This window comes from Pituophis catenifer, unplaced genomic scaffold, assembly GCF_029215685.1.
Source record: "Pituophis catenifer annectens isolate HBS135680 unplaced genomic scaffold, rPitCat1.0.hap2 SCAF_1, whole genome shotgun sequence".
In the NCBI taxonomy this organism is placed as follows: Eukaryota; Metazoa; Chordata; class Lepidosauria; order Squamata; family Colubridae; genus Pituophis; species Pituophis catenifer.
This window is the reverse complement of record NW_027256881.1, coordinates 38,653,658-38,725,746: the sequence shown is the minus strand read 5'-3', so window position 1 is coordinate 38,725,746 and position 72,089 is coordinate 38,653,658. Positions and strand designations below refer to the sequence as shown.

At 37.9% G+C, this 72,089-nt stretch overlaps 1 protein-coding gene across 2 annotated transcripts; it reads left to right on the top strand.

Moving 5' to 3' along the window:
- Window positions 1-15,456: 15,456 nt before the first annotated feature.
- ANAPC1 (anaphase promoting complex subunit 1) lies at window positions 15,457-69,271 on the top strand. 2 transcript variants are annotated; one of them, XM_070948098.1, is made up of 43 exons: window positions 15,457-15,533; window positions 16,112-16,185; window positions 17,392-17,540; window positions 17,886-18,106; window positions 19,105-19,311; window positions 20,189-20,284; window positions 20,931-21,021; window positions 21,123-21,188; window positions 22,488-22,625; window positions 23,259-23,399; window positions 24,188-24,248; window positions 24,675-24,862; window positions 26,119-26,193; window positions 29,001-29,266; window positions 29,871-29,962; window positions 32,993-33,141; window positions 34,901-34,979; window positions 35,105-35,141; window positions 36,140-36,210; window positions 36,669-36,847; window positions 37,330-37,556; window positions 40,575-40,693; window positions 41,623-41,894; window positions 42,878-43,112; window positions 44,787-44,878; window positions 45,078-45,212; window positions 45,971-46,053; window positions 47,234-47,312; window positions 49,458-49,532; window positions 50,932-51,008; window positions 52,642-52,732; window positions 54,584-54,637; window positions 55,974-56,167; window positions 57,535-57,621; window positions 58,704-58,821; window positions 59,902-59,979; window positions 60,220-60,287; window positions 61,056-61,194; window positions 65,513-65,599; window positions 66,321-66,416; window positions 66,748-66,943; window positions 67,655-67,789; window positions 68,971-69,271. In XM_070948098.1, the coding sequence occupies exons 2-43, from the start codon at window positions 16,128-16,130 to the stop codon at window positions 69,084-69,086; spliced, it is 5,217 nt and encodes a 1,738-aa protein (XP_070804199.1). In that variant the 5' UTR covers window positions 15,457-15,533; window positions 16,112-16,127; the 3' UTR covers window positions 69,087-69,271. The 2 variants fall into 2 exon arrangements, with proteins under 2 accessions (XP_070804199.1, XP_070804191.1); XM_070948090.1 differs by lacking the exons at window positions 15,457-15,533; window positions 16,112-16,185; window positions 17,392-17,540 and having other exon boundaries at window positions 17,965-18,106.
- Window positions 69,272-72,089: the final 2,818 nt, after the last annotated feature.

Genomic DNA, 72,089 nt, shown 5'->3' with positions numbered 1-72,089 from the left:
TCCAGGTTACACCTAAATGAGGTACCCACCAAGCAGGAGGATAGCCCAATCGAGCAAACCCAAAACAAAAACAAGACAGTGAGTAAGCAGGAAGGGAGCAGGCCCAAGCCCGACCTCCAAGGCATCAAGGTTGAGGGATGGAAAGAGAATCATCCCAAGATAAGTGTCGAATCACTGACACAAAGAGAAGCCAGATATCTGCATGACACTGAGCAGGCAGCAACCAGGCCGGTCAGATCGACCAGAAACCAGCTGCCAAAAAGGTTAAATGATTACGTGATGCACGTGCATGCAAACCACGTTACGCCAAACTCATACGAAGAGGTGCTAAGACTACCCCAGGGGGAGAGGGTAAAGTGGGAGTTAGCCATGGCCAAGGAACTGGACAGCCTGAGGAAGCTGGAGGTGTACACCCCCACCAAAGTCCCAGAGGGCAAGAACACAATAGGCACCCGATGGATATTCAAAGTCAAGAACTTAGAGGGGGGCCAAAGCCTATACAAGGCAAGATTAGTTGCCCAGGGGTTTGCTCAAAGGTTTCCGGAGGATTACACAGACACCTATTCGCCCACCGTAAGAACAGAGAGCGTCAAGAGCGCCCTGGTCATCGCATCCTTGCTAGGGCTGGAAGTGCACCAGTTCGATGTGCAGACCGCTTACCTGCACGCCAACCTAGACAAGGAGATATACATCAGAGCCCCCCACAGCAAAGAAACCAACAGAGGGGACACCTGGTTACTTCATAAGAGCCTGTATGGACTAAAGCAATCAGGCAAACGGTGGTACGAATGCCTGGTAGAGGCCCTGAAGTCTATGGGATTCACGGCGACCATAGCTGACAACTGTTTCTTCACCAGGAAAGAGGGGGACTCACCAGAATACATCCTAGTTTACGTGGATGACATTCTATACATCAGCAAACACGAAGCCAACCGCAACACCTTCGCCAGCAGGCTGAGCGAGCATTTCACCCTAAAGTACCTTGGGAGGATAAACCGATACCTGGGAGTACAAGTCAACCAGACGCCAAAGGGTTTCCAACTGTCGCAGAAAGAGAAGATAGAAGAGTTGCTCCATAAATGCAACATGGCAGACGCCAAGGGATGTGATTCACCCATGCAGGCGGACTTTCTAAAAAACATGCATGATGAATCACCCGAATTTGGAGACAACACGCTGTACAGGTCAATCATAGGCTCCCTCCTGTATATCGCCAACTGGACCAGACCGGACATTGCCCTATCCGTTAATTTACTATCCAGGCACGTGAGCAAACCCACCACATACCACTGGGACGCAGTGAAAAGGGTACTAAGATACCTGAAACAGAGTGTCAATGCATGCTTAACCCTAGAGCCTGAAAAATCCGAAGAACCCATCCTCTCATGCTACGCTGATGCTGACTGGGCCGGAGACGCCAAAGGCCGCAAAAGCACATCTGGGTACATATTCTACTTAAATAACTGCCCAGTGCATTGGTACTCAGGCAAACAAATCCTGGTGGCAACTTCGACTACCGAAGCCGAATACATATGCCTCTCCAAAGCCGCCAACAACCTCATCTGGTTCGACGACCTACTTGCCAGCGTGTGGAGAGAACCAGCTTACCCAATAAATATATATGAAGATAACAAAGCCGCCATAGAGATATCCATGTCTGACGCTGTAGGACAAAGGTCAAGGCACATAGACATAAAATATAAGCACGTTAGACAGCTCTCCAGAATTGGTTTCATAAAAGCCATACACTGCGATACAGAGGAACAGACCGCAGACATACTCACGAAACCCCTACAAGGCAAACAACACTCACACTTAGTTTCCAAGCTCAACATCCACCCCAGGGTACCAACTAGTCAGTCAGGCCTACAGACACGGGTCAGGCATTTAGAGGGGGATTTGTCAGGTATAAATGCTCTGCCCGTGCCAGGGATCAGCTATAGTGCAGTAGTGCAGGGGTTAACCCAGACTCCCACCTGGTCAGCTCCTCCCATAGGCCCCTCCTTACCTGAATCCCCGCCCACAGGTATAAAAGGTGGGCACACCTCTCCTCACCCCAGTTCCTGATGCATTCAAGTGATGATGTGATGAACCTGCAAATAAAAGAGTTATATTTTACCAGATGACTCAAGTCTCTTTATTGGGCCTGATCCACCATTCCTTGTAACATCCTCTCGTCTTTCTTATGTCTCTATTCAGTATTTCAAGAACCAAAATAAACAAAAGAGTGGACTATGGGCAGCCTGTCTTACTCCTTTTTGTATCTCACATTGTTTTGTTATAGCAATGGCACTGAGACTTATATACTGCTTCATAGTGCTTCACAGCAGGAATCCCCAATCTATGGGCCATGGTCCACTTGAAACCGGGCAGCCCCACTTGCAAGAGCCACAGAGCACTGACACTTGTGGCCCCACTCGCGCGAATGGCAGGGCGCCGGGGCCCGCAGCTTATAAGAATGAAACTGTGCATGTGTCTGCTCCTTGCACAAAACCATCCCCTCTCCCCCCCCCAATGATCGACCACCAACCTGGAAAGGTTAGGAATGCTGCTTTACAGCGCTTTCTAAATGGTTTACAGAGTCAGCATATTGCCCCCAACAATCTGAGTTCTCATTTTACTGACTTCGTAAGGATAGAAAGCTGAGACAATCTTGACCAGGTCAGGAATGAATTCCTGGCAGTTGGCAGAGTTAGCCTGCAATACTGCATTCTAACCTACAGCACCACCATGGCTCCTGTGTTTTGCTTTGCTATATCTCCATTATCCATTATTTGTGCTTTCTGTGAAATATAAATCAAACTTACCATTTTATAAAATTATCTCCAAAATTTCTATTTTCTAAAACCTTGAACAGGAAATCCCAGTTCAAATTCTCAAAGGTCTTTGCATCTAAGAGAATCATTGTGACCTGTTTTTCATTATGTTGCTCTAAATACTCTAAAATATCCAACACTGTTGGATATGTTTTTTTAATGGTTTTTTAAAGATAAAAACCCACATTTATCCTCACAAATAAATTATTCCAAAATTATTTTCAGTATCAGCTAGAATTGTTGTGAATAACTTGTAACAATTGTTCAAATAATTGTTTAATATATCAATCTAGGATTTCTTTTTAAAATAAAATGTTGTCCCTCTTCAGATATTACTGCTATATTGGCTTTTCCCCCAACTCTCTGGTATCTTTCCTCCCAGTAGGATAGAGTTCATCGTGTATTGGTAGAGACTGTACAAGCTCATTCTCAAAAGCATTTATTAAATTGCTTGTTGAACCCTGCTTTTCTGTATTTCCATTCTACATATACCGGTATTTAATTTTCACTGCTGAATATGGGCTAGTCATAGGATGTGCCTACCAAAAAAAAAAAGCCAACAGAATACCTACCACATAAATAGAATAGCAGCATCTAAGTCATGAGAAATAATAGTTCCTCTTTAGGAAAGGTCAAATTGAGAATTGTGCTCTGATTCTGGACTCTTCAGTTTAAGAAGGAAGCAGAAAATATAAATAGATTCAGAGGAAGGCAACAAAAATGAACTTGGATAGGATAACCAATCCATGAGAAGAAAGGTTGAAGGATTGAGGGAAGACATTACATTTGAATGCCTGTCATGTAAGAAAGGACAAAGATTTAATGACCACTTCTCTTGAGAACAGAATCCTGACTTCTGGCTGAACATTAGGAGAAGCTTAACTGTAAAAGCAGTTCAATAATGGAACTAATTATCAAAATGGTTATACGGTACATTTTCCTACTTCTAGAGGAATCTTAATAAGGGGAGATGATTTCAGCAACTCTCAATTTCTATTCCTCCATCACTTATTATTTTGCATGTAATTATTTTTTACCTTTTCTCTTTTCCTACTTAAAACTGTCGGAATTAAAATCTGATCCATGTCTTCTTATTCCAAGTTGGGAGAGAGACGTAGCAAAAATGAATTGGAGGCATGGTGCAGTTTTGGAAAGGAGGTCTTTAAGCCTGACTAGGTGGCTCAGTGGCTAAGAAACCAAGCTTGTTGATCAGAAATACCAGCACTTCGCCGGTTCAAAACCCTAGTATAGGTCTCCTAGTACAGGTTCGAATCCCTAGACAGGGGGTTGGACTAGATGACCTTCAAGGTCCCTTCCAACTCTGTTACTGTTATTGTCTCCGTTTATTTGGTAGCCAGAAACAACAGTGACAGCAGCAGGTTTCTGGGGTGACTGACAAATTGGGGTTGAGAGTATATGGGCTTTTATACAATTTTTTTTGGGGGGGGGGCTTTGTGATTGAGATGTCTGTTCCTATGCAAGAATATGTCCTTTAATATTTTAATGACTGTTGCCAGATTCCTAAGGGATCTGATCCTATAGGGGTCATGACTGGCTCTACAGGCAAAAGGGGAAATGCAAATCCTAGGTGTTTTGTTTGCCTGAACTAATCTGGTCAATTTTGGCTCCTTGCCTATTGTGCTGCATATTTGGAGTTGCAGCTTTGTTTATGGAGGAATGGCCAAAATGTCCATTCATAAAGCCTAGTCTCTTCAGGTTTCTGCTTGAGGCTGTTTTCTGTTTGTTAAGGAGATTTTTTCCCTTCTTTTCTCCTTTAGGGGAAATATTCTATTCTGCCTCTTTTAATATTCTGTAGAATATTTTATTCTGGAGAGGGGGGCCTTCTCACAAAACAAAGCTAGATTCTATTTATTTCTTGGTAGATTAATTTATCTCTCTATGGACAAGATAGGGGCATATACCCCAGTGCTACATGGTTTGAGAATTTAGACCAACAAAGTTCTGTCCCACAAGTTCAGTGCCACTAACCATTGATTAAAGAAGCTCTAGTTCTGGATTTCTTGGATTCAATTATATGACTTTCCTATTCCAATTTTATAATTCCCTGGTTTTTCAAATCAAAAGTCATCAAATTAGCTGTTTAAAAACATGAGACTTAAACTGTGACTCAGGTTTTTATTAGCATTTGCATATCCGTTCTGTAAAATTGTGCTACAATTATTTATTCTGAAGAATGAGTCCTTCCATTTATTGTAGGAATGAATGGTTACTTGTTTATTCTAAATTTTAAAAAATAGTCCTGCGGACTCTTTAACAACCAATGAAAATGGTAGGACACATAATAAAAAAGCCATATACCCATTACTGTTTGCAAGAGTTTCCACTGGCTTAATGAATCCAAGCAGGAAATGGAATGCTAAAATTATTCTTGGTCCAATCCCCCGTCCCCAAAAGCATGTTTAAAAACACAATTGCTTCGAGCAGTACAATTTCCAGGGATAGATAATTTCCATATTGAAGAATGATTTTCTGCATACTAATTTGGTACAACAATGATATACTTCAGAAAGCATATTGTACAAATTTAAAGATCATGGTGGAAACTTGATTGTAAATTGTTTCAAATATAGGCCCTTTAGGGCTTGATTTATTGGTTATCTGCGACATCAGAAACCAGGATAAGTAACATGTATTGTGTATAGACACTGAAGTAGCAGTGAAATGTTCTTGTGATCCATCTCTTTAAAGAAAAGTCATAGAATTTAGCATCTTTTGAAATTTCCAAAAGATCAAGTGCTTTCCAACAACAACATAAATGGTACAGTAATTTCTCTTTGAAGTTATTATGGAGCTGCATCTCTGAGAAAAACGTATGCTTATGATTAACATGACTATTTTATATTGAGTGGTTTTAAAATACCAATCCATAGTTGTTAGTTATTTAAACTTACCATGGAGGAACTGAGATCAGCCCTCTGTTGGGGACATCTATTCTATTAAATGCTGTTATATTCTGTAGCTTAATAAGCTGATTGATCATTCCTAGGGTCAGACTGATATGAAAACATTAATTTATTTGAAACACAGCAGTACAATTAGCAAATAATCTTGTAACATTTAAAAAGCCAACACATTTATTATAGCATATTTGCACACAGAGCTTGTCAAAAAGCATGCGAAAAATTATCTTCAGTGGCAAATGTATGAATTCAAAGGGAAAAAAATAAAACCGATGAGATGGATGACATGCAATAATAATAATAATAATGCAGTGGAGAAAGTAAAAATCTCTTTTGAATAGCCATGCTATACCTGAAAAAAAGGTAAAGTTCCTTTCCCTCACACGTGATACCAAATTAACAGTTACTATCTCATCGTTCTTATAAAGGGTAAACTATATTCTGTTCTTGATTAATGAACAAAGAACATCAGAGTGTGAACTTTTGAAAGGGTTCTTTGTATTTGTGCAAAGTGAATTTATTGGTACATTTAGTTCTGCTCCTCAACCATATAAAAAAGAAAAATGTTTTTAATCAGTTCATTTTTTTATATATTATCTGCCACAGTTATACAATAGCTGGTGCTTTGGGACTGAATGAGACTGCTGCTGCACTACAATAATTGATTTATCCCGCAAGTTCTGAATGAGTTGTCTCAGTCCAAGGCACAATTTGCAGGAAGCATCGCTTGGCATATTAATGTGCTGGATGACCTCCAGGGACTTGTCACTAAGAAAAGGGTTCTTCAACAGATGAGCCTTATTGAACGCTTGCATAACTGTGACATTTGCATTCATTTGCCTGAAAACAACTTGATCTAATAATACACTATCTGGGAAAATAATAAGAACTTGTTTTGGTGGGTTTGTTGAAATTTATGAGATTTGCTTGTTAGCCATTTCCTGGAACAGTAAGTCACTGAATATCAATTTAGTGAATGTGCAATTAAAAATAGAATAATACACTTTTAAAAAATTATTATTTTTACAAGCTAACAATTTTTTTTTAGTTTTAATTTTTACAATATTGTTTTATGTCTTTGTTTTCCTAGTTTTGCTGTAACTGGTTTCCACAGAAACAAGGATGATCATAGCTGGATGCAAGCAGATTGCAACGTTTTGGATTTAAAAAAAAAAAAAGCTTCTGAAAGTAGGGATGATATAGATTTAGCACCTGTTGCAATTTCTTAAAATCAAAAACATATTTTCCTGAAATCATACTGGCAGTATGTGATTGAGGAAAAATATTCTTATAATATAGTACTCTCCTTGCAGAGGACAAAGTACAATATAATCTACTTGAACCAAAGAATGAGTCTTTTCTCTATGTAATTTAGATTCTCGAGATTTATAATATATAGCTGGGATTATGACTAAAACCTGTATGATAATAATAAATCCAGATTGTTGGGGCAATATGCTGACTCTAAACTGCTTAGACAGGGCTGTAAAGCACTGTGAAGCAGTATATAAATCTAAGTGCTATTGTTATAATAAAGATATGGAAAATCCATTTATGTTGTCCAGTGGTCAAATTCCAGGAACTAGGTATTTGATTCAAGAGAATATTATCCTCTGAAAATTTTAGCTTTTGTTCCACCATCACACTTATATATAGTCAGCTACTTTCTCCCAGAAGGCAGTCAGTATACGACATTGTAATAACATGTTTTAAAGAAACATTGTTCTTATTACATCTCCAACATAACACTGAGTTATAGGCTAACTAACATAGTATCTGTTTCAGGCACATTGTTAGAAAGAAGTAATCAAAAGGAAAAACCATGAAGGGCTCCGGTTGGACTAGAAAACCTCCAAGGTCCCTTCCAGCCCTATTATTCTATGATTCTATGTCTTGCTTAAAAAATCAGGAAGGATACCATCAAAGTAAACCCTGCTATATCAAACAACTACGTTTTTTGAGTGTCAATGAGTATATGGATGGAGGTGATATTTGATAACAATATTTTAATGTTTGGATTTTTAAAATCTGTTGATGAGGTTGGCTTCTTCTTTAAATAGATAGGAAAAAGATATTGGGATAATAGCAAATAACTTAATGAAGATGTTGACTTGATGCATGGCAGTTTTGACAAAGGCAAATTTGATCAATCAGTGGGAAAAGAATTGAACTAAAATTACTAATATAATAATACCCATTATACAAATCTACATATATCTGCAGTATTGCATATAGCTCAAGTCTCCACATTTGAAAGAAAATATAATATATCAGGAAAAAAATATAAAAGAGGCAATTAAAATAATTAAGGAGCTCAAATAGTTCCATTTAAATGGGAAAAAAGGCAAGGTATGTAAAACCATGCATAGGTTTTGCTTCATCTTATGAACGAACACATTTATTATTGCCTAACCTTTAATACTAATCTTTGATACTCTATTTCATCAGACACATTCAATTTTGTCCATAGTACAATTATTTTCTCCAATGGTCAACATTCTCTTGATTAAGTGAGATTAGATGACAATGAGACCAAAGGGAAGTAAACTAAATGGGAAGTAAGCTCCCCCAGCACTTGTCCCTTAGAATGTTTACCAGAGATTTATGAGACCTCTACCAGGGGTGGGTTCTACTTACCTTTACTACTGGTTTGCATCGTGCCCGCAGACACGCGCACGCTCTTCTGCGCATGCGCAGATCAACTTTGATGATGTCTGGGTCAGTGGGTGGAGTCTCTCGCTGGTTTTACTACCGGTTCTTGCGATCCACTCCGAACCGGGGGCAACCCACCACTGACCTCTACCTGACCTTATTTAAGCCCCTAAAATCTGGTCCTTCCCCTAGCTTGATTGATATATCCTTAGTAAGAGTTGTTTTGGACGTGTTAGCATAGTTCCTTGGACGTGTTTTGTATTCTTCTATTTTTGTTTCATGTTGTATTCCATGCAGAGTTGGGATGGAAGTCAGTAGACCTGCCCTATACATTTATTAAATCAGGTGGAAGAAGCACAGACAGCAGTAATTAGCGTTATTAACAGTTGCCATGTTGACTGGATATTAAAATTGGATTTTTTTCTGAACTGATTGATTAAAATTGATCTCTGCTCATTTACCCAGCCAAAAATTCTATTAATATGGATTAGGTATCATGTAATTCACTGAACAAACTGGTACTTTCCAGATATGTTAAACTACAGCTTTCATTCACAGCATGGAAGATATCCGTTGTGCACTTAAGACCTTTCTGTTTCACCAAGCCGGGCTGGCATAAATTTTCAAATTGTCTAAATTCTATGCTGAGGATCTTAACTGATGAGCCAAATTGGTTTAATTATTTTAAATTGTTTTTATTTCACATTTTTATATGTATGTTATTCTGACTGTTCACTGCCCTGAATCCTTCGGGAGAAGGGCGGTATAAAAATTAATTAATTTAATAATAATAATAATAATAATAATAATAATAATAATCCAAACAAATCTGGTGATGATGATGATATATTAGTATACATATTAAGGTCGGAGTACCATTTCTTTTAGAAACAGAATATGGCAACAAATACAGTGCCCTCACTGCTTTGGTTGAAAAAAAATCAAAGTAATTGACATGCCTCATTTTAAAAATCAGGTCAAATCTACAATTTGTGTAGACTATGTACACGTTACATTTTGATGTGCACTCCTACCATATATTGTTTCAGATTACAAGGTCTAGTTTATTTTAAAAAACATTAAAAAAAAACAAAATATTTTTTGCAAATAACAACAACAAAAAAGCATGATGCACATCAGTGTAGATGTAGAACAATATAGGTGCTGGCTTCAACTTCCCAAATTCCCAAGCCTCCCTTTCTGGAAGTTGAAATTCACACAACTTCAAGCTGCCAAGGATGAGAAACACGGCCTTAAATCGAGTTCAGTTTATTCTGAGGGTGCTTGGTGCTCTCTTGGTTTTCTTGCAGATGCAGACCTTTCATTACCTAAACTAGGTAACATCACTGATGCTACCTAGTTGGAGTAATGAAACATTTGCAATAAAACAAACAAAGCTCAGAGAGCACCAAGGACCCCTGATGTCAACCCTGAGCAAGAAATATTCTCCTTTATCAGTTTATTCTATTATCTCGGGCCAATATGTCAACATTTTGCATGGATCACCCGTTTACATCTCAAATGACAGGCGGGAGGCCGTCCCTGAGTTCACTAAGCGGAGATTGGACTGTGCTAAAACCAATCGCGTCGTCCTTCCCTACAGCCAGCAACCAATTGCCATAGAAACAGCTGAGGGTGCACTATCCTCAGCCTTCTTATCACCATAGTAACAACCGAAAGACTCCGTTCCTTCGCTCGCTTCTTCGTACCCAGCGCCCTAGTCCCAATAAGACGAAACAGAAGAAAGGCGCTTTCCCTTTCGCCAACCCGAGAAACTCATCAATTCCCGCTGTAGGCCCCGCCCCTCATTCCTCGCGGAGGGTGATGGGAATTCCAAGATGGCCGCGCCCGCTTGAGAACCTGGAAGCGGGGGGTACTTGCTGCTGCAACTGTAATCGCTATCTGAGGGGAGACACGGGGAGAAGCCGCTGCAGCTTAGGCCCGCAGCCGATCGCCCTTTCCTGTGTCACTCAGGTCCGTGAGTCCCTCTGCCTCCCACAGCTTATCACAGGTAGTTCCCGCCTTCCTTTTGTTTTCCAATCCATCAAAGGCTGGCATGCACGTTGCACGTCCAGGGACTCCTCGGAGTGTTTCTAACTCATTCATCCATTCATCATCAGTAGTTATGACAAATTTGTGCTCTCAAAGTGATGATCACTGACGCAGAAAGCAGTTGTAGTTATTTTCCTTTTTTTGGAGTTGACATTTTCAGGCTTTTTTTCCAAAATTTTCAAAGGATGTAGCAAAGAGGGGAAAAAGTAAAGTGACAGTATTTTTATTTGAAACTGCAAATGAGTAATCATAAGTAGAAACAATATCAACAGTTATATTGAAAGGGAGTGAGGAAGAATCTCACTCTTGCAATTTTTAAATATAATGTAGGCAATAAAATGGTGTAACAATTTTGCATTATTCTATAATTTATGCCCATTTATTTGGCAGTAATTTTTTAACTCATTGGATCCTTCTGAGTGTGGTATAGTTTATGGTTATTATAAAGCAACTTTATATCTTAGAATATCAATATATATTGTTTTATTGTATCTCCGAAGATTGTCCCGCACATATAATAAGGAGTGTGTTATTGCAAATACTTTGTCAAATGAAAGGCTATAGCTTCTTTGGAATTCAGCAATCCATTTCAAATGTTTGTGCTAAATCACTAGAGATAGCAATTTGCATTGATTATTAGGTAGAATTTTTATAATGATATTTTGGTTGATGATTTCCAATGCACTGAAAGATGGACTTCGCGGTTAAGAGATTTTAGTTTAGTTCCTTCTTTAGTTACAAATTTATGATTTTGAGGGATATTCATATCAATGAGGCTAACAAGAATTGCACAGTATTGTGTATGCTTTGAAGGATCCTGTGTAATCTGGTTTCTGTTTTGGACTTGCTTTAGAAATAATGTTGATATTTGGAACTCATGTCGAACATCTATGAAGAGAGGTTAACAATGATTGCAGCAGGGGATTTGCAGGAGTTTGTCCCTTTTGGCCGTGACCACTGCAAACATCATCCTAATGCGCTGAACCTGCAACTACGGCAGCTGCAACCAGCCTCAGAACTTTGGTCATCAGATGGAGCAGCTGGTTTGGTGGGGTCACTTCAGGAAGTTACCATCCATGAGAAGCACAAGGTAGAAATGCTTTTGAAAACAGTATATTTAGCAAATTTGTACTTAGCATAGAATGAGAAACTGATAAGGCAGTAAAGTGGATAGGATAGGGGAAATATATTCTGTTAAACATGTTTCTGGGTTTTTAGAAATTCATAGGTAAACATTGAATTGATACAGCATTTAAAAAGTGAATAAAAGCATTGATCACACAAGTAGAGCATAAATAGGTTTGTAGAGCTTAGAACTTAATCAACAGATAAACATCAGCATTAAAGACTGATTCTTTATTTTGGAATGCTTACTATCTGCCAAATGTAATTTATTCATAAGCATACAGTATTAGTATGAAAAATTGCTGAGAAATTCAGGAAAACAAGGTGATACTTGAAAAACACATTGCTTTTGTCACTGATGCTAGCTAGAAAACACCTAAACTTTTGTGGTCAGTTTTTAAAAATAATTTTTACATTAGCCTTTTTAGAAAGTTAAATCCACTAATCTTCAACTACCACCAGAACTACCAGAATAAGTTATGTAGTATCATCATTTTTTTTTTCAAACCACACTTACGATCTAAATGAGCATTACTGCACAATAATAGTAATTCATTTTTTTTTCCTTTTAGGAAAGTTGGAAGTTAAGGAAGGGCATCAGTGAGGTTGGGGAAGAAGTAGAATATGATGAAGAACTATATGTGGCTGGTAATATGGTCATTTGGAGCAGAGGAAGTAAAAGCCAATCTTCAGCAGTTTATAAAGCATTTACTGTTGACAGCTCTGTTCTGCAGGTATGAAAAGTGGTACGGTATAGAGTTTGTTTAGCTACATTGCCAAGGAAAGTTAAAGTCATGATTGCCTTTATTCTTTATGTTCAGGATTTGTTTCAAATTTGTTTTGAAAATAATGACCAGAGAATGGAGAAAAAGCTTCATTAGCACAACTTAATGTTCATGTGATCTATAATTTCAGTTCCTGATTTTTATATATACTTCAGCTTAAAAAACATCTGTCCAGAAGAATGTGGCATATGAGAACAAGATTACATGACTGAAAAAAAGGGATTTTTTCCTCAGCAGATTGTATCCTGCTTAAAAAAATTCCCCTGAAATGGTTATTGTCCTACTAATAATGAGAACATTCTTTCTTCTACTTGGAAAAAAAAAAGCATGAGATACAAATGATTTTCAGGAGGAAAATAGTGGAAAAGAAGAGGATTTATCGTTTCTCATAAAATCAAAGTCCTGACCTAATTTCAACGTCCCACATCTTTGCTTTAAAAAAAAATCAGGCAAGATAGCCAGTCTTCATTTAATGTCCACTTGTTCAAAGATACAAGTTCTTACAATGAGTTCTCACAGATGTGGCTGTCACAGCATCCTTATGATCATGTGATTGCACGTCAGGTGCTTAGCAACTGGCTAGCAGTTATCGCATTGCAACATCCCATCCTCATGAGATCACCTTTTGCAACCTTCACTGCTGGTTTCTAACAAGCAAAGTCAAAGGGGAAACTGGCAGGAGGCCTCAGATGGCAATTATATAACTGCAGGATGCTGCAACCACACAGGAGTCACCTAACAATAGCAACTTGTCAGTGTGGTCATGTGACATTGCCACTTACAACCATGTTGCTTAGTCATTGCTTAGTTTCCAGTCCCAATTACTGTTGTTAAGTGAGGACTTCCTGTAACCTGCACATTTGGCCTTAGTTTTCAGGACAGAATGTTGGCATTCCAAGCTTAATCAATGGAATCATAAGAAAAGCATGCAGTTTCAGAACAGGTTCCCCCCAACCTTTCCTTCATCTCTAGAGTAGGAGTGACGTAACCGTGTAAAGTAACTGTGTAAAGTTACTCTGGATTAACAATGTTTTGGTGGGGTGAGAGGTTTTTTTTTTTTTTTTTTTTGCTTTAATTTATATGCCACCCTTCTCCGGAGACTCAGGGCGGCTTACAATGTGTTTGTTGTGGCTCCGTTACCTGAGCCTATGTCATCGGCAGGAGAGGACTCCGAGAGTGAAGGAGAGGAGTTGGCAAGGCTTCCCTCTCCAGGACCCTCCTCTCTGGCAATGCCTTCGGTGTCCGCCGAAGGTCAAGAGATAGGCCCGGGGCCAAGCACGTCCACGCAGCCACAGGTGGACAGTAATGAGGGAGATGAGTCTTGGCTGGATCCTCGGCAGTGTCACAGAGATAAGCGCGCGCAACAGAAGAAGAGGCGTGCCAGAGATTAAGCTGAGTCCCTGGACAACACCCCACAGGGTATAAAAGGGGGTGAGGTGGCCATTCAGACTCTGTGACGGACAAAACTAACTACTATTGAGTCACATTGCATCTTTGGAAATAACATTATCTGCCTTGGATTTAATTACGGACTGGACTTGACAATTCTTGAACTGTGTGTATTTTGTTTATGAGTAAAGTCTTGGCAAGCAGCTACTGGATTGCTGCCAATCCTCTTATCGAAAGAATTGGTTGTCTGCCAGTTTATTTAACCCCCGGCTGTCTGTTTGTGTGCGTGTGTGAGACGGGGACAGAACATCGTTAAGCAATAGCCTTCATACTTTTGTATATTTATACAAAGTCAGTTTATTGCCCCCACAATCTGGGTCCTCATTTTACCTACCTTTGAAAGGATGGAAGGCTGAGTCAACCTTGAGCCTGGTGAGCTTTCTTCTTTTTCAGGATATTTTTTTCATTTTGTTTTACCTTCTAATATCTCACTATTATGTATGGATGTTGCCATTTTAGTGGAGCTATACTGAAGCCAGAATTTGAACATCAAAATGATAATACCATAGTTCCATGATGGCGAACCTATGGCATGCGTGCCACAGATGGCACACGGAGCATCTCTGTGTACATGCCCGCGTGCCTCCCACTGGCCAGCTGATTTTTGGGTCTCTGCTGGGAGGCGTGCACGCATGTGCGGGGTTGAGGGGTTTGTGTGTGCATGTGCCCCCTGTGCCCCTTTTTTTCCCAGGAGGCTTCAGGGATGCCTGCTAGCACAAAAATGGGGTGTGGGGAGTGCAGCATGCCCCCCATCCCGTCTTTTGTCCCAGGAGGCTTCAGGGAGACATGCTAGCACCAAAACGGGGGTCGCATACTTATGCACGCTCCCGTGGGGGCGGGGAAAGCATGGGGGGTCACGTGTGCATGCACAGGAGGTGGGGGGAGGATGGGTTGCGCATGCATTTGCAGGGCGGGACCTGCAAGGGGCATTTCATTATGGGTGTCGGCACACGCAAGTGCTTTTGGCATCTGAGGGAAAAAAGGTTCGCCATCACTGCCATAGATGATGATATCTAGTTTTGAATATATAGGACTATTTTCAGAACATAGATGAAAACAAAGCAAATTATTTATTTCACTGATTTTTTATTTTATTTTAGGCATTGTGGTGTGACTTCTCAATACCCCAGGAAAAATCTGAAAGAAATAAAGGTAAAAGTAATATTTTAGACCATTTGATTTAAGATCAGGAATTGGAAAAGCATTGCCCACATTGATATGAAGCTGCTCCAGAAATCAGTGCAGAAAATGCAGCCTTTTTGTGACAAAAATAGATGAATGGAAGATAATTTGAATCTCACTTGTTTCCCAATTTAGATAGCTGTCAGTTAGTAGAAAAATGTATCTGCATATTACAGAGCTCTTGCATAAATATCCACAGTATTGAAGGAAAGGATTACACTGCTTCTTTACCCTTTCAGGTAAGCTGTATTGAAGTATTATTTCTCCTCTTTTCTAACCAGAAAAGTGGCTGTAGTAGAGTCTGCATTTTTTTGAAATGCTTTTTATAATTGAACACTGTTAAAAGGACAATTTTTCAGCAAAATAGAAATTATGGATAAATAATTAAAACATGAAATTTCTGTTATTTGGATTAAATTGGATATTTTCCCATTATAATGAAATATATTTTAATATAACTTTTTATAGGTAGCGAATGTCTGGCCAACAAAATATGGCTTGTTATTTGAACGTAGCAGTTCCTCGCATGAAGTATCTCTAAATCCAAACAGGTAAAGTAAGATGATCGTTGCTTAGATCAGAGTTCCTGAACCTTTTCAGCTTTGCAGACCAGCGGCCGGTGGGGGGAGGGGATGGTTCTGCACACATTCATCCCCACGTGTGAACAGCATGCAAGCGTGTGCGCGCACACTCCTTTTGCGCAGCTCCATTTGTGTGCATCCCCACTTGTGTGAACAGTGGGCAAGTGTGTGACTAGTCAATCACAACACATCTTCCAAGATCGTTGTTACAGTGATAAATTGAGGAGACCCTCCCAAATAGGCTATATGCACTGTCAGAAAAAAAGTGAAATATAAAGACAAAATGTCATAATTGCCATATTCCCAATTTTCAAGCTGTTGTTCAGAATAATGGATGGGAATTATGCAAATATGCATGTGTATGTGCATAGCATCATATTTCCTTCTACTTTAACTTGTATGCCTAACTTATTAGAACATTTCTGATCAAATCACAGTTCATTGCTAATATGCAATTTGTTACTTTGGAGCTTATGTGGCCTTCAATTTGAAGTTGTTATCAGAACATTTGTGGTAGTATTTAGAATTTTTGTTCATTTTTTTTTTAGAGAACCTTTGCCTACCATGTTCAGCATGCTCCACCCGTTAGATGAAATAACACCAATGGTTTGTAAGTCTGGAGGTAAATTATGTAATGCACAAAAAGTAAGATAATTTTAGATCAGCTGTAATCAGAGACACTTAGCTTTGTTGATTTCTCTGCATTTGGTAACTTTTAAAAATATGAGATATTGGGATACATACTGAATTATTTATAAATAGTTACATACATAATTGATATGTATATTCAAGATTCAATTTATCTTGAAATTGAACACATAGAATAGTAAGCTTAATGTCAGGGTTCCAAGTAACACCCCCAACGAAAGAAGACTCCGAAGTTCCTCAAAGTTCCATTTTATTAGAGATGTCATATTGGCACATCTGGGAAAATCCGAATCTGAAAGCTTCCAGGTTTTCCCCACCCAAAAGAAAATCCAAGTCCCTTCCCTTGCACCCACATGTCCATCACATGGTCCAATCAATGCACCGTCCCAACTGGAGATGCCTCCCAGTCATGCCACTCCAGGTGTAGGCCGAATGTCCTTGACTCTCAGAGAAAGGAATGTTATTATGGCTAGATATCTCCACTATTCCATGCAATCCCCCCTCCCAGTTTCACAGCACTAAGGAAGGCAGCCCTGAAGATCCAAAGAAAAAGATGGCCTCCAGGGCTGACACTTGAATTGTTTAGGTTTCCCCAATCTGGTGCCTTTTAGATATTTTAGATGGCAAACTCCCATAAATCCAGTCACCATACTGTACCCAGTGGATTAGGATGATTAAAAATATAGTGCAACGCATCTGGAAGACATTAAATTGGAAAAGGATTATCAGAAAACAGCTCAGCAGCTGGCTAACTTTGTTGGAAGCTAAGGAGGACTAGACTTGGTTAATACTGGGATGGGAGGAAATAAAGGGCTGTAAGCTAACCTGGAAAGTTGAAAAAATATTGAAAAAAACAGCAGCAGATCACTTCTGTATTTTTGTCAAAAACATGTTCATATTCATGAAATCACCCAGTCTAGCTAGACTTGGAGGAGGATAATCTTCACTTTATAAAAAAAATGTTAACATTTATCCCATTTTTTTCAGTAGTGGAATTTAGTTACAAAAGAAAAGGGGACATAATAGACATACCAAGGAAAAAAATTACAGGGGCATAAGTTGCAAATAGATCTATTTTATTTATAACTGAAGCTATTTAAAAATGTGGCAAGTTTTACAGATAATTGTTTAGAAATCATGTCTCTTGACAAGTAATCAGTTTGATCCTCTCTCCACTTAGCAGCCTTGTTTACCTCTGCCAGAATACAGTATGTTGCTGATTATTCCATGAGAATAGTTTTCGTCAATGCTGAGCCCTCCATTCTAATGACGTATGATGCCTCTCAGTGCTTGCATTCCATATGGGCCCTTCGAAGAGTAAAAGCAGAGGTAAAAAAATTAAGGATGAAGTGAGTATGGTATCCGAGAACACGAGGATAATTGATGGCTTGCCTATTCTGTGAGTGGTTGTTGTTCTGTGTAGCTTACACTGCACAGTCATCTGAATATGCTGGGTTCTGAGATTTATATATTGGATAGAGGTCAGCAACTTAGTGGCTTCCTAAGGTTTTATAACTCCCATAATTAATGATTATTGGCTGGATTAATGGAAATTTATGGAAGTGATACTTAGAAAATCTGAAAGGCCACTTTTTTAAAAAATCCTGTCTTAAAATGTGAAGTTATACATACGATTATTTAAATCACACAAACACATTTCTTATTTATCTGTAGGAGCAAAGTGCAGTCTTGAAGGTCTCTGAGCAGGCATGGACCCCACAGCATGCAGCTGCCAGCAGTTCCTTCACTGCCCATCTTAAGAATCTATCTAAGGGTGACTCGCCTATGACTTCTCCATTCCAGAACTATTCCTCTATTTGTAGCCAAAGCAGGTCGGCATCATCCCCTAGCATCCATTCCCGTTCACCTTCCATTTCCAACATGGCAGCTTTGAGGTAGGTTGCTCACTTTTCCTGTCCTTGTACTTTCTCTTATTTCAGGATTATCATTATAGCAGGGGTCAGGCATGCTGCTGAGATCTATATTTCCTTTATTTATGACTATTTTGTAAACAATGAAACTAAGTGAGATTTCAAAATTTTTAAGTTTTAGGAGTTCCTGCTGTAGTCGTAAGTACTTGAGTTCTTAATTTCCCCTTCTCAGTTTTTGAGTAACCCTTAATAATTTCAGGGTCACAGTTATATTTATATATTGCCATAAATGCATATAGTATTTTATTTCATGAACAAAGGTAAATATGCATGTCCCAGGATAACGTTGCAGGATCCAATCTGGGTCGGCCACTGGGACCAGAGGTTTAGTCGTGTCACATTCTAGTGAGTGAGAGAGAAGAGTGAGGATGGGTTCCAGCATGAGTCCAAAAGCTTGGAAGACTAAACCACTGGTTTCCCCACCATCCAGTCAGAGCTGAAGAAGCTTCTTGGATGAGAAGCAAAACGTCTTCAAAGAAAAACCAGAAAGTTCAGTTGCCTCTTGAAAAAAGCACCTTTGGGACAACTCTGGCCCCATGACCGACCCAAATTGGATCCCACAGTATTTTATTTCATTTAATTTATTGGTATATATGAATCCTTGTTCTGTAGTAGTAGTTAACATGAGATCTGGTACTGGCTACTAATTTGATTGGCTTTAGGATTGGATTGGACCAATTTATTAAAGTCATGGGGATTTGGCAGTGTTCCTGCCTCTCCATTGGTTGGGGGACTAGTGCTTCCCTTGTGTAGTTGGTTGGCCAGCGTGAGAACAGACTACTAGACTAGGTGGGCCAGGGTTCCAATCCAGCAGGGCATTGTTTATGTTCTTATGTTATGTTCTTATTCTGTAGTGCATGAAATCCTAAAATGTAAGAATTTGGGCCTGTAGTGGAAAGGGAAGTTAGCTGCTGTACATGTATTCTCATAGAGAAAATAAACGTATTTCTTTGTCTTTGCAGCCGATCTCATTCACCAGCCTTAGGGGTACATTCTTTCTCAGGGGTACAGAGATTCAACTTCTCCAGTCATGTTCAATCGCCTAGGAGGCACAGTGCCTGCCATTCTCCAAACAGTGCTTCTGAGTCATTTCTTGCCCCAGAAACTGAACTCATTGTTCCAGAGCTTTGCATAGAGCATCTATGGACAGAAGCCTTCACTACCCTGAGGTTTGGAAGAATTTATTCCATCTAAAAGAAGTCTTTACAGAATCCTGACTTCCTCAAACCAAATGATTTAATCTTCAGAAAAGAATACTTTATGTGGCCATATTTCTGCATGTAATGATAAGCCAGGCATTTGGAGGAAAAACAAGCTCTGACTTGAAACTCTCTTGCAACCATGAATGCATTAAACCAGGGGTCTCCAACCTTGGCAACTTTAAGCCTGGAGGACTTCAGCTCCCAGAATTTTTTGCTGCCTGGGGAATTCTGGGAGTTGAAGTCTTGCAGGCTTAAAGTTGCCAAGGTTGGAGACCCCTGCATTAAACCACTATCTCTGTTTTCTTTGGTGAACATATTTTCTTGTATAAATGACAGGACAATATTGAGTTCATATGAGTGAACATTCACATTGTGATTTAATAAGCCAGGGTCATATGTTTATTGTGAAGTAAAATACAGTTATTGCACTGAAACAGTAAAGAATAAAGAGCATTAATAGTGTTTTCCTCCACAGCTTAGACTGCTATAAAGCTCTATAAAGCTATATATAAAGTTAAGTGCTATTGCTAATTTGTAATTATCTGGGTGAATCTCATCAGAAGTTTATTTTTGGAGCTAAAGTGAATACCATATGCTCTACCATTCAGTTATGCCAAACTATACTTAGCAACTCATGGCTTATAACCTATGTATAAATCATATTTCTGATTATCTTAGTCATTATCTAAATCCACAGTATGGCTACCCATTCATTCTGATTGAACTCTATGATTTCCTTCTGAGTTTATATATACAAATATATAGCATTTAGAATGATAGGGCAAATACTTAAGTTTCTTACTTGAAGAAGTCTATATTATTCTTTGCTTTTAAATGTTGATAGGGAGAAGAATTGTCAAGCCTCCAAAGTATTTATTACAACTGATTTTTGTGGGCAAAAGTTTTTGTGCTATTTAGTGGAATCCCAGCTCCAATTGCGGTAAGTATGTTTTGATATTTATTATTTTTATTTATTGTATACATTTAAAGATACAGCTTAGTTTTCCAATTGGATAGGAAAATATTATTTGAATTTTTTCACAATGTATTAACCGGCTCAAGGTTGACTCAGCCTTTCATCCTTCCCAGGTCGGTAAAATGAGGACACAGATTATTGGGGGCAATAAGATGACTGTGTAAACTGCTTAGAGAGTGCTCTAAAGCACTATGAAGCAATATATAAACCTAAGTGGTATTGCTAACTTGTAATTATTTGGGTGAATCTGCTCAGAAGTTTCATTTTTGGAGCTAAAGTGAATACCATATGCACTACCATTCAGTTATGCCAAACTATACTTAACATGGCTTATAACCTATGAATAAATCAGACTTCTGATGATCTTAGTCATTACTTAATAACAAAACATAACCTGCCAATTCAGACATTTGCTCCAAATCAAAGGAAAGCTGTTTTTTTTTGTCAAGGCTAAAGGCACTCCATCTTGATCTAGTCTCTAGGTCAAATATTTATGCGTATTGTATTATCTCATTGATAGACATTTTTTGGTTTCTAGAAAAAATTGCTTCTATTATATTACAGTCATTTTTATGTAAGATTGTTCTGTTCCTCCCAACTCCACTTTTAGATGTGTAAAGTTTCAGCAGAGTAATGATAAGTCACAGTTGATCTTTGGTGCCATTACCAACATCCATGCAAAGGATGCAGCTCCAGTTGATGTAAGTATGAGTATGTGAATTACATGTAACTTGTATTAATTGACAGCATTTACCCAGATAATTGCAGATTAACGTATTCTCTTCATTTGATGGATTTACAGAACGTTGATACAATGCTGGTTCTGGAAGGCAATGGAAACTTAGTGCTCTATACTGGAGTGGTTCGAGTATGTACATTATTTCTCTTCATTAATAGCTTTATGTTTTATCCATAGTTTCTTTTGTAACATTTTTCTCCTTTTTTCCATCTTATGCAAGCCCTTTCTATTCCGTTTATGTGCCCTTTCTTTTGTTTAGTATTTCTCCTATGTGTAATAGCATCTCTGTTCTTCTTTCCATTTCCCTTTCATTGTATTGTGTATGAATCTTGTTTTCTTCGGATGTGTGCTATTGTACTCAGTTGCCTCTATTTCAATGAGATGTAGGGTCAGGCATGTGATAGTCATGTCTGTTTCTTCCTCTTTCCTACTCCCACTTGTTTTTGAAAACAAGAATATAAAAAATGAAAGCTGCAATCAACAATACAAAAGGGAGCGCCTTTTTAATTTTTCCACTCTGGGAGAGCTTTTTTTTCTTTTATAGTAAAAATCATATCGCTCAGGGAAAACAACACAAAAAGGGCAATTTTCAATAGAAAATGCTCCAGAAGAAAGAAAGAAATTAAAATAAGGGAACTGGAAATTCATTAAATCAGCCACTGATAAGGGAAGGCAACATTTACCTGAAGGAACTAGATCCTCTGTTGTACTTTAGAGAATATCTGTTTCTTTCAATTCAATAATGAAAAGAATAAACAAAAATTTTATAAGATTTTGAAACATTATAAACATATACTCTTGCATAGGCTCAGTATGAGAGGAGACAGATTTGGGGCATTATTTATTTTGTTATGTTTTGGGTGTGTAAGCATTGCCAGTTGTTTGAGTAGGCACTAGTAGGTTAAGTAGTAGTTAAGTTAAAATCTAAGGTGGCGGTGTATTGTCAGGATTCATTCAGACTTGAACTAGAAGATCTGCATGTAGATTCAAGAACACAGCTTGATTAAATACTTTTATTGTAGATATTAGAAAAATCTTAACAAGGTTCTTAAGATTTAAGCTTTATATACAGGTTATTTCTTTCACCTTTACCATGTAATGAATCAACAATTGTTCATTTCTCATTGGGAGAAGTGATGGGCACCTGTATATGTTAAATCTTCAGATTTTGCTTGTTTTTGCTCTCGCACATGAGATATTATCCAATTCTACATGGACATTTTTCAATATTCAGTTTATCACAATATGTGTTAAGTATAGATTTTGTTCCAGCATTCTAGATCAGTGTTCTTCAAATCTGACAACTTTTAAGATGTTGGGCTGTTCAACTGTTTTAAAATAATTGCTTAGGCTTAATATCTTAAGAATATTTTACCTTTAAAAACTACCTATATTAAAACAACTGTCTGCTTTGTTTCCTATTAAAAGGTAGGAAAAGTATTTATACCTGGTTTACCAGTTCCATCAATGACAATGTCAAATCAAATGCCTCGTCCAAGCACTCCTCTGGATAGTATCGGCACCCCTTCCAAGCCTTTGAATAAACTCCTTGGTCCCTTAGATGAGGTAAGGAATAATGGTATTTCTTTAGCTGTCAAGACTTGCATTGCATATTTTTCCACAGCTCTCTATATTAATATTAAAGAAACATTTCAAAAATTTTGCATTACTGAGTGGTCTTTTTCTCCTTAGGGTGCCTTTGTATCAGCAGTTACTCAGACTTTTTTGGACACAGATGCCAAATCACCTCTTCCAATTTATCAGTATCCAAGATTGTAATGAATGTATACAAGTTTTTTTCAGACTTGGCAATTTTAAGATGTGTGAACTTCAACTCCCAGAATTCCCTAGCCAGGCAGAGAAACACTGGTTTATACTGAGGATTGCACATAGTCTTTTAGGACAAAGTCCAAAAATGGTAAATCTAGGCCTGATTACAGGTTAAGAAAACTGCATGGAAATCATCAGAAGCCAAACTCAATTAGGGCTTCAGGCAATGTGTTGGTGGACTGCTGTTCCCATTGCTACTCACCATTGAAGTTCAGCATGTTCACTGGAGCTATGTGTTATTCATGTTTGATTCAAATAGCAGTCAGAGTTGCTAATTTAAGAGGGTTGAATTACATCATCTCAAATTTTTTCCAACTATAAGTTCCTGTAATAATTTTTATAACTGCAAAACATTTTCTCCTTTTATAGCAAGGTGTGCTGTCCCCTGTTCCGGAGTTGAGGGATTCCTCCAAACTTCAAGACTCCTCTTATATTGATGATTGTACTTTTCAGCAACTTTCAACTTTTATTCATTCTGTAAGAGATCCTGTTCAGAACAGAGTGACTCTGGTAAATTTAACTCTTTAAGTTGAGTGATTTGCTCAAATATCATTTGTATTTGAACTTCTAAAATATGGTTTGAAGGATTTATTATTCCTTCAAATAATAATTATTTGATAATAATAATCAACAAACTTGTTGGTGGCTTGGGTGTAAATATTAACCCAACTGTCTTGTATCTGGAGGAAATCAGAGATTTATTAATACTGGGACATGCTTGGAGGATTGGAAACTTATCTGAATAGAATTGTTGTCTAGCAGGTTTGAGCCTAAAACTGCTTTAGAAGTAGGATGTAATATACACATAGTATATATCTACTGTGATTATCTGAAACAGAAAGATCAGAACATTTGAAAGTATTGGTCCAAGGAAACCTGTCTTGTTTCCTGGTCATGCTAGTATTTAGGTACTTAGGCAAGTTTCTTTTACTGTATTTAAGTACATTTTACAACATGGTACAATGTAGTGAGTGATTTACTGCTATAGGATTGATTGATTTTTAATCCCACCAGTTATAAAAGTATTGTACAATTAATATCTGTATCATTAAATTATTTTATAAAGAGATGCCTCCTTGTGCTTTAGTTAGTTTGCTTGGCATATTAACTGTCTTGAACAATTAAAATGGAGGATAACAATGAATCCTTTCTAACTAAAACCCGCACAAGGCTGAAGACAACAGCTTTCTATTTGTCTTTGGGATACCTTAAATCTGCCATAGCTTATATAATAATATATATTGCAGATTCTGAATGTTTTCTTTGTGGGATGATGTAATCTATCTTTCTTCTTCTAGGAATTTAATAATGGCTCAATGGTTAGAATCACCATTCCTGAAATTGCAACTTCAGAATTAGGTATGATGTTAATTTCATACTCTCCTTTTCTTTTCTTTTTTTAATTAAGAACTGCTGTGGAATTGAGCAAATTAAAAGCAGCCTTCATTAGAACGGCTGTGGAATCTGAGACTTTAATGATTCATTTCTCTGTCTAATTAAGTTCAAAATTAAAAAAAAAAACAGCTAATGTTAAAAATGCTATTGTTAAAAATGTTCATCTCATTTCATTGGAAACCTGTCACATTTTTCCACATGCAATGTGAAGCTTAGTCATCTTGATTTTATTGAAATATGCAAGCTGCTCTTTTGCTGAAATAATTGTATTGGCCTCAAATATGCCAAATGAAGCATAGAACAAGTTCTTTGTCTTACAAATAACTAGGTTCTGGATTACTGACTTACTCACATTCTTTTTTTGTGTTCTTTCTGCCTTACCTTGAATAGTCAGAATATGTTTACAAGGCATTAAGAGTATCCTGCCCAAAGAGATTGCTGTCCAAATACTTGTCAGATGGTATAATGCCTACAATGCACCTGGAGGGCCAAGCTACTATTCAGAGTGGACCTTATTTGTGACCTGTCTCTTGAACATGATGGGTTATAACACAGAGAGAGTAGCATGGACACGCAATGTAAGTAAACTTGCAATCTTATAAATGACAGCGGCTGCCTTGAAACTCTGATCTTAACTTTGCTGTAGGTATTTAAACAAAGACCGAATGACCATTTATCTAGAATGCTTTAGTAGTGGAATCTTACTAGTATTGAGCTGATTTCCAAGTTCCTTCCATTCTGCGATTCTTGACTTCGAGTCACCTGCTAATATTATTCAGAAAATTTGTTCTCCAAAAGTGCTTATCATTTTCAGATACCTTAAGTAAAATAGTATATGCCTTGTTAATATTAATGAAAAGAGACTATTGAAATAATGTTGCACTCTTCTTCTTATTTCGTCTCTTCCCCATGTTTTACTTTCAAGTCCTATATTTTGCAGAAATATTCTAGTGCTTTTTATTTGACTGAGTACACAGTATTATTAAAAGAAATCTTAGATGCATATAAATTTCTATTACAGGAACATTTGCTCATAATGATTTTTTGTGCATGAATAGAAGTAATTGATACATAGAGTTACTATTCATTATTTTGAATTTAATGTAAGTGTAACACTGAAATATGAATTCTCTGTTTTAAAATTTACAAATATTTTTCTTGTGAGTGAAACATAGGAAGATATTTTATATAAATATCATACATATAAATAGCAACATTCTACAATTTGATTTGAGCTTGCTGTTTTTGTCAGAGGTCAAATCTTATCTGTAATCTCCCAGTGGCTATCCCTTAAATACATTAGCATGTTAGTCTTATTAGAAATTCTTCTCTTACTGCCCTAACCATTCACACTAAATTTGTGTTACTATACCAAAAACTGATACATGAAAACAATTCATAAACTTCCCTTTTTACATGAATAATTGTGTGTCCATTTTTGCTGCATACTTTGTGATCAAGAGTCTATGTTCTCTGAAGGCAGTTGTTCTCTGAAGGCAATTCACCAACCAGTTAAGATGGTTATATTTGATTGCTTCTCCTTAGCCCATTGTGTCCAGCTTTTTTATTTCAAAGTTGGTTTCCATTAAACTGGGCGTGTTTAATTTTCAAACAGTTGCAAGCGTCAATGGATGTATTGAATCCTTACATCCATAATTTGTGGACTAGGAGATACAGTAATACATTCATTCTTCGAAATTACTTGTAGTAGAAAATATGTAAAGGAGTAATGGCAAATTGTATGTGGAACTTTTGAATTTCATCACAAATGGCTCTGAATACTCATGTGATATCCTGAATTTCTGTATGATTATTTCTTTTCTGTTCACTTCAGCTAGATTTTGAAGGATCTCTTTCGCCAGTCATTGCTCCCAAAAAAGCTCGGCCTTCAGAGACAGGATCAGATGAAGTAAGAGAAGAATTATTTAATTAATCATTCCAGACAGGTTAGATATGTCTGAATTCATATTATTCAGGAATTTTTTGAATGGATCATATATATGAACTGCCAAAAGAGACTTGTTTTTGTATGAAGGCTAATATAATTTGTTGATTTATGATTTAATGAGTAGCAACTTTATTTGTAATCTTCAAAGAGGTTCCATCTGTTACTGAAGGAAATCAACATCATTTATGAATAGAGATGTGCAAATAAATTATTTTGAGTTTGAAATAGGCTATATTGACCTTGAGACCAGTTTGGTACAGTGGTTAAAGGTGCCAGGTTAGAAACTGAGAGATAATGAGTTCTAGTCCTGCCTTTGGCATAAAGCCAGTTGGATGACTAATCTAGACACTTTGAGCACTAAGAAGGTGATGACAAAACACTTCCAAAAATCTTGCTGAGAAACTGCACGGACTGCCAGGCAATTGTCAGGAATCAGGACTGACTTGAAGGCATACATATGCATGTACAACCCCCCCCCCCACACACACATCTTATAGGAAGTTTTCTGACACTTTTGCAATTAACACAGAAATGCTCTCATGTTGTTCTGACCTTACTGAAAAATGGTACAAGCTTTAAATAAATAACTGTTTTGAACTACCGTAGGAATGTTTACAACAAAATCAGATGAGTTATTCAAAATAGTAAATAGTATGCATATCTCTAATTATAAATGTATGTACATATTGTACGAAGTGAGGCCATAGTCTACCTAGCCAAGCAGGTTTTACTCTGACTTAGTAAGCTCCCTCATAGTGAGAAACTCTACCAAATATTAGGGAGACCCTGCAAAAATCTATTTGAAATCCAGGCATTTCAGGAGAAATGATTTATTTTGATTCATTGATCAGATTTATATAGCCCCGCCCCCCCAAGTCACAAGTGTTTGAAGTTAAATGAATGAACATTACAGGGTATGGTTCCCCACCATCTTGCAGACACATAGGACCAGTTCCTCAATCTCAGCCATTTGAGTCAATAAGTGTAATGTTATGCGAGAGTGACCTTGCCAGGTGAGGGGAAGAGATACTGCCTAGGAAATCATCAGACTCGAAAGGGGGAAACCCCCAGTGGCTTAAGGCTCAGAAGAAGAAAGTTAAGAAGGAGCCATCCTGACTGATCAGGCAGTTAAAAGTGGCAGTGGGAGTAATTGACTACTGCAATGCACTCTACATAAGGCTGCCCTGGAAGACCATCTGAAAGTCTCAAGTGGTTCAGAATGCGGCAGTGCAGGCAGTGATGGAAATGTCTTAATATGCCTAGGTAACACCTATGCTTCATGAACTGATGCCAGCTTGTTTTGGGGTGTGATTCAAGGTGCTGGTTGCTACCTATAAAGCCCTATATAGCATAAGGCATAAGGCCTAGTTACTTGTTGCCAATAGTATCTGCTCAGCCGGTTTAATTTGACAGGATTGGTGTGCTTTGGGTCCCATTGATTAAAGAATGCCACCTGTCAGGACCCTGAAAATGTGTCTGTACCTGCTGTTTAGAAGGGGTTTGGCCCAGAAATTTATGTAATCCCCAATTTATTGGTATTTTGACGGCTCTGAATATGTGGTTCTTTGCCCAGGCTTTTGATGAGGATAATTGACATGCCTTTTCTTCCTTTTCGGTATTATTTATTTATATATCATTCAAATTATATACCCCCATCTCACCTTATTGAAACCAATAAAAACATTAAAACAGTATATAATAACATTAAATTGGTTTAAAATTAACAAGATGGGATGGAAGGGAGCAAGATGCACATGGGGGCAGGTGGGATCTTAATTTAGTCCATTAACTACCTCCAGAATGATGCACCCCCATTGGGATCCCAGGCCAGTTGGCAGGTCTTCAGCCCTTTTTGGAAGGTCAAAAGGGTGAATGCAGATCTCACCAGGGGAGGGGGATGGACGGACACAATGTTTCAAAGGGTAGGAGGCTCTTTTCCTGGATGCTACCAGCTGGAATTCCTTGACTGACTATGTCCATAGCCTGGCCTCTCTGCCGGCATGAGTGGGATGGCAAATTCCATCATGGTGAGACAGTTCCTCAGGTAAGCTGGACCCATGCTATGAAGGGTTTTAAAGGTGATAACCAACACCTTGAATTGGACCTAGAAGTAAACTGGCAATCAGTGCAGCTTGTGGAACAGCAATGAAACGTGGGCTGCCTTAGGGATCCCAAGAACAGTCCTTGTGGCTGATTCTGTGCCAGCTGTAGCTTCTAGATACTCTTCAAGGGTAGCCCCATGTAGAGTGCATTACAGTAGTCCAAGCAAGGCATGCCAGTGTTCCCTTCTGAATTTAGTTTCTCTGCCATCTCTGTTCTTTTGTGTTGTTCTTGTGTTTTTATATTTGTTTTTGTTCCTTGTTTTAAATGTTTTTAGCAATTTATAAATCACCCAAAGTTGCTGGAGGTCAGGCAGGATATAAATTTAATAAATTATTATTATAATTATTCCCAATGAATTACCATGCTGGATAGTAATTATCATATTTATTTATTTATTAAATTTGTATGCTGCCCATGTCACTTACAAGTTATTCTAGGCAGCTTACAACCAAGCAACAAGATCAAATGTTAAAATATTAAAATAATAAATATTATCTAACTATATTTGCCTCAATTTTTTAGAATTCCAGCATGTGATACTAATATGTATATTTTAAACATTACCTTTGTTATTTCTGACCTTAGTTGTTATTGTGTCAAAATGCTAACAAACCTAACAATCCAGTATGAAGCACTCTTATTACCTGTTATTTTTATTTTACTAGGACTGGGAATATTTATTAAATTCAGACTACCATAAAAATATTGAGTCTCACCCTTTGGCTAAAGCTCTGCGACTGGATCCATTGGAAGCCAAATTCCCTAAGGATAATCCTTCACACAACCACTGCTTGGATTCCACCACTCTTCTCTTCCCCCACATCCCTGTAATTTTCTGTGTGCTGCATTTAATCTATGAGGAACTCAAGCTGAACTGCTTGATGAGTGAAGGAATTCGTTCTCTTGTTGTTCTTCTGGTACAACTGGCAAGGTGGGATCTCCTTGAAAGAAATTTGAGCTAGTTGTGTTCTTTGGTGGCAATTAAGTCAGTTTGGAACAAAACTTGTAAGCAGATATAACTTACTCTGAATTTTATCTGCTACATTTCAGCAGAGTGAATACAAGAGAAAGGAGAAAAGGCTTCTTTTGCTGAGTTCGTTTTTGTTTGCCTCTTCATTGTTGAGAACTTCAACAAAGGCCTTTTCCAAATGCTTTCTCCACTGAGATAATTTCCCTCCACAAAAGAAAAAGCCATGTCAGCAATGTCCCAGATCTGTCTGGCACCAAGAGAATATTTTTTGTTTACCCCAAAATTAAAAAAAAACAGTTTTGAATAATGGAATATTGTTTTGTTCCAGTTTTACTGTAATTTTTGCTGTTGCATATTGCTTTATTACTGTTGTAATCACTACTTTTGTTTTTATCTATATAATGTTAACAGTTTTATTGTAAACCACAGTTTATATGTTGCATGCTTTTAACAAATAGGCACTCTAACAAGGGAAGTGTCATATAATTTAAATATATAATAAATAAGTAAATACATGTCTTATATTTTTTGTATTCATCATTCAATTTTTATATTCTCCATTTAGGGATTTAAAACTGGAAGCGTACCTTGATTATTATTACAGAGACTATCCCATGCTTGTCAAGGATTCCAAGCAAACATGCATAATTGATCCCAGTAAGTATCAAGAAAAAAATTAGAATTCTTGACCGAAGGTAGTGTGCATTATTAATAATTTTAATAAAAATATTTGATTTCCCCCCATGTTTATCATAGAGGTATTAAAGTAATCAAATCTCTGCTGATATCAGCTTTCTTCCTGACTTTTGTGGGAAATCTTGTAACATTGTTTTAGTTAACTGTGAAGTTGAATAAGAAATATATAATGTTTTATGGTTATTATAGCCCATCATAAACAATTCTTATTATATTTCTTCTAAGCACATACACACACAATAAGGTTTTTCTTCTGCTTAAAAACAATTGGCTGCTGTTAGAACGTTTATTTCATAAACCTGAATTTTTGGAAATGAAGAGAATCCTAAGGAGGATTTTTTTGGATGACAGTTTTGTCTTCTGAGTAAATGTGAGAGAAAGCTCATCCTTTTTCAAGTCTGTCAGTAAAATAACACCTTACCACAGATGATATGAATATTATTCTAATTTAAGAATGTGCCCATGCTGTGTATGATAGGTGACACCGAAGAAAAACAAACAGATTCCCATTATAATAATAATAGCAGGGGAAGTACACCTGCCATCAAGGAAGTTAGCTTTGTTTATGTCCAGAAACTATGACTTTTTTCATTCAAGAAAGACTTAGGTATCACCAATGTCCATTTATTATTTTTTAAAAAGTTTTTTATTTTTTATTTTTATACATCTCATTGTGTGAATGGTTAGATTCCTGGGTATCATACATTTCAATACAAATGAACGTAACAATATTATTCCTAATAATTACATTTCATTTTTTCTAATTTTATTAACACATAACTTCTACTATCATCCTTCAGTTCTAAACCTTCTCATAGTTCTTCCATACGTTATATCATCTTAATATCTATTTTTACTATTTCCCCCCTCTTATTTCTACTTCTCTTTTAGCCCTCCCCCCCCTCACCTATCACTCTAGCAATCTGAGCCGTGGTCCTTCCCTTTTTTATTTATTTCATATTTCAGTATGCACTTCTAGCATCAGTCATAATTTCTTTCAAGTATTTACTGTATATCCATTCATATTGTTGTTTTTCCAATCCTTCAATCCTTATAATTCTCATTAAAATATATTCTGCCTTTGTCTAATCTCAAATTGCTTAATTCTAGCTTTTCACTATTACTCACATTTTTATACATATTTAATAATACCCTTGTACAAATTCTATTTGTCTAATTTACAAAATAATTTTCAAATCTATATAATTCTAATAATAGTATACATTACATTACTACATTACTGATATATATATTCAAAAATAATTTTTATCTTTTAGATTATATACAATGCAGTTCTAATATTCATACACATTATTGAAATATTTCCATAAAATATTTTGCTTTACATTTCTTTTCTTTTCCTTTTATCCCACATCTTTCACCCGCATCCAAATTTTTAGTCTCCTTTTTTTTGGGGTTGTCTCCAATTCTTTTCCATTTCATTCTTTTAATTCTTTTATTTCATCTACTCTTAAATCTGTATTTTGACTATACCCTCTAGCTTTCTCTCCCCTCGCCTTTTTCCTCTACCATCTAATTCTACAGCTTCCAACCCCTTTTTCTTCTCCTCAGCTATCTCCCTTTTCTCCCATTTCCTTTTCATATCTTTTAAAGTATTTTCCTTTTGTTCTGATCCCTTATTCACTATCAATTTTAATGATATCTTCTTCTTGTTGTCTTCTTGTTGCTTTCCCAATTCTGCTGTCTCCTCCGCTCCTTCTAGTAGTTCTATTCTTTCCTCTTTGTCCTGGTCTTTACTTGTTGTTCTGTGCATTATATTTTCCAATTTTTGATCTATATGATCTATACATCCAAATATTTCCATCATCTCCTTACGTTGTTCTTTTATGAAATCCTTAATGTCTTGGTACATCAGCTCCATTTCATTATCTCCACTTACTTCCATTTTACAGTCAGTCCAATTTAAGAAAAGAAACCAGGGGGTTATCCACGCCTCTTCTAGTCACTTTTATTTGCTCAACAATATTCAGGGGTCATTTGGCCCCTAGTCTTGTTTATTGTACAAATTCCAATAATTTTAAAGTAAATACTCATAGTCCAGCAAATGTGGAAAATCCCAAAGTTACACAGTTCTCCTTTTAGCAGCAGATGATGCTCAAACTTCAAGTTGCTGCTGGCTCTGCGTAATGCTGATAGTCCATTTTTAATTGTTTTAAATTATAAATCTGAGATGTGGGCAGAATTAATAATAATAAAAAACAAGCTCCAGATCGAATTCCAGTATTTTTTAAAATAACTTTTCAATCCCATGTCCTCTCTTTGAGAGTTCAATTTTCTTTTCCTTAGTTTTCTTTTTAAAAAAATCTCTACTTAAATATTCTGTTTTTTTTTTTATGTGCTTATTTCGCCGCTAGCAAATAGTTCAAATATCCTTTCCCCTTGACTTTCTTGGGGTCAAATTTCAATAGAAAATATTCTCTTATCCAGATCACACGCCACTCACTTTCTTCATCCTGCACAGTCTTATGTATTCAATCTGTCTTCGGCTTCATGTCAGCCATGTTTGCTGTCGCTGCTCCTTGTTGTCGGCGGAGGGGGCTTTCCTAGTCAGGGAAGGGAGATGCAGCTCCCCTCTACCTGCTAGGCGATCCCCCTTTACTTCGCCACCCCTCCAGGGTGGCTATGGTCCCGATATGGATCCTCTGATAAGGAGAGGTTGGAGCCAGCCGCGGAGCTCGCGGTCCAGGCTTCCAAAGGCGCCAGAAGTACAACCGGAAGATCACCAATGTCAATTTATATCAGTGCTTTTCAAAATTGGCATCTTTAAATTGTGTGAACTTCAACTCCCAGAATAGAGTCTTATATTTCAACTCCCATGATAGCTGGGGAATTCTGGGAGTTGAAGTCCAGACATCTTAAAGTTGCCTGCTTTGAAAAACCACGGGGTTTATATATAGAAAGTCTAATGCCCAGAAAAAGCATCTTTCAATTCAAATGGTATATGAATGATTCCTGTTCTGTATGATTTAGCCCAAACAGGCTTTATGCATCATCCTTCCTTTTTTTCGGCTGAGCCACCAAGTATCTTTCAGTGGCTGTGCTCTTGCTTGAAGGGAGAAAGTGTGCCACCCTATCCTTACTTGCCTGGAATCTGTGAAAGGAGCAAGCTGGTAGTGTTGGTATGTATTAAACTAACAATCTAGAGAAGTTATTTGATTCATTGAATATGAATTCAAATGGTTAAGAAATGAAAAAAAAAAAGTTTTCAGCTGCAAGCCACCTAGAATTTTCTGGATATGACAAAAAAAGAGATTGAAGGAAGGGAGGAAGACTGGCTGAGTTCACAGATAATTGATTTATTAGGAACGAATTACTCAACAAACAATTGCTGTTATGCTATAGTTCTGCTTCAAATAATGGAGAAAATATATTTGTTTGTATAAACTACTCAGATATGTCTGACAACAGCTTCTTAGCATATGGTTCTAGACAGGGGTGAAATCTAAAATTTGTTACTACCAGTTTGGTGGGCGTGGCTTGGTGGTGGTAATGTGACTGGGTGGGCGTGGCCAACTTTTTTTTTTTTAACTTTTAAAAGCATTTTTTCTACAACCTTAAGAGGTTGCAGAAAAAAATGCTTTTAAAAGCCTCTGACGATCAGCCAACTCAGCTGGGATTTCCAGAGGCTTTTAATGGCATTTTTGTTTTCTACAACCTCTTCGGTCAAAGAGGTTGTAGAAAAAATGCTTTTAAAAGCCTCTGACGATCCCAGCTGAGCCGCGCAATCATCAGAGACTTTTTTTTTACTTTTAAAAGCATTTTTTCGGCCGAAGAGGTTGTAGAAAAAATGCTTTTAAAAGTAAAAAAAAAAACAGCCTCTGATGATCACATGGTTCAACTGGGCATGGAGGGGGGGGCACAGGGATTTTTGCTACCAGTTCTCCAAACCACCCACTGCCATTGCTACCAGATTGGGTGATCCGGTCTGAACTGGGAGCATTTCACCCCTGGTTCTAGATGATATGCTTATGCACAGAATTATTGTGTTATCAGTGAACTGTTGGAGATTTTTTTAAAAGAAAAATGTGCAGGTAGGCAGGTGCCACTTATATTAGTTTATTTCTGCCAGAAAATAACTTGGGTATTACTTAATATAGAAAAAGACATATTCTTCCTCCCTCCCTTATTTAACTTTGAGGATGCTTTCTAAACAAAGATTTGTTACAGTTGAACAGATTCATAATGTACCTTTAAATAGGTTTTTTTTCCTATTCTCTGAGAGAGAAATACATACTGGAATTTGGAATTTCAATATTTATTTTACTTATTTATTAAATTTTGATGTCTAATATAGAAATGCACCTGTTTTCCTTAACAAAAAAACAAACAAACAAAAGTTGTAAATATATTTATTTGAAATAAGATTTTGAGCAGTAACGTTCCATCAGGTGTAATGAAACCAAAATTCTGGAAGCATAATTTAGGTATTAGCATGGATACCCTTCCTAAATTAGAGCACTATTATGCGAGCTGTGAAGTTGATGCCATGGCAACAGGATGCGACTCCCCAACAGTGTCTCCTGCCTATGGCAATGTTTGTTTTACATACAGATTTCAAATAATCTGGCACTATCAGCTGAAATGATCTGAAGGTAAAGAATTAGATTCTGTCTAAGGCCTTGAACGGTTACTGCTTATAAATAATATTGGTTTTAATAAGTTAATAGTCTGAATCTAAAGAATGCTGCTTCATACCTTCATGTAAATTTTCCACTGGCTTATCTGGCCTTGAATATGGAAGTGCACCCTCATGTATATTTAGTAAAGATCTCCAGGTTATTTAACCTCAAATATTGGCTCATATCTTTTCCTGCTAAGATGAATTTGCTGGTTCTTATGTAAATAGACTCTAATGCAGCATTACTTTCTCCCGAGCAGAGCGTTGTACTGTATATACTTGGTGATGAAAGTGCTGTTTCAAATGAAGCCTCCAACTATTTATCCAGGATAACATCAGGTAATACAATTTTAGAGCTATGCAGATTCTGAAATGGATGTTTTTACCTATTACTTGTTGCATCAACCCTGCTATAAAAAGACAGGAGTGCTTGCATTTGCATTGCTTCTCCTTTTCTCTTTTAGGACAGCGAAAGCAGCAGATGGAACAGGAAGAATCTAGGTATGTTATTTGGTGGAGGAGAGAGTGTTGCCATTTGGAATCTGTTCTCATTTGTTCTCATGAGAGCTCTCATGAATGTAGCTCTAAAGATATTTAAGGGGCTCCCTTGTGTTTTTGCACCTCTCCAGTTTCTTCTTTCACTATTTAAGTATGTTGTACTTCTTTTCCCTGCAAGGCTGCAAAATGAAGGAGTTAGCGTGGACAGAGAGACTGAGACTCACATTTACTGTTAAGAAAGAGGGATCTTGCCCATATTCTTCTAACAATAGCAATACCACTTAGACTTATATACCGTTTTACAATGCTTTAGAGCCCTCTCTGAGCGGTTTACAGAGTCCGCATACTGCCCCCAACAATATGGGTCCTCATTTTACCCACCTCGGAAGGATGGAAGGCTGAGTCAACCTTGAGCCTGGTGAGATTTGAACTGCCAAATTGCAGGCAGCTGGCAATCAGCAGAAGTAGCCTGCAGTATTGCACTCTAACCACTACGCACCGTAGCTCTAGATTGGCTTGCAGGACTCCTTTCCTGTGGGTTTTTCCCCTCCTTTTCAGGCAATATTTGATTAAAAGTGTTGGGACTCATGTTTCTGGAAATTGTGTATTCTGACTTGTTGCAGTTACAGCCCTTCTTGTCAGCTATTACATAACACTAGCAAAGCTATTAAAAAATTGCCTTCTGCTCTCTTCAGCAGCCCAGATTTCATAGTTGTAAAAGTCTATGGAGATTCATAGTTGTAAGTGCTTGGAAATTTTTGTAAACGTTTTCTCTCCAAGCATCCTGACTTGCCTTTCCCTTATTTCCCATTTATAAATTTCTGGGTACTTTGTTTATTCCAGAAATGTTATTTTATGACTCCAATAATACCTGGCAAGCATACAGAGGAAGTAGGGAATTGAGGTCCTTTTGAAGGGTCAACATGTTGGGAGAGGATGCAGCAGATATATCTTTGGGTGTCAAAAGGATCAGTAAGTTATATTTATTTCCTTGTTAGCAGATGCAGTATGAGGAACAGTCCATCTGCTTCTAGTCTTGCAGAAAAACTAGTTGTCTGGATGGCAAATGTAGGTAAGGAGTCTTCTATTTTTTGTTTGTTTTGTTTTTTCAGAGGGTAAGGAGTTTGTACATCAAACCAAAGACATTTGAATAGGTTTGACATGCAGTGTTTGACTTCCTAAATATATTTGGAGACTGGAAACTTCATTTTTAAGTGATTAATATATGAAGCTAGAAACAGGCAGTAAATTTAGTGAACCAGTGGCAATTTGAATGGTGGACTGCTGCTTGAAAACTATCCCATTATTGTCATAGGCCAAAACAGATTTTATAATTTAGTTATTGCAATTTGGTACAGGACAATAGTGGGATAAAAGAAATACGCATATCCAGTTTAAGAATAGTCTTTGCAGTTCTGTTCTGTGGGAAATTTTCTCTCTTTGTTCCTGGGGCCTTAAATGGACTGATAGAATATTCTGTAAATATGGACTTCTAGAATGTGAAATGATTCTCATTCTCTCTCTAAAAAGGATTCACTTTAAGAGACCTGGAGACTTTGCCTTTTGGAGTTGCTCTTCCTATCAGAGACGCAATCTATCACTGTCGACAGCAGCCTGCCTCTGACTGGCCAGAAGCAGTCTGCCTTCTGATCGGCCGTCAAGATCTTTCCAAACAGGCTCGTGAGGGAAACCTTCCAAAATGTAAAGCAGTAAGTAATTGAATTTAAAAAAAAAAGCAAAACTGAGAAAATCATTTTCAAGTATTCCTTTCCATAATTTGATGTAGTTAGATGTAGATTAGTGGGGTTTTTGTCATTTAAATAAAAGTTGCATTTTCCCGCAAAGAAGGTCAAACAAATATTTGAATATGCATCCTTGTAGTCAAAGATTGAGTCAAAGTGCAAATCTATAGAGAGTAAGATAACCTTGGAGTAATGCAGGAGCTATTGCCTAGGCAAAAAGGGCTGTAGCTATTTTTTAAGTTGAGAAAACCAGATAATATTAGGAAGCAACTGACAGATGTCTTCCTAATTCACTGAACAATAAGAATGAGGAAGTACATCATGATCAGATTTGCAAGTTTCTATTATAATAGCTCATCTCAGTAAAAGTAGATGTAAGCTTTCTTGTAGAATTGATTTCTTGGTCAGGTCCATATAGTGGGGATGACACTATCTTTTTTTCCCCACAGTCTGACCCGCAGATGTTGTCATCCGATTTGCCTGCCACCGTGGAGTCAGAGGAGGAAGATGATGGACTGAATGATATGAACCAGGAAGTGATGTCACTGATATGGAGTGAAGACCTGAGAGTGCAAGAGGTGCGCAGGCTTCTACAAAGTGCCCATCCAGTTCGTGTCAATGTAGTTCAGATGCCAGAAGTCAGTGACCATGAATATATTGAAGAAAAAGAAAACCGGTAATTTATTATTTTTTTTGGCCTCTATACTTTATATACAAAGTACAAAGAACTGTACTTTGTTGCATTGCAGAACATTATACTGGGAAGTACTAGTTCTTATACTTTTGCTAGAGTAAATTACCATCCTATCCAAGACACCGCATGTGCACCTCCACTATGGAAGTTACAGCCCTTTCAGTGTTAAGAAATTCTTCTCACTCCCTTGGCTGGTTAGACAATAGAGTCCGCTGATTGGCAGAAAATAGATTTCTGTTTTGCAGCTGCCATTAATAGAAGGAATCCAAGCAATCTGATCCTCTCAGTCACTGACTGGCAATTAACATTTTCTCCCTGTTGCCAAAACAGAAACAGTGACATGCAATGAGAGCAGAATAATAGGGCTACGCTTGGAAACTCAGGTTCTCTGAGGTTTTTTATGGTTTATATCCTTGCAGGGAATTGGATGGCTGAATCACTTCCACTAGTACTCACAATAGCACCATCCTCAGTTGGTTTACTCTTACTGGCTTTTGCATGTGGTGGTGGTGGGGGACATACTGAGGAACAGAAGACAGAGGGAGAAGGAACAGATAGCTTCCCAACTCCTGGGAGGACTGAAAATGGATGTTTCTCCCCGTATTGATGTACTACTGCCTGTGCATGGGATAGATCTTTATCTCAGGGAGATTTTGTCTATTAGATCATGTCAACCACTGCCAGAGCTTGTCTGAGGAAGGAAATGCGATCGCAACACCTTTTAAGGTCTGAAGATAAAGAGTACACTGAAGTGACATTAGTAGTGTTCACACAGCACAATGAATCCCAAATTAACCTCTTTAAGCCTAGCATGTTGTGCGAATCTGGCATAATGTAATGAGCGTAATATAAACATTATCTAAATACAGTAGATCAAAACTCCACTAGCTTTGTTGTCATTTGATGTTTTTAAAATATTTGACAAAGTAAAAAACCCATTCTTTTTAAAAAATGGTTTGGAAAATGGGATTTTGAAATAAGTCTCTCTTCATAATTAATCAGTGGTAGTCACTACTAAAAGCAGCAGTTGGTATCAGTGAATAGAATCTGGAATATTTTCAGATATATAGAGGTAACCAACAAAAATGCCACTGAGCTTTTAGCAAATATTTGGAGAGTTATTCAAGGCCTTCGTGTAAAAATGAAACATGAAATTAGTATTTCCAGACTATATGTTTATTTCAGTGGTGGGTTTCAAATTTTTTTACTACCGGTTCTGCGGGCGTGGATTGGTGGGCGTGGCATGGTGGGTGTGGCAGAGGAAGGTTACTGCAAAATCCCTATTTCCTCCCGATCAGCTGGGACTCGGGAGGCAGAGAATAGATGGTGGCGGGGCCAGTCAGAGGTGGTATTTACCGGTTCTCCGAACTACTTAAAATTTCTGCTACTGGTTCTCCGAACTACTCAAAATTTCCACTACCGGTTCTCCAGAACTGGTTAGAACCTGCTGAAACTCACATCTGGTTTATTTTTTCATGAAGCTTAGTAGTGATGCACCTCAATTACAATTTGAATTAAACCAATAACCTTATTTTGGTTATGCTTGACGGAGTCAGAACATCTTGTGGGCATCCAATTCATCAGTGTAGATTTACACAAATCATGCTCCATTTGCAGGAGAAGAGAAAGGAGGTGATTCACTCAGCTGTACTTGCGGCCCAATTAAAACTTGAGATGGGAGATGGTTATGGAGAAACAATCTAAGCAGTATTTAAAGATTTTGAACGGTAGTTGTTATAGGAACAACTTACAGAATTGTTTTGAGCTGCTAAGATAGCATGAGAAGCCACTGTCTGCTATGAGGCAAGAGCATTGATCATGCAGAAAAGACCCATGGAATGGACACCTGTTAGAGCCAGACTTTTGTGTAGTAATAGAGGACAGAATTCGCACTGTGTCAATCTTCATCTTACTCAGGGAGAAGTTTGCCTTCAGTTTTACTTGTTACACTTTAGCCTTGTACATTTATTTGTCACTTGATTATTGCTATACCAAGCGCTGAATGAATGAATGAATGAATTCATGCATTCATTCATTCATTCGATCAACCACCCATATTATGTTGAATTCTTGGTGGCTCTTTTATTAGGATGTTTTCACTGAAGAAGGGCCAATTTTTGAGGAAATTAAATCATTCTGTAATAGAAATCTCTGAGCACGAAAATGGCTATTTGCAAAATGTTGAGACATATATACATTTCTTGCACATATGACAGGTGGGGGTACAACTTCTTCCCTACTTCAGGAGGCACCATCTTAATGTAGTCACTGATAAATAGGAAGGGGGGGGTTAGGTACACAGCCATTTTCAAGATACCTTTCAATATACCTGATTAATGAAACTGAGAGAATGAAATTCACAGAGTCCCATTAAGAATCTTATGTGAGCAGCTGGGAGAAGTATCTTAGCTATTCATATTCATGCATCAGCAACACTTAGTTTTAAAATCTTTCTCTTAAGTGACTGATGCAGTTGTAAAGCTATCTATTATAGGCTGTTTCTTACTGTTTTATAATTGTACTGTACTCTCTTTTTATTCATTCATATCTATTGAATTTAAGAAATATATATGCTGCTTTCCCCATTTATAAAACAACTTGCCCAAAGCAGATCACAAAATAGTGATTTTTAAATGGAAGAACTTTGGTCCATATATAAGTTGTGTAACGTATTTATTGAGAGCCAGTTTGGGATAAATGATTAAGGTACCTGGATCGAAACTATGACTAGCCTCAGTCCTGTCCTAGGCGTGAAGCCACCTGAGTGACCTTGGGCCAGTTACTCTCTCACACCCCAGGAAGCAGGCGATGACTAACTACTTCTGAAATTCCCTTGCCAAGAAAACTGCAGGGACTCAGCAAAGAAGTTGCTAGGAGTCAACACTAACTTAAGAGCACAACCTCCCTCCCCCACCTCTGCACCATATTTATTAATATCAGCAGTTGGCCGCTTTCCATTTATTTTAAATATTGTTGCTTACACCCTCTCTTCTGTTACAGGCTTCTGCAGTTGTGTCAAAGAACTATGGCTCTCCCTTTGGGAAGGGGGATGTTTACTTTGTTTTCTTATCACCCAGTTCCAACGGAGCCGTTGCCTATTCCCAAACTGAACCTGACAGGTATATTCAGCAGAATGATGCATGCTTTGATGTGTACTTGGGTGAAGACGTGAAATTATTTAGGCTAAAATTTTGTTTTATCAACAGTATTTTACCATCCTAGCTGGGGAATGATGATAATTGTAGTGTGATCCCTAAAATAGGCATTTTCCTATTAAAGGACACCCCAAATTCCAGCTTTACCTACTTAGTACCTACCTCCAACCTGCCTCTACCTCCAGCCCTATATTTAGTGCAGCCACTGGCTATCGCAAATTTGTCCATCCCAAGCCTTCAATACATTTGTGGAAAGGGGCATTTAGGAACCAGGATTTTTAGATGTTAAACTGATGAATGCACTGAGGGAGAGAGCCAGCCAAGACAGCTACTGCAACCACCACATCAATTGCTACAACAATTTTGTTTATGCATCCACTTGTTTTTGGGACCTGAGAGGTGTTACAGAATTGGGAAGAATCATATCCTGTAGAATTGGGAGGTTTTCCCATGTATATCCACATCGTATCTTGTGACGCATGGAGGCTGTGCTCCTTATGCTGCCTCTTCCTGAACTGTGCAGGTGTAGAATGGGGGAAAAAAACCCCTGTATCCAAACCTGTTCTGCTATTCAGAGTTAATCTAACATTCCTTCATTCTCCTACCTTGCACTTATAATACTCCTTTTTTCAAACAGTCCCAAGTGATTTCCCTTTTTATTTCTCCTTTGTACTAAATAATCTTTGGATTATTTTCTTTGTTTTGGAGTGCATTTTTTGAAGCACCGAAGCTCCTTGTGTTCAATAGAACTTCTCAAAATAATTTATAAAGGGCTGCTGTCAGTGCTTTGGAACCCCTATTGCACTCAAAAAAACAGAATAAAAAACCTTGTCTTTCTTCTTGTTTTAAACTTCATTTAAAAAAAAAATTTTTTTTTTAATCCACCTATGTAGGCCGGGCTCCCCCTAGGAATACCACAGTGGATCTCAACAGTGGGAACATCGATGTGCCTCCTAATATGGCTTGCTGGGCAAACTTTCACAATGGTGTGGCTGCTGGGTTGAAGATTGCTCCGGCTTCCCAAATAGACTCTGCGTGGATTGTCTACAATAAACCCAAAAACGCTGAACTTGCCAATGAATATGCGGGCTTTCTCATGGCTCTGGGTTTGAATGGCCATCTCACAAAGCTTGCAACACTCAATATCCATGACTACTTAACAAAGGTGAGGCCATAATTGAAAAGTAAGAGGTAGACAATGTTTTCTTTGGGCCAATATATATGTTCTCTTCTTTATATTGGGAGATTATCACACTAAAAGCTGCTTCACAAGTTGAACAGGCCCACTGATTAATTGAGTAGTGAATTTCCTAAACATTTAATTCACTGTAGTGATTGGCATGGATGTTGCATTAATCATACAATTATGTTAATTGTAATGCCGAATCTGTACTGTGGGTAGTTTTCTTGTATTGACAGTAACACGATGGTTTCTAATGCAAGCTTTACAAATATATTATACTGAATATTAACGCTTTTATGAATCCTTACAGAATTTTCTATGCTGCAATTTTGACAGCAGTTTTTATATTTGTGGCAGATGTTGTAGTAAGCTATTAATATATAATTAATATATTAATATAAATTGCAGTGCAGTTTAAGAACCACATCACTAACCCATAAAATAAACTCTTGGGTTATTACCAGTTGTAGCTTGTAATAGTAAAAGTACTTCTCTTTAGGTAAGATATGGTATCTAATTTTTTGTGGCTCCTCCCCTTTCCATTGTGGTCTTTCCCCATCAGAAATTTCTCCAGCAAAAAGAACTGCAATTCTTTGGTGGAGATTATTTCGCCTTACATGAGCATGTTTCCCATGAGCCAGAGAGTCCCCGTTGCTCCCAAGGATATATAAATGTTTAAAAGTTAAGAACAATAATTTTACAGTGAGTTTTAATTTTGGTGCACAGTATGTGTGCTTTTGTGTATAGATAGACCTCATTTAGTAACCCCAATTGGGACTGGGAAGTTAATTCTTAAGCAAAGCAGTCACTGAGTAAAACCATGACTATGCTTTTGATTTTATTTCAGCTTTGCTTTATTGACCTGCAAAGGCTGTAAATGCAAATGGTTGTAAACGAGGACTGCCTGTATTGTCTTGGATTCATTCATGCTTCTGATCAAGATGTTTTTTCCCTCCTAATGGCAGGGTCATGAGATGATGAGCATTGGACTGTTGCTAGGTGTTTCTGCTGCCAAGTTGGGTACAATGGATATGTCTATCACCCGGCTGCTCAGTATCCACATACCGGCTCTTTTGCCTCCGACTTCCACCGAGCTGGATGTTCCTCATAATGTGCAAGTGGCGGCTGTGATAGGAATAGGCTTGGTGTACCAAGGGACGGCTCATAGGCACACTGCTGAAGTTCTCTTGTCAGAAATAGGTAAGGAGGAAGCTGATTGGGATTAGATCTGTATTCTACACATGGTCTGAATGATTTCCATGTTGCCGTCTTACAAAGTAAAGGTGACCAATTACACTAAGACAAGGGAAACTCTTAAAGTGGCTGAGGTGAATGCTTAACTTAATTATCAATCAATCAAAATATGTAGCTGCCCATCTCATGAGAAGTGACTCTGAAGGACATGCAACGATCTAATAAAAAACATACCTAAAGACAAGCATTAAAAGTATAAAAAGTCAACATTAAAAATAGAAGTTAATCAAAAGTATACAAACCCCAGGCAGTGAAAGAATGAATATATTATCCACCTCCATAGTGGAGCCAAACATATCTCAGGTTCCCTGGGACCCCCCAGGCCTGCTGAAATAATCAGCTCTTGAGGAGCTTCTGGAATATCAAGAGGAATAAAGCTAACCAAACATGTTTCCCCTAAAACAGGATCCACCCCAAAAAGAAGCCCTATCATGTTTTTGAATGCATGCACTCAAATAAAGCCTTACTCCCAAAATTAGTCCTAATTAAGACCCCGCCCATCCCAGGGTGCAGGGGGTGGGAAGAGGTAAAAATTAAGCTAAGATGGGGATGGTGGTGGTGGTGGAGCTGCCCTACTTACTAGACCTCGCACACCCCAACACCTGCCTTGCCGCCTTCTGCGCCACTTCTTCTGTGGCCACCTTCTTCTGCGGCCACTTGCCGCTGCTCGCACATGTCGCCCCTGGCCTCTGTTTGCCATCAGAGCCGTCCGGAAAGCCCTCTGCAGCTGAGAAACAGGCTCTGGATTGACGCATGCAGCGCCCCCTGGCCCCCGTTTCGCCATCAGAGGCCTTCCGGAAAGCCCTCTGCAACCAAGAAACGGGCTCTGGATTGACGTGCGCAGCACCCCTGGCCTCCATTTTGCCATCAGAACCTTCCGGAAAGCCCTCTGTAGCAGATAAAAGAGCTCCGGATCGATCCTGAGCTCTGTTATCAGCTGCAGAGGTCTTTCCGGAAGGCTCGGAGGGCAAATTGGAGGCCGGGGGCAACGCATGTGAGTGGCGGCAAGTGGGCTGACAGCAGGCTCCTGCTGGGAGGGGCTGTCGGTGCCACTGTGTCATGGTGAGTCAAGAATTAGACGCACCTGAAACGAAGCCCTAGTTGTTTTTTCAGGGATCAAAACAAAATAAGGATCTTCTTTTCGGGGAAACACGGTAATTTTGGGGGTGGGGGGGGAGATGTTCCATGAGGTGGGCACCATGGCAGCAAAAGCACACCTCCTGGGACCTACCAAATATAAGTCCCTTGCTCCATCCTGGTTGCTTTTTCCATTTCCACTGTTTTTCTTTCCTCTTCGTTAGTTCTTGGTAGTTTTCTTTACTTGTTCTTAATTTATTTGTAATCGTCGTTTCTTGTTCTTAATTTGGTGCAAAGTACTTTGCATAAAAAAAAACCAAGATTTCCCATTTTACCAGGATTTTGAAAGAGAGATTGGATAGTTCCAGTTATCTTACAAAATGAGTTGAAATGTGAAAAATGGTCTGAACATCTGAGGACCATCAGTTGTGTCTAAGCTTTTTAGTGATAAAAATAGTTCAGATATATTGAATAAAAATGGAATGTTAGCTTGCTCATTTTAAAAGTTGATTAATAGTTGGATATATGTATATACTTACCCAGGGCGGCCCCCAGGTCCTGAAATGGAATATTGCACTGACAGAGAGTCCTATTCACTGGCTGCTGGCTTAGCTTTGGGCATGGTTTGTCTTGGGGTAAGTGTGCTTTTTTCTCCTCTCAGTTTTTATGTCAGGTATGTATGCTATAGTTTCCTTCAGAAACTGTAAATGTCAATTTGCTGAACAAGTTGTATATTTTAAGTTTCCCTGCAAATAACAGGAATTGAATTGGATCACATTTTCTTCAAGTACAGAAAGTAAATAAAATGCTTAGCATTGTTGGTTTCTTCCTCAGCATGGCAGCAATTTGATAGGCATGTCTGATCTGAATGTGCCGGAGCAGCTTTATCAATATATGGTTGGTGGCCACCGGCGTTTTCAAGCTGGAATGCACCGTGAAAAACACAAATCTCCAAGTTATCAAATTAAGGTAATGTTTTTATTTTTTCAACATTGTCTAAGATATTAGATATTACCTAAGTAATAATCTACATCACCTGACACCAACACTACAGATGATACAGTATGGGCAACAGAATTTTTTTGTGCAATTCTGCTATTTGTCCCATTCGCCTTTTTGTTAGTTAGAGCTTTTATTTATTTGCACATGTCAAAAACAGTTTCATTGGCTCATCCACATTATCACTTGTAAAGCTCAGATGTGTTCTATTTAATATGGAACTTTCTCAAGTATCTTCCTTGCTTTTTAAGCCTTAGTAGATTCTACCTGTAATTGACTGTGAGAATAATCTCAAAGAACAGGAGAAAGAGTTGCAACTACAGCAACTGGCAGATAAGAGAAATCTGATTCCAAAGCAAGAATAAAGTTTGCAAAACTGTCTCTCCTTCCTTCCCTAGTTCTCTTTAGGCTAAAAGCAGAGAGTGGGAAGGCACATGTAAAATTGCAGAATTCTGTTACTGTAATCCTATAAACATGTTGCATGTTTAATTTTCAATGCAGTATTTCATCACACACATTTTTTGCAAACACCTTCCTAATTACAGTATGTAGTTTTGACTTCAGAACTGCTTCATAGACTTCATGGAAAAGTAAAGAATATGGTTCCCATATTGAATTAGGAGGTGTAAATTAGTTCATAGCAAACTAAATGAAAGTATCCCTCATCCATAGAAGTTTGCAGTATCCATTGCTATAGGATTTTAACTGAATGTATGTTTTATTAACAGGAAGGAGATACTATAAATGTGGATGTAACTTGCCCAGGTGCAACTTTGGCATTAGCCATGATCTATCTCAAGACCAACAACAGGTATGAGGCTAGGAGATATGGTTAGATACAATGTATGGCACACTTAGGATCAGGGGATATTTTGTGTCTTAGGAAAAAATAGTCATGTTGCTCTTCCCAAGCAGTCTATTTGTTCCTACCCTAGTTACCTTTAAACATGAATGGTTAACTGCATTGGTTAGATTCAGTTTCACAGCTCAGAGCATGCTATTGCTCAAGCACCTTCTGGAACTTTTTAAAGTAGCAATCTTTTTTTCCTGGGTTTGTGTGGAAGCTGTAGATGGTGAAAGAGTGCCTAAAACATTCCTTTATACAGCATTTCTGTTTATTATATACTAGTATCAAAATAACATTTTGAATCACTTACATTTTGGTTAAAGAAGTATTTTAAAGTATGAATGCTTAAGGCAGGGGTGAAATGTAAAATTTGTTACTACCGGTTCTGTGGGCGTGGCTTAGTGGGGGTTGGGTAATGTGACTGGGTGGGCGTGGCCAACTTTTTTTTTTTTTTTTAACTTTTCAAAGCATTTTTTCTAACACTTTGAAAAGCCTCTGCCGATCAGGAAACTCAGCTGGGATGGTCAGAGACTTTTCAAAGCATTTTTTTTACCACCTCTTCGGCCAAGAGGTTGCAGAAAAAAATGCTTTGAAAAGCCTCTGACTATCCCAGCTGAGCCGCGCAATCATAAGAGGCTTTTTTTTACTTTTAAAAGCATTTTTTCGTTGGAAGAGGTTGTAGAAAAAATGCTTTGAAAAGTAAAAAAAAAAGCTTCTGAGGATCCTGCAGCTCAGCTGGGCATGGGGGGGGGCACAGGGATTTTTGCTACCGGTTCTCAAAACCACCCGCTGCCATCGCTACCGGATCGGGTGATCCGGTCTGAACCGGGAGCATTTCACCCCTGGTTTAAGGGTAGTTCCACCTACAGTGTTCTCTGTGGGATATGTTAGAGGCTTTGGCATTCAGTAAATATAAGAAAAATTTGCAATTCAGGCTGAGCAAGAAGTGCTGACCCCATTGTATCTTTTTCTAATGTGCAAGGACTGTAGTAGCTGGGCAGTGGATCTGGGAGATTAAAGGAAAAATATATATTGTATAGCGATAGCAAACACAGCCATTTAAGATGCATTGTAACATTTTCCCGTGCTTCATTAGGCAAACGATTTTAATTTACAATTCTCCTTTTATCTTATATTTTGTTAGGTCGATTGCTGACTGGCTTTGTGCTCCAGACACAATGTATTTGTTGGACTTTGTAAAACCAGAATTCCTTTTACTGAGGGTATGTTTATAGTTTGCCTTTATTCTATTAGGAAAGGAAGCAGCTCAAAATAAATTGATAGTGTGCACTGTTATATCAAATCTGTTTAAATGTGCTACAGATTACCTTGCCAGGTAGTTCAATCACTCATTCCAGTGTTCCTCTTCATGCTTTTTATTGATTATGTACTGAGCTAGCTTTTAAAAGCACACAGAGTTCCATCCTGCCACAGTTCAGCTCATTTTGCATTTTACATGCAAGACTTGCTATGGCTAACAGAGATAATAGGCAGCAAAGCACCACATGTCTGCAATATTTACTATATTTTTTGGAATATAAGACGGACCTTACTATAAGACGCACCTAAAAAGTTTATGGCCTTCCTTTTTTCAGGCATTGTTTGGCCCCTTTCCAGTCTTTTTCCGCCTGTTTCTGGGGCTTTTGTCAGCCCATTTTTGAGGCCTTTTTGGGCCGTTTTTGAGACTTTTTTGGCCCATTTTTGAGGCTTTTTAGCCAATTAAAAAAAAAAAAAAAACCAGGCCAAAAAAAGCCCTGAAAATAGGCCCCAAAAGCCTTAAAAATGGGCCCAAAAAAAAAAAGAGGCCTGAAAAAGGCCGAAAAAAGGTCCAAAAACAGGGCGTGTGGAGCCCAAAAAATGGCTGCCGGGAGGGTAGGGCTTTGGCAATATTTGGTCTATAAGATGCACAGACATTTTCGCCCCCTTTTGGGAGACAAAAAAGCATGTCTTATAGTCTGAAAAATACAATATATTCATATTCCCTGTGACTCAATACAGTTCATAACATTTAAGAAATCATCCTTTTAAATTTTTCAGCAACATAAATTTAAATCAGATTGAATCTCATGGCTTAGTTGAATCTAATAAAGCTGTTGCCTGAAAAATAAAGCATTGTGTATATTGTATTCCAAAATTCAAAATGTATTTCTGTAACCTAATCTGCTTGGCAAAATTATGATGGATTTATCTGTGTCATTACTAACTCCATTAGACTGGGACTGGCACATCCCCCCATTGTTCTTTCTGTGAGGTTTATGCTCATATTTGAGATATACTTAAATTAAACTTAAGAAGGGTTTATTGCCTGTTTTAAAATTTTATGCTGGCAATGACAGAAATATATTTAAAACCTTTTTAATCATGAACATTTAAAAAAAATTCCCCACAATGATGTTGGCAATTTATCTTGTTATGTGCTTCCAAGATAATTCATGACAGTTTAATATTTCCCCACAGTGAGAAAAGAAGCACAGAAATTGGTTTATTCTAATAAAGGATTAAATTTAGGCAGATGTATCTTGTATCATTTTTGTCTAAAAAAACCTGGTTATGGTTTGGTGGAAATAGAATAACAACTCATATTTGTTAATTAACTGATCAATCCATAAAATTCAGAAAAGGTCTGGTAACATCTTTTCAAACTAACTTATTTTATTAAATGTCATAAACTTTTGTGAACTGAGATATATTTCACAAAAATGTATGGCTTTTAATTAAGTGTGTGAGCCTGTAAAGATGTTACCAGATGACTCCTGATTTGGACCTACTGTAGATTAACACGACTCTCCTTCTATAATTTACAAAATGAAACACTAAAATAGTATATGTTGAAAGGCACAATTATACAGATTTGGAGCATTTTTCATTTATAAACATAAAATGGATATTCCATCACTTTTCAACTAATTGATTCCATTACATTAACCACCAGGATACAGATATCGTGTGATTGGTTTTGTTCTGCTTGGAATGCATGGGTTCAGTTTCCAGTAGAGAGTTGAAGTCAAAGAATAACATCTGTCTTCTTACGTCTGATAAGTCACAAATAGGACAAAAACTGGTCATGTAATGTCTGTCTCCTTGTGGTTGATGTAACTGAAAACAGCAAAAACACTGTGCAAAATTAGAGGTATTTCTCCCTGTTCCAAGGGGTATGTATGTGTGAGTCTGAAAATAACATAACACTCTGTACGTGGGGGCATGACATAATGTAACATCTGTATTGGATCTGAGAGCTCAAAGATAGGTGAATTGTATATATCATTCTAATAGATTTAGTTTTTTCTGATTTCTTAAATCACTGTAGTTTCTGACCTCATTATCATAACTTAATTTTTTAACCCTCTTGTCATTTTTCTTGCTTTAAGACACTTGCTCGATGCTTGATTTTGTGGGATGATATAATGCCCAGTTCAAAGTGGATTGATAGCAATGTGCCACAAGTAAGTTGCTGCTTTTCAATATGCTTGTTATATATAATCAGTGATACTTGGATTTTCAGCCTTCCAAGAATGCTTTGTTTATTAGTGTCCTTATCTGCTTCTGAACCTCAACTTACTACAAATTAATTTATTTATTTAGCATGTGGCACTACAAATGAATAGGAGGGTAGGAATACTCCATGGCATTTAGTTAGTTTGTGTGAAAAGATGTTTAGCTTCTTTAGGTCTTAGCTTAATATACTGTATGCATATACTAAAGTGCGTTTTAGAACTGTGCCTTGTAGAATGTTTAGAGTAACACTGTGGTGAAATGATTAAAACGTGTGATGGGCATTTGGGAGACCCGCTTCAGGTCAATCCTCAACCAGGGAAGGTGACTGGGTCACTTTAATAGCAATAGCACTTAAACTTATATACCGCTTCACAGTGCTTTACAGCCCTCTCTAAGCAGCTTACAGAGTCAGCATATTGCCCCCCAACAATCTGGGTGCTCATTTTACCGACCTTGGAAGGATGGAAGGCTGAGTCAACCTTGAGCCTGGTGAGATTCCATCTGCCAAACTGCTGATTGCCGGAGATTAGCAGAAGTAGCCTGTAGTACTGGACTTTAACCACTGCGCCACCACAACTCTTAAGTCAATCTCACCTGGCCAAATCTACCCAAGAAGGTTTTTATGAATAAAATGAGAGGATGGAGAGCTTTATATGTTGCCTTGGGGTACTGAACAAATGACTGGATATAAAGCTAGGAAGTGGACAAATTTATTTGGGCAACAATTGTACAATGTCTATTAATCTCCCAAGAAACACCAGAATTTTTTTCAGCATAGACTGAAAGTCATTTGTCTTATATGGAATCAGTTAGGCAGGATTGTACATAAGGTCCTACTGTGATTGGGGCTATACAGTATAATGCTGATTTGCAAGAGAATCTCACTTTATTCCCATCTTGATAAGCATATCATAAATTGAAGAAAATATGAGTGGTGTTTTCAGAAGTCAAACTTCTAGAAATCTTAGAAACCTGCCAATTTTTTTTCCCCTGTAGCTTAATAATTTAGTTGGAAATAACAAGTTCCAGACTATGTTGCTTGCATTATCCAGAACCCTCTCTAAACGGAACTCCAGGTGGCAGCAATGAGAGAACATGATTTTTAGGTTCAGAGAACCTTTCTTGCAGAGGATGTTCTGTGGTAGGACGGGAAAGGGTGAAAATTTCTTCCACCCTTGCCCTTGACAGTCTGGTAACTTCCCATTATATTGCATTGCAATATGTACCATCTCCACTAACCATAGAAGGATGGTTGATTGTGTACTTTTTAATAAAAGATTAATTTAAGACTATGGATGCCTTTTGTAAAATTGAGAATCACCAATTGCAGTTACTATATTCCCATAGATTGTTAGAGAGAACAGTGTCTCCCTTCATGCAACTGAGATGCCGTCATCGGAAGATCTTAATTTGGAGACCTTGGCGTAAGTAATTATGCTCACTCTTGCAGAATCCTTTAAGCAGGTGAAATAAAGGACAACTCTCAGGCTTATAGCAATAAGACTTACAGTATATGCCACTTCATAGTGCATCACAGCACTCTCTAAGCGGTTTAATTTTCCCAAAATCTGGGTCCTCATTTTACTGACTTCAGAAGGATGGAAGGCTGAGTCAACCTTGAGCTGGGTAGGACTGAACTGCTGGCAGTGGGCAGAGTCAGCCTGCTATACTGCATTCTAACCACTGCACGGCTCTATACATATTCATTTCTATGTAAAAATTGCTACAAAGTGACTGTGAATGTCAGAAACTTGAAAATATAGACTAGTCCTGTTTTTGAAATCAGACTAGTGATGCCATGTGGATTAAATGGAGGACAACATTTATTATACTGCAAATACAATGTGAGGAAGTACCCTTGGAGATAATTATATACAGGTATTTCTGTTTCTTGAATTTCTGGAAGAGAATAATACAGGGAATTAGTATTTTTGCCCTACATTAGGCCTTCCCAGCTGTTGATGTTAGCTATATAAACTATCAATGCATATCCCAAGGAAATCTCTGCTTGTGGCAACGTAGAGACTGTAGGTGGATTCCTCTTTTGACTCCACCCTCAGGCTTTGCCACTCCTTCTCCTATATTGTATGATATTTTTCAAATATTAAATTATTATGATACTTTTCAAATGTTATTACTGAGTAGAGAAAAGTGCTGATTTCTGGCTTCATCTCATAATACTGGAAGGGTCTCCCAGTTCAAATAGGAGGTTTGTGTAATAAATCTGGTAGTTGAGATGAGGACTTGTGTGAATCCCCAAATTGCTTGTTTCACATTTCTCATTGGATGAAACAAACCTTTTCATACGAAAGTTAATAGATTGCATATCCTTTAATAGATTGCATACCATTTAATTTGAAGATGAGGGTAGACTGGTACTTTGGGACCTGATGTAAAATCCAAACCTCTTAAAACAGAGGTGGCCGGTGGCCATTAATCTAATATTTCAATGAATCCGTTTGCAGATGGTTTTTTAAAACAAATCAGATTCATATCTTTGGAAACAGCAGTCTGTGTATGACAGCTACTTTCTGAGCAAACAGAACTGTAGTAAGTAGTAAACGAGAAGAAGGTGTAGAGGATGCATCTCTTAATTGATTCTTTGCAGTACTAGGAAATAATTTTTCCACCTCTTTCTTTAGGACCCCCGTTTCTAAATTTGCATTAAATGCAATTAATGCAGTTGTAATGAACTTTTCATAAAGGAGCTAGATGGCTCTCAATGTTTCATTTCCTTGTTTTCTTCCTGGACCAGTCTTCATTCCATTTCTCCTTTGAAAAACCAGGATTAACTATATAAAAAGGGCATAATGGAAGGTTTTATCTGAGTCAGTAGTCACTGTATCTTCTACAAGCAAAGCTATTTCAAGGCATTTCCTCAGATACTCAATTCATTCCTTTCGTATTCCCCTCCAGGATTTAAGAGAATGCAGTTTACCTACTGCTTGGAGCCATTGCTTTTTATCTCCTCTTTTTTAACAATTGAGGAAATGCAGGGAACTATGATTAATCCTTCACAATATTTCAAAAACTTTTATATTAACTGTTTCTTTCTAGGCAGGCTCATGTCTATATCATTGCTGGTTCCTGTTTGTCCCTGGGTTTTCGATTTGCTGGTTCAGAAAATCTGGCTGCATTTAACTGTTTGGTAAGTAGATTAATGGCTAATTAGTATTTGATGTGATCTACACAGCTGGGATATTTTGCAAGTCCAGAGTACATTACTATGATTCAAAAAACCATGTTTCCATTTGGTTGAAAGACAAATGAGCGTGTCAGGCTTCATGAATGCAAGGATACCTGTGGAAATCTAATGTCAGCATGCACAAAAGTTGAGAGTAGAACAAGGCAGCTCTCCTTTAGCTCATGGCTAAAGTAATGATGGTGTCTGGGCATCTAAATGACTGGGACAAATGATCACTGATACTTTAGCTTACTTGAAATAATATTTTTAAAAGTCACAGCAAATAAATCTATACATAACTCTTTCCAAGAAAAGTTTGAGGGTTTTTTTAAGGAAATATATCTAGTATTAATTTGCTTGATTTTTCATCAACTTTTGATCCCTGAATTTTGCTAGTTATCTTAGTTAAAAAGATATTGTGTACATCTGTTTCTCTTCATACGTAGCGTTGTTCTATAGTAATACAATTGCCTTTTTAAAAAACTCTTCCCTCTTTGACTTTCCCCAGTCTTTCCCCATGATAAGTTATTTCAGTTTTCCCCAGACAAATTCTTGCTGCTGTCTAGGGATAGTGGAAATTCCAGTACAGAACATCTGGACAACACTGAGTTGGGGAAGGTAGAATTAGTCTTTTAACTAACTGTACTTGTTGGACAGCTAGCTAAATATAATAATCTGTTCCTTAACTATCAGCCAACAGTTTAAAATGGAGTAGAAATTAGGAAATGCTTATCTTTCAGTATAATTAAAAATATAACATTGCAAAATGTAGTATAGGATACAATATTGTTATTGTGGCTTGTCAGCTGCCAGCCCCTTTTGGTAGCCAAATCAGATGAGGAGGCGGCATTGGAGTCAGGGCTAGCATCAAGGCAATCTGAGAGCTCTGAGGGGGAATGGAGCTGCCAGAGATAGAGATAGAGACAGAGGCGGAGCCTGGGTCATCCATCAGCCCTCAGATGGAGAGTCAACAGCTCCCAGGTCTGGAGGTGGCTGATGAGGAAGAGGAGGAACAGCTGGGTCCAGGGTCTGATGCGCGGATGCACAGAAGGCAGAAAAGAGGAGAGCAGTGGAAATCTATGGGCAAGTCCTTGGGATGGAACAGTCACTGCTGCTAGCGAAGCCCCACCCTAGCTCTGGGGATAAAGGGGTGGAGGTTAATAGGTGTGGCAGAAAACTATTCATCTCCCTGTTGGTCAGCACTGATAGCCTGCACTTCTGAATCCTGTCTGGAAATTATCAGAATTATTCTTGGAATCTGCAGCGCCTTTTGAGCGTGTGTGTGTGTTTGCTGCTGGACAAAAGTGAGTGTACTTTCCAGGACTTCCTTTGCAAGCGTGGGAAGAGAGAGAGAGAAAGACTCCTGGTGTGTTGGGCCAGTTCCGGGGGAAAGGGAGCGAGTGTCAATTTCCACAGGACTTGGAGACTTCGTAGCCTGCCTGCTGTGAGAGAGCGGCTGCTGGCACTCCTAATAAAGGGAAAGTTTTGTTAACTACAAAGGGCTTGTTATTATTTGGGAGCCCGGTCAAAACAATTGTGCAGCTGAATGTCCATATTTATTTTAGAGAATTTCATGAGACTGGGACCATAAATGAGGAGACATTCTTCATTTGCCTGATAGAGATTCTTGCCTTAGCTAGATGAACCTCAAATATATTTAACACTGATTCTATGAAAGAGGGGAAATTCCTTCTGGGTAGCACTGTTGCAGAAGATCTAGTTTGCATGACTGGAACTTCTGAGTTCTCTTTCCATTCTGTGCTTGTTTTTTTCATTGCCACAATATATTTGCTCATCTTGAATTTCTCTTTCTAGTTTGCATTTGCAAAAGACTTCATGAAGTGTTTATCGTCAGCTACAGCTTCCATTGTAAGTTTCTTTAAATTCATTACGGTGTTAGTACAAGTGAAGCTTTATACTAGTTTTTCTTGTTTAAATCGGTTGTGGTTTATTAGGTCATCAAACTAGCTCACAGAAAATTCTATCCTGCCTTATCTTTCCATGTCCATACACACACACCTAAAATAGTAGTAATAAATTACACAAATTGCTTAAGTTATATGAATGTAAAAAACAATATATTCTTTCTGGAAAGTATCAGATTTTTTTTAGTAGATAGGGTATAAGCTATATACTAAGAAAGAGAAAAATTTATGTCAACATTTTAATAACACTGTTCCTCCATTTTAATAGGGAAAGTAACTTTGGGGATTCCATCAAATTATTAATTTGATTAAAGGCCTGGAGACTAATATGAAGAAATGGTTGCAAGAACTGGGTATGGCTAGTCTAGAGAAAAGAAGGACTAGGGGTGACATGATAGCAGTATTCCGGTATTTGGGGAGCTGCCACAAAGAAGAGGGGGTGAACTTATTTTCCAAAGCACCACAGGAAAGGACAAGAAACAAATCAGAGAGAAGCAACCTGGAATTAAAGAGAAACTTCCTATCAGTGACGACAATTAACCAGTGGAACAGCTAGCCTTCAGAAGTTGTAGGTGCTTCATCACTGGAGGTTTTTAAGAAGAGACTGGACAGCATTTGAGATTTATTAGTCTAGTAGGAATTCATATGCCTCTCAAAAGTAATATCCATTCATTCTCTCTTTTCCAAGGATTCTTAATTTTAGCAACTTTATTTACAATAAATAACTACTAACATTGCTAGTCTTAAATGATTGGCAGCCCAGATCCCTTGATGATTACTAGTAGAGACAATTTGTCTTTTAGCTGCTCTGCTTAGATTTCGATGGGCATTTTTTGTTGGCTGGGAGCTGGTGTTTTTATTATGTTTACCTGTCGGGCTGTAGTTATATGGCTATAATACTGGGAGGGGGGATAGATTTTCATCTTGTTTCTTTCAGTGTTTAGGTGATGGGGAAGAACTTTTAACATTTAATACAAAGCTGGATTTCTGCCCGCAAAAGAACAAAACCTGATCATTAAAATCAGTATTTTCTCATTGAATAATGATGGGAGTGATCCTGGGCACCGGGTTTGGGTGCCTATGTACAGGATGTGGGTTGCTTATTATTGGTATAAATGACTTTTTTTTCAAAGTAAGTATTGCGGAAGTTGGTGCGCTTTATATAGTCTGTCATTTGCTAAAATTAGTTTCTCTAAAGATGGCAATCTTGCCAGCTTAGAAGCATATTTAGAATGTGCAAAAGTAGGTATAAAAAAAACAATCTCTTCCATATTTCTTAGGCTGGGCACTATAACCTAGAGACTTGTCTGAGTGTGGTGTTGCTTTCCCTTGCAATGGTGATGGCAGGATCTGGGAACCTGAAGGTTCTTCAGCTCTGTCGTTTCCTACACAAGAAGACCGGTGGAGAAATGAACTATGGATTCCACATGGCACACCATATGGCTCTGGGACTCCTCTTTCTGGGAGGAGGAAGGTAATCTGTGATCTGAAAAAGAATCTTCTGCTCCTTAATCCTTTATATTTCCATGCATATAAACATCCAGAATGCAAAAAAACCAAAGCAAAACAAAACAACTCCCTGAAGAATCTAAGATCTCTTTGCGATTAACCTTGGTATACAGATAGGCTGCAAGGAAGGATATATCTTTTGTCCACAGTATTGCTTAGTTATATGAATTTAGGATAATCGAGAACACCAGTCTTTAGATTGTTTTTTTTTTTTTTTTTGCTTTAATTTATATGCCGCCCTTCTCCGGAGACTCAGGGCGGTTTACAATGCGTTAAGCAATAGCCTTCATACTTTTGTATATTTGTACAAAGTCAGCTTATTGCCTCCACAATCTGGGTCCTCATTTTACCTACCTTTGAAAGGATGGAAGGCTGAGTCAACCTTGAGCCTGGTGAGATTTGAACTTGCAGTAATTGCAAGCAGCAGATGTTAGTAACAGTGCTTTAGTCCACTGTACTACCAGGTTGTTTTGTTCAGGGACGAACAAAAATATGAAAGCATTGAAAGGATCTCATAAGAGCATTTTCAGTAATGGCACTTTCCCCAATGGTCTTTCACTGCTTTATTAAAACTTGACTTAATAAGACTATGTATAAATTGTATCAGATATTTATGTGTTTTACTTTCTCACCTTTATGGTATAATTCTTCTTGGTAACTTTTAAAAACCACATCCCCTTGTATTGGTTTTATTGTTTATCATCATGCTGCATAATCATAAGTATGGGTACAAGAAAGATAGGATATAAATTATTATGTAAAAAAAAAACCAAAACTAGACTAAAGACCAGGACTGAGTGACATTACAGTGACCCAGAAGCTTAGGTTTGATGATCTAAGTCTTTCCATGCATCTTTCTGTAATAATTTCAATTTCTTTCAAAAGCTAATTTCCTACAAGAAAAATAAAATATGCAGAATATGTTTCTGTAAATATGTTTTAACTAAAGCGAGTCAATCATGAAGAAAAACATACTTGGTTGATAAGAACTGACAATGACTTGATGGCATATAATAAATTTTAAAAAGCAAGCCAATCAGGATTGAGCTATTCTTCCATCTGTCCATGTAAAAACAGCATATTTTGCTTGCAAATTTTGAATGAAATCCCTGTCATCTCCATTTAAAAGCTGTTGGCTAATAGGGCTGACAAGCTCTTTTTCTGGAATGCCCATTAAATTAACTTGGCAAGATGACTGAGTAGTCTTGTAGCTCTTTGTAACCTTTCTTTGGCATAGAACTGATATTACGGTCATTATAAGTTGGGATCATATTTTGGCTTGACAAGGAAATGCTTTTTATTGACTCATGGGAAAATATTGTTTCTTTGCAGATACTCACTTAGCACTTCAAATTCATCAATTGCTGCTCTTCTTTGTGCACTCTACCCTCATTTCCCAGTTCACAGTACTGATAACAGGTAAAAGGACCTGATTAGGAAATACATTTAAAATTTAATGGTAGAAATAGTTTAGTCTGATAATGTTTGTCATTTGGGAAATAGGTTTTCAGCTTGTAATGTCTAGTGCATACAAATTTATTAAAAACAAAGAAATCTTGAAATGTTTATGTAGTAATTGCAGAGATCTAGAGAAAGCCTAACATTTTGATATTGCTGCTGGGTCTTCAATTATTTAAATTTATTGGCTGCCCAATTCCACATTTATTTAATATTGTATAATAAATGGAATAATTTTCACTGTGTAAAGAAGACTTGGGACAGATTGTGGAAGGAAGAGGAAATATGAAAAAGCTGTAAAACATCATGGAATTAGAAACGTTTTACTTTTTTCCATATGCACCATGCAAAGGAAGACAGAATCTAAACTGATGACAATAAAGTTCTACTGTCGGAATAATCACATTGAACTTCTGAGTGCCAGACTGGCCAATGATATTGACCAACTCCAAAATTCAATTAAATCTGTCTGTCTACACATCTTATAGGATGACTCTGGGTAAATACCCAGCCTCTGCAGTCTATAAATACTAATGCACTAAAACCACAACAGTTTTGTGAAAAGCTTTATAGGTTTTTTAAAATGAATCTTTCTAGGTAAAGGAATGAAGCATATATTTTATTTCAGTTATATGAAACTGAAGGTCTAATCAGTCTCCATGCCGGCACAATTATCCTCTGGCTAAGGAACAAATGTGTTCTCGTTCTCTCTCTCCCTCTCATAGGAAAAAGAAACGTTACAACTCAGAAATCTTTGTGGTGTGTATATATGCCTGCACCCATACAAATCTACAAATTCTAATTTCATACGTTTTAATTCCAAATTTATCTTTGATAACTTCTCAAGGGTCTCCAGAGCATATTCCTTTTCTCAATAACTATGAAATCTGCATCAGTTTGAAAAAAGAGTTTCACAGAATCGAGACCACATCTCTCCAAATGTAGGAGGGAAAGGATATTTAAATGGATCTTTGGCTATTCGTGAGAGATGGATGGGTTCGTACAGAAAGAGACACAGCCTAGATTATTTCTTTCCTGCACAGGTATCACCTTCAAGCCCTGAGGCATCTGTATGTCCTGGCAGCTGAACCCAGACTCCTTGACCCTGTGGATGTGGATACAGATACCCCTTGCTATGCATTGCTGGAGGTTACCTATAAGGTATGTAAATTCTGTGACACATGGAGAAAAAAAAGGTCTTATTCTTTGAAATGCAGGTGGGGAAAGATAACTCTTCCACAGTTGTTCACCCTTGTTAGGGCAGGTGAAATTACTGCACAGTGCTGCCTGACCTGGAGAAAGCCAAGCTTTGAAAGAATGGGAGGGATGGTAACTCACAATTGCTGCTTTGAGTTAGGAAATCAAAACTTTTTCAAAATGAAAAAGGATGTTTCTAGAAATAATCCAAGGTATGTAATATCTTTGTAAAACCTTACAAAGTTATTACATCTCTTGTTGATGTAATGTAAAAAATTAGACTATAAAAATTATTATGTAGCTGTTACACTTTAAATAGCTATCCATCACTAAACCCTAATCCTCCCTCTTGGAACATTTGGTGTATTCCAATTGTATTAGCTTAAAGCAGTCTGCTTGATCTTTTTACCCTTTGATATAAATTTTCAGATCTCAGGAAAATCCTGCATAAAAAATATCTACAGTTCACAGTACATTAATGTGATCATTAAGTCGTGGATGTAATCATCCAATAATAATTGTCAAAGTGCAAAGTTTTAAAAATGGGGATGTTTTTCTATCAAAATCTCTCATAAAACTACTTCTGATCACTTGTGGAACTCCAGGGTCCTGCAGGTCCAGTTAAGAAAGGTTGGCTTAAAGAAACAGCCACACTCCATACATAATTTGGCACAACCTTTAGATAAATACATGAAATGAAGGATACAATTATGAAGAACAGAGGATATCTGCAGGATCAGCTCATTTTGTAGTACTGAGGACAGATTAAAGCACTGTCCCTGGAAACTTATATGGTAGAAACATCCCATGACAGGGAACCTTAAAATTAGAAGATTTTTCCATGTGATCCATTTGCTTTCTTGAAACCTGATTGTTTCATCCCATGTGATTTAGAAAACGTCTTTCATGCCTGTAATGAGAAAAGTAGTATTTTGAATTTGAGGTGGGGGCTCTATACATTCCATCTAAGGCAGCTTATGTGATTTGTGAATGTTTTCTACTTCTACATTTCATAACTTGACTAAATGATTTTGTATTTCAAAGGGAACTCAGTGGTATGAACAAACATCTGAGGAACTTATGGCACCCACCCTTCTCCCTGAACTTCATTTACTGAAGCAGGTATGCAAGACGATTCTGTTTTGCAAAGTGACTGAAATGTAGCTCCTAAGCCCCCACACATGCAGACAGCATTTCTGAGAATGGAGGTTTAAGAAGATATTTTTTTCAAGGGCAATACCTCATTATATCAAACTCCCTTGACTTTGCCAGGAGGAGGGAAATATGGGGACTTCCTCTAAAATAAGGAACTTGAAGGTTTTTTGTAATCTTATCTACAACTTCAATTTGTTATGCTTCCAGATCAGAGTGAAAGGCCCCCGATATTGGGAACTGCTGATCGATTTAAGCAAAGGGGTGCATCATTTAAAGTAAGTGTTATGGTGAACATTCTGAATAGTTGCATGCTGTCTTGCAATTTTATTGACTCTGGAGAAATGTTGAAACCCAAATATAAACAGCTGTTTGACTATGGAGATTCTCAGTTATCCAGGTCAACCAAAAAGTCCAGTTGCCCCTTGAAAAAGCACCCTTGGGACAAGCAGCTGTTTGCTGTTTAAGCGTGCTACAGATAGTACTCATCTTATCGCCATTCTCTCAATCACCTAAGAGTTACTGAGAAAATGTAATACACTGAGAGGATATGCACCAAAAATAAATTCCTTATGTGTTCAATCACACTTGGCCAATAAAGAATTCTATTCTTCTATTCTATTCTATTCTATTCTATTCTATTCTATTCTATTCTATTCTATTCTATTCTATTCTATTCTATTCTATTCTATTCTATTCTATTCTATTAATTATTGGTCCTTAAAGATACAGCTGTTGTGGCACCATCACAGTCACATGATCAGAGTTCAGGCACTTAGCACCGTGTGTGCGCTTAGGACTACAGGGGCACTTTAATTCCCTTCAGCCACTATCTCCTCCCTTCTATGCCGTTAGCTCTCTGTGCTTCATGGCCCCTGCTGCCCTAGCTGAGTTTCACTGTATACTTAGTATACTGAAGTATTTGTGCTATACCATCCATTCTTAAATTATATGAGCAACCATACAGAGCATATCATCTTGCACTGTTTGTACAAAAAGAATAAGTGAAACAGTTCAACTCAATATTTCTCTCTTTTTTCCCCCAGATCAATTCTTTCAAAGGATGGTGTCCTCTATGTAAAACTGAGAGCTGGGCAGCTTTCCTACAAAGAAGACCCCATGGGCTGGCGAAGCTTGCTAGCACAGACTGTAATGCACCGAAAGATAGATACCTATGCAGTAAAGGTAGCTCTTCTCCCCCTTTGAAATTACCATGCTATGTGCTACCGTCTAATCATACCAGCAATGATGCTAGATAACACATTTTCCATTTTGAAAGCATTTTTTAACTAAAAGATGGTCGTTAGAAAGCTAAATTGGGTTAATGGAAAACAAATTCAGAGATATGGTAGAAAGAAAGGCAGGTGCCAGCAGATTAATAGTACCTGCAAAGTACAAGCATGCCTTGTTTTATTGAGCTTCACTTTATTGCTCTTTGCAGATTTCTTTTACAAGACCCTGTACCTGCAAAAAGATTACTTGCTGAAGGCTCAGATAAGGATTAGCATTTTTAGTAATAAAGTATTTTTAATTAAGGGTTGTACATTTTTTTTAGACATAATGCTATTGCACACCTAACAGACTACAATATGGTGCAAACATTGCTTTTACATGCATCGGGAAACCTGGAAATTGTGTAACTTGCTTTATTGTGATATTTGCTTTATTGTGGTGTTCCGGAACCAAATCTGCAATATCTCCGAGGAATGCCTGTATTGTGCCCTGGCATCCCAACAGAAATTTCTGTTGCCCTGTATCACATTCCTGTTTTTATTATGTAACTTTATTTTTTGTATTTGTCTAGAATCAGTTTAAACTAATGACTGCTCTGACTAATGTACAGTCACAGCAGGAATTAGCAACCCATAACCCCGAATCCTTAATTAGTGGCAAAATGGCCAAATTTTGGTAATGATTTTTTGACTAAACACATAAGAATTTGTGTAGGACCTCAGTGATCTGCTCTCATTTCTATCTTCAAAGTCTATTCCCCCAAATACATTATCTGGCTTAAATTTTTGCCTCATCTCTAACTGCAGTACAGACCTCAACTATGAGAGACAAAATGAGAAAACAAATCCAGACAATCACATTGTCTGATTTGGAAAGAATTTATTTGCAAATTATGGTGGAAAATAAGTATTTGGTCAATATCAAAAGTTCATCTCAATACTTTGTTATATATCCTTTGTTGGCAATGACAGAGGTCAAACGTTTTCTGTAAGTCTTCACACACTGTTACTGGTATGTTGGCCCATTCCTCCATGCAGATCTCCTCTAGAACAGTGATGTTTTGGGGCTGTCACTGGGCAACATGGACTTTCAACTCCCTCCAAAGGTTTTCTATGGGGTTGAGATCTGGAGACTGGCTAGGCCACTCCAGGACCTTGAAATGCTTCTTACGAAGCCACTCCTTCGTTGCCCGGGCAGTGTGTTTGGGATCATTGTCATGCTGAAAGACCCAGCCACATTTCATCTTCAATGCCCTTGCTGATGGAAGGAAGTTTGCACTCAAAATCTCACGATACATGGCCCCATTCATTCTTTCCTGTACACAGATCAGTCGTCCTGGTCCCTTTGCAGAGAAACAGCCCCAAAGCATAATGTTGCCACCCCCATGCTTCACAGTAGGTATGGTGTTCTTTGGATGCAACTCAGCATTCTCTCTCCTCCAAACATGATGAGTTGTGTTTCTACCAAACAGTTCTACTTTGGTTTCATCTGACCATATGTCATTCTCCCAATCCTCTTCTGGATCATCCAAATGCTCTCTAGCAAACTTCAGACGGGCCTGGACATGTACTGGCTTAAGCAGGGGGACACGTCTGGCACTGCAGGATCTGAGTCCTTGGCGGCGTAGTGTGTTACTGATGGTAGCCTTTGTTACGTTGGTCCCAGCTCTCTGCAGGTCATTCACTAGGACCCCCCGTGTGGTTCTGGGATTTTTGCTCACCGTTCTTGTGATCATTTTGATCCTACAGGGTGAGATCTTGCGTGGAGCTCCAGATCGAGGGAGATTATCAGTGGTTTTGTATGCCTTCCATTTTCTAATTATTGCTCCCACAGTTGATTTCTTCACACCAAGCTGTTGCCTATTGCAGATTCAGTCTTTCCAGCCTGGTGCAGGTCTACAATTTTGTTTCTGGTGTCCTTCGACAGCTCTTTGGTCTTCACCATAGTGGAGTTTGGAGTGTGACTGTTTGAGATTGTGGACAGGTGTCTTTTATACTGATAACTAGTTCAAACAGGTGCCATTAATAAAGGTAATGAGTGGAGGACAGAGGAGCCTCTTGAAGAAGAAGTTACAGGTCTGTGAGAGCCAGAAATCTTGCTTGTGTGTAGGTGACCAAGTACTTATTTTTCACCATAATTTGCAAATAAATTCTTTCCAAATCAGACAATGTGATTGTCTGGATTTGTTTTCTCATTTTGTCTCTCATAGTTGAGGTCTACCTATGATGTCAATTACAGGCCTCTCTCATCTTTTTAAGTGGGAGAACTTGCACAATTGGTGGCTGACTAAATACTTTTTTGCCCCACTGTATGTTGCCAATTATTTTGCCCAGTATTTGACTTCAGATGAATTGTAAAAATCTTTTTATTTCAGGATGGCTTTGGAATCGCTGACAAGGTTCTGTTGAATTTATCACTACAAATAAACAAATAAGTAATAGAGGAAAGACAGGCAAGACAAAATAGCCTAAAACTAAAAAACCATCAGGTTATCCGCTAACCTGATTGATTGATTCACATACCACCTCATTTCAGAGATTCTGGACGGTTTCAATTTTTTTTTTTTTAAGCGATAACAAACCATAATGATCCAGATCCTCTCAAAGACTTCTGAAAACTTAAATTTTAACTATTCTCCAGAACGGGGGTCTCCAACCTTGGCAACTTTAAGACTTGTGGACTTCGAGCCTGAGGAATTCTGGGAGTTGAAGTCCACAAGTTTTAAAGTTGCCAAGGTTGGATACCCCTGCTCCAGAAGGTGATAAGAATAGAGACCACTCTTGCCTTGGGGGTTAGCAATTCCCAAGGAACGTAGCAGCCACTGCTTCTTGCTCTCCCTTATGTTAAGAGGGGACCTTCAGCAGGCATTCCCCTTTTCACTTTGGTCAAGAGGGCAGCATCTGCAAAAAATGGTGTAGGGTCTCCTATTTGGGGGGCGGCCGCGCGGGAATGCGGCCGCGCGGGTGGTTATTGGAGCTGTGGTTATTGGCGCTCCCATGTGACCACCCTCCTGCGCGAGCTGCACTGGCTCCCGGTGGTCTTCCGGGTGCGCTTCAAGGTTTTGGTTACCACCTTTAGAGCGCTCCATGGCTTAGGACCGGGGTATTTACGAGACCGCCTTCTGCACCAGTAGCCTCTCACCGACCAGTACGCTCCCATAGAGAGGGGCTCCTCAGGGTGCCATTGGCCAAACAATGTCGACTGGCGGCCCCCAGGGGGAGAGCCTTCTCTGTGGGGGCACCCGCCATCTGGAACGAGCTCTCCCCGGAGATATGGAGAATCCCGGACCTGCACGCTTTTCGCCGTGCCATCAAAACATTTCTTTTCCAGCAGGCCGGCCTGGCCTAACCTCTCTTTTAAACTTTTAAACTTCTTTAATTTTAAATTTGTCTCAAGAATTTGGGGTGTTTTAAATTTCGTTTTCCGGGCCAATTATTTAATTGTATTTTAATGCTTTTTTAACATTTGTATTATATGTATTTTATCTGGCTGTTCACTCCCCTGAGTCCTTCGGGAGTAGGGCAGTATACAAATTCAATAAATAATAACAATAACAAAACAACAACAACAACAATAATAACAACAACAACAACAACAACAACAACAACTCGATGACCTACAAGGTCCCTTCCAACTCTGTAAATCTGTTTAGGAGAGGTTATCTCTACGATCCCAAGGGCCTGAGCCATATAGGGTTTAATAATCAGCACCTTGAATTACACCTGGATAACAGAAAAGGAATGCTGGTGGGGTGGGGGTGGGAAAGAGACTGATACCTTGGATGGTGAGAATTATGAAAGATTGGAACTGCTGTAGAAAACCCCCACCCCTGAGCCCAGTTCTTGAAAGGTTAGACTCTAAGCAGTGTCTCATGATTTCATGTGACAGGAAGAATCATTTTGAATATAACAGGTCCAATGTAGTACTACGTAGAGCTTTATATGTAATAACTATTATTTTGAATTGGGCTTGGAAGTTTATAGATTACTAATACAATGGCTTAAGAATGGGTGCTAGTTTGTCAAAATGCATCTTGGGCATCAGCAGTCAGATCACTCTATTCTGTACTGAGTGTAGCACCACACGGAGTGTACTCCACTAGTTTAAACATGTGGCGATGAAGGCATGAGTATTTTTCAAGTAGTTCTTCTTACCAAGACACCGATGATGCGGGGTGGTGGTGTGTAAAATGTACTTTCTCATAAAGAATAATAGTTTGCAACCAAAAAAAAGGGAAATCTTCTAATTTCAAATATCATTTTATTTTTAGCCAGAAGCTATTTCTGCTTTCACATCTGATCCAGCGCTGCTTTCATTTGCTGACTATTTTTGCAAGCCAGCTGCAACTATGGGGCAAGTACGTTGTCAGGTATAAACCTAGCTAGGAAAATGGGAGAGGGTGTATAAGGGAATTGATTATATTGGTCAAAAATTCTGAAGTGTCTAATGACATAGATCATCCTTATCCAACCAGGATTTCCCAGCTATATTGGGCCACAATTCCCATAATTGTCCCAGAGGATATGTTGATCAGAAATTATGGGAACTGTAGTCAAAGACATAGGGAGTAACGAGGATGATCAGCAGTAAGGTGGATAGACTTAATTACAGTGGTGATGAGAGCATCACTGGAAGACTTAAAAGACCAGGTTAGGGACATAATGGCAAATGCCTATGTGGTTGCCAAGTCACCAATGACTTCATCACCAAAGCTCTGAAAATGCCAAGGGAATTGGTTTCTCCTAAAATAGTTCCCAACCATGATGAAATAGTTAATATCTATACACAAGTGCATTTTAAATAAATGAACAAGGGATTCATTATTTTACATTTAATTCTAGCTTTCTGATATTGGGATCCAATAAGAATATGTGATTCAAGTCTATAGATAGAAAAAAAAATTGAACTAAATGCTGTGTCCTAGTCTACGTAGTATAGAACAGAAAATACTTTTCTGTTATGCAGAAACTTTGGGAAGGTTCCCAAATTTGTTTTGGAATTGGACTAATTAGAAAAAAAGCACAAATGTTTAAAAGAGTAGATGGCATGCTTTGTAAAATATATTTTTCTTGCTTCAGAAACAGGAAGTTTTTGACCTCTTTTCATCCATTCTGTATGAGTGTGTTACTCAGGAGAATCCAGAGATGTTGCCGGCTTATATAGCAATTGATCAGGTATTTTTTTCTCTCCTCAGCATGTGTTCTTATTCATATATATATACTTATTTTCTAGTTTAAAGAAAACAAATATTAAGTGCATTTGTAATCTACATTTATTTTGATTGCTTGAATTATGCTTTAAAAAGCTATTTGTAATAATTCATCCTTAGTCACATTTTATTTTTATGCCTTCTAGAATTCAACAAGTTTCCATTATTATCTATAACAAACATATATCTGAGGAAAATCAAATTCAGTGAAACATTATCACCTTGTGATAATTACACATAACTCCTTTGCCCTTACTGTATTAATTTAATTCTATCTTCATTTTCTTTCGTGTTAGGCTGTGAGAAGATTAGAAAAAAAGGAAATGTCGGAGACATTTGATTTGTGGCAGATAAAACTGGTTCTAGAGTTTTTTAATTCCAGAAGTCATCAGGAAAGAATAAGGAAAAATCCACATGGACTTTTTATGAATTCAGAATTTTTACCTGTGATGAAGTGTTCTATAGATAATACCTTGGATCAGTGGTTGCAAGGTAAAGCTTTCATTATTTACTTTGCTGGTAGAAGGCTACAATAAGTTCTTTAAATTGAAAGTGGTTTCTACTTTAATATTGACTTTTATCCTAGAAATGAAGAAAATTAACGTGCTAATTACAAACTCAGTTCTCTGTTGGTATATAGTGAAGATGGAGGCATAGGCATACGAGGGAAGTATCAGTAGGTACAAGGCAGTTCCAAGATTAGCCAAAGGAAAAAACACACTTTGGAAAAAAAATTAAGAGGTGCGCCTCTATTAATGATGTGGAATCCATAATTAATACTTTTTAACTGGTAATTGAGAAGAAAGAGGAAATGGGTAATGATGATAGTGAAAGGTATGAAATATCTCAGAGGAAGAGATAGCTGGTTTGCTAGAATTTTGAACAGAACTCTACTTTCCAATATTTGGTGCAGATTTTATTGATTGATTGATTGATTGATTGGTTGGTTTGATTTATATGCCGCCCTTTTCTGGAGACTCAGGGCGGCTTACAATGCGTTAAGCAATAGCCTTCATACTTTTTGTATATACCTACTTAGTAGGGCTTTCAACCCCCCCAAGCGGTGTTCTTTTTTATACAAAGTCAGCTTATTGCCCCCACAATCCGGGTCCTCATTTTACCTACCTTGAAAGGATGGAAGGCTGAGTCAACCTTGAGATCCCATTTATATCCTCCAAAATATCTCCCTTATCTGTATTTCAGCTGGCGGTGATATTTGTTTACATTCCTATTTAAGTGGACAACTTATTGATGAATCTCAATTAAGTATGTTGGCGTGTTTCCTTATATATCATTCAGTCCCAATTCCAGGACAGCTGTTAGCTGCAGGTTTGGAAGGTAAATTTATCATTTTGGTTCTTTTAAAAATATTTTAACACAAAGGAAACTCACATTTTATATTTGGAACAGATTCCAAATCTAGTGATTTGTATTATTTTAGACTTTCTATCCCGTTAGCTCAGTGGCTATCTCAGCTTTCAGATAAAGGCCTTAGCATTTCTGGTAAATACCAGGAACCGAAGCACTTACTAAGAAAATCCAATAAAATTGATTTCACTGTATTAAATAACTTAATTATTAAATAACTCATTATTAAATAACTATTATAGAATTTCATTGCATTCTGAAGCATACCTCACCACTTGCAAGAGACAGAATGAATTTATGATAGACCAGATGAAGACTAGATTCATTGTCACCATTTAATATTGTTGGATGAATAAAACCCAATAGATTAGAGAAGGCATAATTTTTAAAGCATGGCGATGTGATTATCCATACACTAAATGTATTAAGTCATAGTCAGATCTATGAACCCTGTCAAAATGTGCCGATTGGGTGTCTGTATTTTAAATAATAGGAAAATCAATACTGCTGTACATCACCAAAGAGCTATACAGGTAGTCCTCGGCTTATGACCACAATTGAGTCCAAATGTTTTTGTTGCTAAGTGAGACAGTGGTTTAGTTTTATTGAATTTCTATACCGCCCTACTCCGGGAGGACTCAGGGCGGTGAACAGCCACGAAATAAAACACATACATATAAAAATTTAAAATCGAATAAAATGAATTAAATAAATTTGGCTGAATTAATACCCATAATTTAAAGTGAGGTTAAGTGAGTTTTGTGTCATTTTATGACCTTTTCTGCACAATTGTTAAAGTGAATCACTGCAGTTATTAAGTAAGTAACACGGTTGTTAAGTGAATCTGGCTTCGTCAGTGACTTTGCTTGTTAGAAAGTTGCAAAAGGTGATCACATGATTCCAGGACACTGCAACCATTATAAATATGAGTCAGTTGCCAAGCATCTGAATTTTGATCATGTGATCATGATGCGCGGCAAAGGTCATGTGAAAAACAGTCGTATGTCACTTTTTTCAGTGCCGTTGTAACTTCGGTCACTAAAGAAACTGTTGTAAGTCAGGGACTACCTGTTTTTGTTTCTGAAACACAGCATTTTTGTATGTTATGTTCTTACAGCTGGAAAATTGTTTTGTCTCAAAATATTTTCTAGGTATTACAAGCTTTTCTGATCTCCTCTTGAAATTCAAACCACTGAAGATGCCAGTTCGTGCACTGCTGAGGCTTGCACCTCTTTTGCTGGGAAATCCACAGGCAATGAGTTTGTGAAAGCAATTACCTGAGTCAGCAAACACAGTACCAATGTGGTATTTGACATGGAATGAAAGATACATAGCAAAGATACAGCTTTGCTTTCAAGCTCACAAACTTACATCTAACAAATTTTCCCATTCCCTTTTTATGTTTTCAGAGTGAATAAGAGAGGTTTATATATTGTTGGATGGCTGACATGCCAGTGCAAATTAATACATCTACTTTTGTAAATAAAATTTGTTTGCAAAAAAAAAAAGTCTTGATGATAAACTTGAAAAATAGACCATCTGTACATAAAATATCAGATCCATGCAGTGCAGCATTCTTTGGCTAATGGCATTTAATCATGTCTAAATTGTAACAAACAATACACACACAAAAGTGATGGTTAATAGTTTTGAATTGCCAGTGGGAGAAATGCAGACACCAAAGGAGTTTATCTCACTGTCTGACATATTTCCATATAAATTTCTAAAGGCTCAGATTGCTCAAAAGTAACACAAAATATACTAACATGGGCAGTGTCCTGTGCTACTTTTATGTTCTGTCAGTATTCAAGAAGAATGTTTGCTAAATGGTTTGTGACATTCTATCTTTCAATCTGGGCTACTTTGGGGTTTTGTTCTATATAGGAGGGGTCCCCAACTTGTGGGCTTTGAGGGGATTGCAACTGGCCAGGGAAATGGCTGGGGAGGGGCGCATGCATGCGTATCCTCACTTGTGCAAGCAGCAGGCGAACACATATGCATGTGTTCCATTTGAGGGAGCGGTAGGTGTGAGTGTATCGCCTGCGCAAATGGAGCTGCATGCATGCGCGCTTGCCGGCCGCTCATGCGGAACCATCCCCTTTCCCCCACCCAAAAGCTGGAAACATTGGGGAACACTGCTATATAGTGTCCTACTGCCTAATACATAGTTGCCTTTATTAAGTTGTCTATCTCGGCCGTCTACTCCATGTTCATGCAGGAATACGCTGAATCACCAAACGAAGTCAGTCTGTAAGTGTCATCAATCTTTAATCCACAACAAATGGGTGTCAGAACAAACAGAGTATGAACCACGCAAAGTTGGCGCTGAGAGCTACCGTCTCTCAGCGCCGTTTAAACAGTCCGTGCCGGCAGCGCCTCACCCTCCGATAGCGCGTCTCAGCTGACCCTGGTTTCGGCAGATTGCAGCACTTCCTGATTCCTGCCGCATCATCCTCCACCGCCTTCTCCGTTGTGTCTCCCCTGCTGTCTCATCCCGTTTCGCCTAAACGCGTCCCGAGTCGATAACCACCATCACCTGATGAATCGGTATTCTGCCATCACCTCTAATGCACCCAGTGCTTAGCTGGACCCCTGACAGCGTAGACTTGAGGGACATATTGTCATCCCTCTCCCCCTCCAGTATGTGTGTCGAGCTGTGGCTGGGCTTGACAGTCTATATATGAAATGCTTTTAAATTCATCTTTTTTTTTTTTAATTTTTTAATTTTTTCTTTTATTAATTTTTTTTTAAATAACATTACAAACAACATATACAATACTTCACCCTGTGCTATACATAAGAAAGGAAGATTTGGTTCTTCGGATATATCCTCATGATCGCCAAAATCCATGTTCTCGGGGTACAGGTACCGAAGCATCCAATTTTCCCAGTGCATAGTCCACGAATGGTTTCCAAATTTTCCAGAAAATATCTTCTTTATAGTCACCATTTCTAATTTTAATATCACATGTCATTTTTTTTTTTAATTTGATTTATATGCCGCCCTTCTCCGAAGACTCAGGGCGGCTTACAATGTGCTCAGCAATAGCCTTCATCCTTTTGTATATTTATACAAAGTCAGCTTATTGCCCCCACAAACTGGGTCCTCATTTCACCTACCTTAGAAAGGATGGAAGGCTGAGTCAACCTTGAGCCTTGGCGAGATTCGAACCCTGCAGTAATTGCAGGCAGCTGGTCTTAATAAGCTTAATAACAGGGTGCCTTAAACCCCTGTACTACCAAGGCTCTTGCTTTTATCGTTTAAAGCTAATTTCCACATTTCACAATACCATTCTTCTATTCTAAAATTCACATCTAATTTCCAATATCTGGCTATTATAATTCTACCCGTTATAATCATAATTCTAATCAATTCTCATATTTTGTTGGTTCTATTTCCTTAATTATCAACAGTAATATAGTTTCTGGTCTCAATATTATTGCTTTCCCCATTATTTCAAATATCATTTTCTCCAGTTGTTGCCAAAACTTTTTAACTTTATCACATTTGTACCACATATGTTCATAAGTCCCTAATTCCATATCACATCTCCAACATTGTTTACTAATTTTGTTATCCATCAATGACAATCTTAATGGAGTCAAATATCATTTCCAAACAACCTTATAATTATGCTCTTTAATCCTTACAGATAAAGTCTTCATAATTCTACTCTTCCAATTCACATTCCAATCTAAATATGATATTTTAATATTAAGTTCTTTTTCCCAATTCAACTTCATCACCCTTTGTGGTTTTCCATCAAAATTTATAATCTTATATACCTTACTAACGAGTCCCTTTAGCCTAATTTCATCTTTCATAATTTGGAATACTAAATGTTCAAATTCAGTTTTACTTCTACTTATCGAACAATTGTCCCTTACTTTCTTAGTCCATTTTTCTATCTGTATTTTTTTCAAACCAGCCTAAACCCAATTTTTCAATGATTTCTTTTTTCCTCCTTTCATTTTCTGAAGTTTTTAACCAATCTATTATAATTTGTATATTTTCATCTTCCATTACCCTATCACGACTTATATTAGTTTTAATCGGCCAATTTTCAATTGTCTTCCCTAAGAAAATTATATCTGGAATTAAAATTTTAACAAATTTATTCCAAATTTCACTCAGTCCCTTTAACCAATAGCTATTAATTACACATTTTGATTTGGCTTTATCTAAAAACCATGTTGAGCCAAATCTCTTGATGTCTTTTAATTCTAAATCTCTCCAATGACTATCTTCACCTTTAAATATTTTTACCAC

Excerpts from the sequence above, each read along its gene's own strand:
- ANAPC1 (XM_070948098.1), top strand. The coding sequence starts at position 16,128 with ATGTTCAGCATGCTCCACCCGTTAGATGAAATAACACCAATGGTTTGT. Across the intron at positions 24,863-26,118 it reads GAGTAGCATGGACACGCAAT|CTAGATTTTGAAGGATCTCT; the intron begins GTAAGTAAACTT and ends TGTTCACTTCAG. Across the intron at positions 54,638-55,973 it reads CGTCAGCTACAGCTTCCATT|GCTGGGCACTATAACCTAGA; the intron begins GTAAGTTTCTTT and ends CATATTTCTTAG.